The 72089-nt window shown below is 42.6% G+C and overlaps 1 protein-coding gene across 1 annotated transcript; it reads right to left on the minus strand.

Moving 5' to 3' along the window:
• Positions 1–22554: 22554 nt before the first annotated feature.
• Positions 22555–58448, minus strand: RAB7B (RAB7B, member RAS oncogene family). The gene is made up of 6 exons (XM_044288449.1): positions 58179–58448; positions 55455–55513; positions 47609–47735; positions 44536–44751; positions 30535–30660; positions 22555–22961 (listed from the first exon to the last, which is right to left on the minus strand). Exons 2-6 carry the CDS (start codon positions 55505–55507, stop codon positions 22878–22880), a joined length of 606 nt encoding a protein of 201 aa, XP_044144384.1. The 5' UTR covers positions 55508–55513; positions 58179–58448; the 3' UTR covers positions 22555–22877.
• Positions 58449–72089: the final 13641 nt, after the last annotated feature.

Below are 72089 nucleotides of genomic sequence, written 5' to 3' on the forward strand. Positions count from 1 at the left end.
TTTTTATGTGTTTTTGTGGCTTTTTTTTTTTGCTATGAGTATTGCCCACTAGCTTTTTTAAGTGTTTTTTCCTACAGAGAAGAAGATGTCAAGATGCCTGAAAAGACTCAAATAGCTACAGCATTCTGTTTTTCCTGAGAAAAAGCCAGAAAGACCAGAAAAGCCACTGAATTAACAAAAACACCAATAGCAAAAAATACCTGTGCTTCCTACATTTCAGATTTCTCATAGACTTCCAGTAGTCCAGCTAACATCTGGTGCAAAACTGCAGAAAACTGCCAGCAAAAACTTGTGTGAGAGGGCCCTTAATGCCCTTTCACATGGGCCAAGGATTGGAGTAGAGATGAGCGAATTTCTTGAAATTAATTTATGGGTCTGATTTGCCAAATAAAAAAAAATAAAAAACGTTTTGAGTACAAATCAGTTCTACCTGAATCAGAGGTATTATTGGTTAGATACAGGGCAGCAGACACTCCTTTGGGAAAAAAAGATGTTAAATTCAGTTTTCCTTCCAAAAGGGAAAGAAAACTGAGTGTTTCACACCAGGTGAAGTAACATAGCTATCCAAAGTCAATTCTTAGCTTTTTAACGAGGACTTCAAGCATAACTGGATAATAGCTAAGCAAACATGTCATCTGTAGGTGAGAGGCCATGGACAGGATGTGGGGACAGGGCGGAGTATATCATAGTCCATTTTAGGTCACCTCTGTTCACTTGACCCTACCATCCTCTCTTTTGCATTCTGCCCCATGTGTACTTTTTTTCTGGTAAATATTAAAGAAAACTCTAATAGTTGGCAGGCAGACAGTGGCATTAAGGAAGCACCAGCCATATGAAGCAGATGTGGTATAATGGGTCAGGGAGCATGATATATGCCAGAGAAAGGCCAGAGTCTAGGTAGGATTGCACCTAGGTGTTTAGGCAGTACGCCTTTGTTTGCTGATTTGTGTCAGCCTCGCACACATGTAGAAATTGCTCCAACAAGTTGATGATACTGAACTGAATGCTGCTGCAGTTTCTGCTGTTTGTTGTAACAGAGACAAAAGGAGGTGGTTGACTCAATGAGGGGAGGAAAGGGGCTTCCCTGTCAGATATGCTGGCGGCAGGCGTCTGCTCAACATAAGCTGTGGCAAGCTGTGAACAAAGTGTATTCTCGTAATAATGCAATTTGGCCTCCCATTCAGCAACAGGAAAACATTTTGCTTTGATAGCAAGGGTCTAAACGCATGGCTATCCAGTAATCATCAGGTTGCTTGATGGTAAGGATATACCTGTCATTATGTAAGCAAGCAAGCATACACCTTGATAGTATCGCCAGCATGCTTGAAGACCCGCTTCTTTCCAGTTCTTCCCCCACTGAGATATTTGGTCATCTTGGTCAGTGTCCTCCTCATCATCATCAGCCGGCACCAAGTAACTCCTTCCCTCCTCCTCCAAGGCAACTCCTCATAGGACTTTCTCCTTGGGTCCCCAACAGCTACAGGGCGGCCAGTAAGATGCATTAGCTGTTCTTCTTCTACCATCCCTTGTTGCATCAGCGTGAGTGATGCTCTAACATAAATATCAGGAGTTTCACATAGTTGATAGCTGTAGTTGTCCTTACTGACACATCTGGTGGTCTCTTCTAAGGGCCTGAGTATGCGACAGGCATCTCTGATAAGCCTCCGCTGCCTGACCTCAAAACAACACATGCTCCCTGCTGAAGTGGTCTGGTGTATGACAAAATCATTGACCACTGTGCACTGCTCGTACAGACGCTCCAGCATATGCAAGGTGAAATTTCAGCAAGTTGGAATGAAGTGGATCAAGTGTTGCAATGGTAGACCATTCTATTGCTTCATATCCAGGAGGATGTTCCTTGTCACATAAGAATAGCTCAGATGCTTTAAGTCTTGTACAACTAAATTGATCAAGTGCCCCATGCAAATGAAAAAGACCAGGAGAAAGAGAACACTCTTCTTGCATTAACTGGCAACTACTACTATTTTCCCACAGTAACTGATGATACCACCTCATGTGGTGCCTATAGGTATGTTTGTATTTGTATGCCCATGTCTTATTTTAAATCTGCTGGCACTGTGGAGAAAAACAACCAGACAGGAGATACTCAATCACTTTGCACAATACTAGTGATATCCGAGCTTGGCTTAAGACTGGCACGTTTTGAGCCTGCGTCCAAAGTATCAACAGCTTCACCAGTTCCAGAACTGACAATAATAGAACCAGATCTGGCCCTGGCAGTTTTTTGGGAGGTTCTAGCTGTACATTGCCTCTGCTGTTTATTACTGCTGCCACCGCCACCCTCCTCTGATGTTACCTCCTCCTCAGCACCCCAATCCAGCTCCCAGGTCCCAACTACGCCTGAACCTCCTCCCCATGGTAGTCCAAACACCTTTTTTCACAGAAGTCATCGACATGGAGACTGTCTTGAATATCTTTCATAGCACATGATGTTTTGTTGCCTTTTCTTAGGAAAAAAAGAAGGTGCCCCACTAGGAGGGGACAGTGAAGACATAAAGGCTTCTCTGGGGTTTCAAGGAAGAGGAGCATTAGGAATGCTGTGAACTCTGGCTCCAAGGCATGGTGTCATGGGTAAAATCCACATTATCCTGATGTGACTGAGAGAACGGGTGAGATATCCAGTACACAATCTCATATTCTTTGTCCTCAATAATAACGTGGATCCTATTGGAAACCAGGGAGGACTGTGGCCTACTACTACTACTGGCTGGATGGCGGGTGCTGCAGCTGCTGCTAGTACCCATATTCTGAGCCTCAGATGATGAGGCCTGGGTCTTTCATTTTTAACTCATCTGTTTTCCAGACATTTTATTATGAGGCTTATAAAATGACAAGTTGCAAGTTTGGTACACATAGTATTAAATGGTTCTAGCAACATTGCACATTTGTTTCTGTAATTTAAAGACAGAAGTGCAATTAAATGTCTCTCCCCTTCTACAAACACACTGCAGACTAGTATTTACAATTTACCTTGGTAACAGTAACATTTTTGCGATAATTTTTTTTTTAACTATGCTGTATTATGCTGAACTAAGGCTAGTTTCACACTAGCGGCAAGGAACTCCGGCAGTCTGTTCCGGCGGGTGAACAGCCTGTCGGATCCGTGCTGCCGCTAGTGCACGTGTGCCCCCGGTATTTTGAATGCCGGATCCGGCACTAATACATTCCTATGGGGAAAAATGCCGGATCCGGCATTCGGGCAAGTCTTCAGTTTTTTTCACCGTAGCATGCTGATTTGTCAAAACGACTGAACTAAAGACATCCTGATGCATCCTGATCGGATTGCTCTCCATTCAGAATGCATGGGGATATGCCTGATCAGTTCTTATCCGGTATAGAGCCCCTGTGACGGAACTCTATGCCGGAAAATAAAAACGCTAGTGTGAAAGTACCTTTAAAAGTGAGCCTTAAGACTTTTTCCATATAGTGTACCTTTTTCCATAATTTTTGTTCTCAATGCCATGTTTAGGTATATGATTACGTCCTTTGATATATAATCCATAATGATATATTACTGAGCGCTGCCATCCATTACTTTTCTCCTTTGTCTTCTTATATAGATAATTTGTGACTATTTTAAAAATGTTCCACCAATCAAGTCAGATTTCTACCTTTCTTTTCCTTTATTATACTTGTGTCTGCCTTGCCGCTAACTAGGATAATAAACACTGTCTTTGGTCTCCCCCTACTGGCCTTAGTTTGTCATTGTTCCTTACATACTGTATAAGAGCCACAAATGTGTAGCTCCTAATACTATCCGTGGACACAGACTGGAGTATAGAATACCTTGAAAAGAACTCTATACTGTATTGAGATATACCTAACACTCACTACAGTTGCAAAAAAGATTCTGAGTATGACTTTTTAGGTATTTGTTTTTGCATATTGATTTATTGTTACAATTATATGTAAGTAATGCAATATACTTTCTATTGGTAAATAAATTATTGCTACGTGGTACCACCTAGAACTATTGCTTGGTAACAAAAATAGGCTTACCGCAAAGAGCCAAGCATTGGGCATTGGGAATAAATACAGAAGGTAGTAGATTAAGGCCTCATGCACACAACGTTATTTTTTGCGTCCGTAAATTGCGCATCCGCTAAAATAAATGGATGCAGCGTCTGTTTTTTGGGAGGATCCGTTTTTTTAGACAGATCCCTTGTAATAAATACCTATCTTTGTCTGCAAATGTGAAAAAAGTAGGACATGCTCTATATTTTTTTGCTGAAGGGAAACACGGACAACGGACACGGAACACAAACGGATGAACTATCAGCATTTTTTGCTGACCCATTGAATTGAATGGGTCCCCATCCTATCCGCAAAAAAAACAGAACGGAGGCCGATAAAAACAACTGTCGTGTGCATGAGGCCTAAGGCTTAGTGCCTAGAATCAGTAAAAAAAAATATATATATATAAGGCAGACATGATGATGGATCCAAGCATAGTACATACATATATATATAGAGAGAGAGAGAGAGAGAGAGAGAGAGAGAAAAAGAACCAAGTTATTAGATATACTGTAGTAACAGAACATAGGGCATAGATATAGTCCCAGAAACACCACACATAGGGTATAAGTGCACTATCAGAATATAGATTGTACTAGAAGTAAGCTCAGTAGTAGAGATAGCCTTGCGGTTCACCCGGCGGTCGTTTCGTGGTGAACTTTGCTCGTTCACGGTTTGCCGAACATGCGAACATATGGCGCCATATTCTTTTGCATTGTGCCGAACTTTGACCCATGACACATCCATCAGGTGGGACAGGACAGCCAATTGAGACGTTTCAGCACATGGACCCACCCCCTACCCAATAAATAAACCCAATCTGGCTGCTATTTTACATTCAGTCTTTTTGCCAGTGTAGGGAGAGGTTGCTGTGTGTAGTAGGGACAGACTGTTAGGGACACCAAACACTAGCTAATAGGCAGGGGCGTAGCTAGAAATGACTGGGGCCCATACCTCTCGGACCTCGCCGCCGCATTCGCAGCTCCTCATCTAAATGCCTGTGTATTAAAGAAGATTGTTAAATTGTACAGGGGTCTGTAACTGTCACAACCAGACAGCTGAGAAGCTCTGACAGAGGCCTTTCAGAACCTCCTCCTTGAGTTCTCTTTGTTGTGCTGTTCAGTTCCTCATCTCGTTAGCCTCTCGCAGCTGTCATGGAGTTGGACTGATTGCATCCCTTTAAATTCCGCCCCATAATGCATTACTGGGCGGCTTATACTACTTCCTGGAGTGTGTGTGCATGCTGATCTTGTTTTCCAGTCTGCTACAAAGTTAAGTGCTGAACATTTATCTGTTATTTTCTGTTTGCTGGATCCCAGGTGACCCTGACTCCCTCCGTGTCTGGTGTAGGGAGCCGGTGGTCGTGTCCCCTCACTATTGTAGGGTGTTCAGGGGTTATATAGTCGAGGTACGTGGATATGCAACCTTCCACCTCTGGGATCTTTGCATAGGCTGAGCAGCCAGGGAAAGTCTCAGGTCTTGTGCAGGGGTCTCCCTTTTGGTTCCTTAGCTTTGGATCCACTCAGTCATATATGCATGTTGCTTTGTCTTGTTTCCTGTACACCGTCCGTGACAGTAACACAAGAAGGTGAAAGTACATATCGTGGGGTGTGTATGTGTATTAGACAGAAGGTATGGATATGTATCTTGTGTAGTTTGGGTATTAGGGAGAGTAAGGGGTATATATCTAGTGCTGATACACGTGCAGGTGAAGAGCCGCTCTGACATCATTTGTCTATTTCATATTATAAGCTCCCCTTATATATAATTTACTTACAGTTCTGAAGACTCAGTGGTGCTGGGTGGCTTAGCCTCAGGGGTGCTGGCAGGCTTAGCCCCAGGGGTGCTGGCAGGCTTGGCCTCAGGGGTGCTGGCTGGCTTGGCCTAAGGGGTGCTGACAGGCTTGGCCGGGCAGAAGGAGTGTGGGAGACTGTGAGGCCTTTTTTCTCCAAGCCGCTCCGAAAAAATAAAATAAATAAATCATTACACCTCAGGTCAGACCACCAAACAGACCCCCAATGTTAATCAGACCTAAGCTGACAGCCCCAATAAGATCCCCAATGTTAATAAGACCCCAATAAGACCTCAGATCACACCTCAGCTCAGACCCCAATATGAATGACCCCCAATCAGACCTCAGATAAGAGCCCCATGCCTCATAGCAGCCCTTAGTAGGCTGCTTAATGCACATGGAGGTGACTAGGAGCAGCACACCATATGTGCGGTGTCTGCACTCCTGAACATAGAAGCCCAATGGTTTAGGTAGGTTTAGCGTAGGACCCGCCTGACCTGAGACCACCTTGGCGCTTGGTAGGCAGGCTCAGATGTGTTTTGATCAAAATATATTGGCTAAATGTCTCAGATATTATCATATCAGAGTGAGGACTTTGTCCATATATAGTGCTTGCATCTACTTTACTAAGTGCATTATTATCTTATTTCTGTGATTTTCTTCAATAATATGGCCAGGGACATCCGCACATTTGTAGATCATATCGTTCAGGATGTTTTTATCTTAGTTTTTTCTGTGATTATTTTTTTTTTTTGCCTCATAGCAGCCCCCAGTAGCCTCTCCATCAGCCCCCAGTGCCTCTCCATCAGCCCCCAGTGCCTCTCCATCAGCTCCCAGTGCCTCTCCACCAACCCCCAGTGCCTCTCCATCAGCCCCCAGTGCCTCTCCATCAGCCCCGTGCCTCTCCATCAGCCCCCAGTGCCTCTCACCAGCCCCCAGTGCCTCTCCATCAGCCCCTAGTGCCTCTCACCAGCCCCCAGTGCCTCTTACCAGCCCCCAGTACCATCTCCATCAGCCCCCAGTGTGCCCTCTCCGGTATTAAAATCATTGGTGGGCAGTGCACCCTCCCCCTGGTATTAAAATCATTGGTGGGCAGTGCACCCTCCCCCCCCCATATTCAAATCATTGGTGGGCAGTGTGCCCTCCCCCAGTATTAAAATCATTGGTGGGCAGTGTGCCCTCCCCTGGTATTAAAATAATTGGTGGGCAGTGTGCCCTCCCCCGGTATTAAAATCATTAGTGGGCAGTGTGCCCTCCCCCCCTCCCTTGTATTAAAATCATTGGTGGGCAGTGCGGCCCCCCCTTCCCTGTATTAAAATCATTGGTGGGGAGTGTGGACCCCCCCATCATTGGTGGCAGCGGCAGTTCCGATCAGAGTCCCAGCAGTGTAATGCTGGGGCTCCAATCGGTTACCATGGCAGCCAGGACGCTACTGAAGTCCTGTCTGTCATGGCCAGCTACTCTGCAGTACTTACTGCAATACTTACATGCACTGTGGCTGCCTGGCGCTCCTTCTTCTTGTAACTCATCACAGGTCTGTGCGGAGCATTGCTTATGCTTATAGCAATGCGCCGCTCAGACCTGTGATGAGTTACAAGAAGAAGGAGCGCCCGGCGGCCACAGCGCTTATAAGTATGCTGCAGTCAGTAACTGGCCATGGCAGACAGGACTTCACTAGCATCCTGGCTGCCATGGTAACCGATCAGAGGCCCAGCATTACACTGCTGGGACTCCGATCGGAACTGCCGCTGCCACCAATGAGGGGGGTAAAGCCTTATGGTGGCTCTCCTGGCTTGAGGGGGCCCCGTGGGCCCCCCTGACTTAGGGGCCTGGTCGCAATTGGGACCGCTGTGACCCCTATAGCTATTCCAGTGCTAATAGGGCCACAAAAGTCCTTTTAAGGACTGGTAAAGGTGTGCTATTGATAGGTGTAACATACAGAGGGGTGTGATATACTTATAATATACTTTCTAACATAGAAAGTATATTATAGTGCATTTGTATTGTGCAGCAGTTGTGTGCGGTTCTGCTGACATACCGCAGCTATACAGAGGGACAAACGCTATTGGAACAACTAATTGCAACTGGTGTGATATACCAGTTGCCCCCCCAAAAAAAATGATTGTGGCAGGCATGTGATATACCTATAATATAATTTCTATATAGCGCATTTGTATTGTGCAGCAGTTGTGTGCGGTTCTGCTGAGATACCGCAGCTATACAGAAGGACAAACGCTATTGGAACAACTAATTACAACTGGTGTGATATACCAGTTTTCCCCCTGAAAAACTGATTGAGGCAGGGGTGTGATATACCTATAATATAATTTCTATATTGTGCATTTGTATTGTGCAGCAGTTGTGTGCGGTTCTGCTAAGATACCACAGCTATACAGAGGTAAAAACGCAATTGGAACAGCTAATTGCAACTGGTGTGATATACCAGTTGCCCCCCCAAAAAACTTATTGAGGCTGGGGTGTGATATACCTATAATATAATTTATATATAGTGCATTTGTATTGTGCAGCAGTTGTGAGTGGTTCTGTTGAGATACCGCAGCTATACAGAGGGACAAATGCTATTGGAACAACTAATTGCAACAGGTGTGATATACTAGTTGCTAGAGATGGCCTTACGGTTCGCCCAGTTGTCGGTTCACGGCGAACTTTGTGCATTTGCGATTCGCCAAACATGCGAACATATGGAGATATTTGCGTCCGCCATATTTTTTTACATTGTGAAGAACTTTGACCCATGACACATCCATCAGGTGGTACAGGACAGCCAATTGAGACGTTTCAGTCCATGGACATACCCCCTACCTTATAAATAGACCCGATCTGGCCACCATTTTACATTCAGTCTTTTGTCAGTGTAGTGAAAGGTTGCTGTGTGGAGCAGGGACAGACTGTTAGGGACAAAAACGCTATCAAATAGGTCCACAAAAGTACTTTTAAGGACTGTTATAGGTGTACTATTGATAGGTGTGCAGTACAGAGGGGTGTAATACGCTTACAGTTGTGGCCAAAAGTTTTGAGAATGACACAAATATTCGTTTTCACAAAGTTTGCTGATAAACTGCTTTTAGATCTTTGTTTCAGTTGTTTCTGTGATGTAGTGAAATATAATTACACGCACTTCATACGTTTCAAAGGCTTTTATCGACAATTACATGACATTTATGCAAAGAGTCAGTATTTTCAGTGTTGGCCCTTCTTTTTCAGGACCTCTGCAATTCGACTGGGCATGCTCTCAATTAACTTCTGGGTCAATTCCTGACTGATAGCAACCCATTCTTTCATAATCACTTCTTGGAGTTTGTCAGAATTAGTGGGTTTTTGTTTGTCCACCCGCCTCTTGAGGATTGACCACAAGTTCTCAATGGGATTAAGATCTGGGGAGTTTCCAGGCCATGGACCCAAAATTTTAACGTTTTGGTCCCCGAGCCACTTAGTTATCACTTTTACCTTATGGCACGGTGCTCTATCGTGCTGGAAAATGCATTGTTCTTCATCAAACTGTTAATTGTTAAAAGAAGTTGCTGTTGGAAGGTGTTTTGGTACCATTCTTTATTCATGGCTGTGTTTTTGGGCAAAATTGTGAGTGAGCCCACTCCCTTGGATGAGAAGCAACCCCACACATGAATGGTCTCAGGATGCTTTACTGTTGGCATGACACAGGACTGATGGTAGCGCTCACCTTTTCTTCTCCGGACAAGCCTTTTTCTTGATGCCCCAAACAATCGGAGAATATGACTTTGCCCCAGTCCTCAGCAGTCCATTAACCATATTTTCTGCAGAAGATCAATCTGTCCCTGTTTTGGAGAGAAGTGGCTTCTTTGCTGGCCTTTTTGACACCGGGCCATCTTCCAAAAGTCTTCGCCTCACTGTGCGTGCAGATGCGCTCACACCTGCCTGCTGCCATTCCTGAGCAAGCTCTACACTGGTGGCACTCCGATCCCGCAGCTAAATCCTCTTTAGGAGACGATCCTGGCGCTTGCTGGACTTTCTTGGACGCCCTGAAGCCTTCTTAAGAAGAATTGAACCTCTTTCCTTGAAGTTCTTGATGATCCTATAAATTGTTGATTGAGGTGCAATCTTAGTAGCCACAATATCCTTGCCTGTGAAGCCATTTTTATGCAACGCAATGATGGCTGCACGCTTTTCTTTGCAGGTCACCATGGTTAACAATGGAAGAACAATGATTTCAAGCATCACCCTCCATTTAACAGGTCAAGTCTGCCATTTTAACCCAATCAGCCTGACATAATGTTCTCCAACCTTGTGCTCGTCAACATTCTCACCTGAGTTAACAAGACGATTACTGAAATGATCTCAGCAGGTCCTTTAATGACAGCAATGAAATGCAGTGGAAAGATTTTTGGGGGATTAAGTTAATTTTCATGGCAAAGAAGGACTATGCAATTAATCTGATCACTCTTCATAACATTCTGGAGTATATGCAAATTGCTATTATAAAAACTTAAGCAGCAACTTTTCCCATTTCCAATATTTATGTAATTCTCAAAACTTTTGGCCATGACTGTATAATATACTTTCTAACATAGAAAGCGTATTATAGTGGATTTGTATTGTGCAGCAGTGGTGAGCAGTTCTGCAGCGATACTGCAGCTACACAGAGTGACAAACGCAATTAGAAAAAATAATTATAACTGGTGTGATATACCAGTCGCCCCCCCCCCCCAAAAAAAAGTGATAGAAGCGGGGTGTTATATACCAATAATATACTTTCTATATAGTGCATTTGGGTATTGCAGCATTTGTTTGCTGTTTTGCTGCGTTCCCTCTGCTATACACAGTGACAAGCGATATTGGAAAAAATTATTATAACTGGTGTGATATACCAGTCGCCCCCCCCCCCAAAAAAAAACTGATTGAAGTGGGGTGTTATATACCAATAATATACTTTCTATATAGTGCATTTGGGTACCGCAGCATTTGTTTGCGGTTTTGCTGTGTTCCCTCTGCTACACACAGTGACAAACGGTATTGGGAAAAATAATTATAACTGGTGTGATATACCAGTCTCCCCCCAAAAAAACTGATTGAAGCAGGGTGTTATATACCAATATACTTTCTTTATAGTGCATTTGGGTACTGTATAGTGCATTTGCACATGCGCGTACGTGAAAATTATATTGCCGATATTTCGCATTGAAAAAAATAATGAATGGAGATTGCAAATTCGAATAATACATCTGGTATGTCACTGTCCATGTTGTGGGACTATTTGTGCACTTTTAGTAATTATTTCTTGGCTGCAAATATGAGCTGAAGGTTTTTCAGGTGCGCCTGCCATTAAAATTAATGGGATCCGCCGCAAATTTGCGGTTTGCGAACATTTGATCGCGTTCGTGAACCTTCCCGGCAGATGTTCGGCCATCACTACCAGTTGCCCCCCCCAAAAAAAATGATTGAGGCAGGGGTGTGATATACCTATAATATAATTTCTATATAGTGCATTTGTATTGTGCAGCAGTTGTGTGCGGTTCTGCTGAGATACCGCAGCTACAGTATACAGAAGGACAAACGCTATTGGAACAACTAATTGCCACTGGTGTGATATACCAGTTGACCCCCAAAAAAACTGATTGAGGCAGGGGTGTGATACACCTATAATATACTTTCCATATAGTGCATTTGTATTGTGCAGCGATTGTGTGCGGTTCTGCTGAGATACCACAGCTATACAGAAGGACAAACACTATTGGAAAAACTAATTGCAACTGGTGTCATATGCCAGTTGCCCCCCCAAAAAACTGATTGAGGCAGGGGTGTGATATACCTATACTATACTTTCTATATAGTGCTTTTGTATTGTGCAGCAGTTGTGTGCAGTTCTGCTTCGATACCGCAGCTATACAGAGGGACAAACGCTATTGGAACAAGTAATTGCAACAGGTGTGATATACCTGTTGCCCCCCAAAAAACTGATTAAGGGGTTTGATATACCTGTTTACAGCAAAAAATCATTAAGGGGTTCTATATACCTGCTTCCACAAATACTGCTTTTCTATAGGGACTTTGTCACAGGGTAATTTTGAAAATGACAGGCAGAGGAAGAGGCAGGCCATTGCGCAGGGGTGGTAGCGGTCGGGCAGGTTCACCAGGCGGAGCCTAAGTGGGAAGTTGGAGAAGGCACGTGCGACTACTTTAAAGGACGCACCAGAGTTGGTTGAGTGGCTCATTCAGCTTTCGGCTTCTGCACCCTCCTCATCCTCTGTATCTGCACCCTCCTCACTCTCTGCTGTGTGCATGCCAAAAGACACCACCACCACCATAGCCCCTCCACTCTAGTCAGAGGAATTATTTTCCCATCCATTCCCAGACCTTACAAATGCGCAGCCATTCTTAACATCGGATGAGGAAGAGGAGGTAGCAACGGCCGCCACCCAGCGGTCTGACGACATTACCCAGATCGGCCAGAGGGAGATCCCCACTGTTGCTGCCTATTCCGAGATCTCAAATGTCAGTGGTGGTGAAGGTGATGATGATGACGTGTCGATGGATGTCACATGGATGCCAACAAGAAAGTAAGAGGAGGGGAGTTCAGAGTGAGAGACGGAGCAGCAGAGAGGGAGGAGAAGCAGGCAGAGCTCGCAGGGCACAGGAGGCAAAAAGCAGACTACAAATGTATCTGGAGCAAGCCATCCACAATGCACGGTCACTTCTGGCAGCTACTGACAATAGTGTTGCTGCTGACAATAGTGTTGCCATCTGCAGCCTGTGCTGTCAACGCATAAGTCGCGATAAGCCCAACACTCACCTAGGGACGACCGCCTTAAGAAGGCACCTGGCCTCCCATCACCGAGCCCAGTGGGAGTAATGCCGTCAGAACCTACAAAGCCACACTCCTGGTGCTCCATGTCCTGCCTTTTCTCTTTCTTCTTCTCCTCTCTCCTCCCATTTGTCCTCCACTTCACCTTCCACTGTGCCGTCGTCGTGTTCATCTGGCAGAAGGCAGGCTTCCGTGGCTTAAAAAGTTTATGACGCCGGATAACCCTCTTGCCCAACGACTGACCGCTGGCTTGTCGGAACTGCTATCCCGCCAACTACTGCCATATACTCGGAGGCCTTTAGAAAATTTGTGGCCATTGGCACACCGCAATGAAAGGTCCCTGGAAGGAAATATTTCTCCCAGAAGGGCATCCCAGAGCTATATGTCCACGTTCAGCGGCAAGTGAATAAATCTCTGGCACACAGTGTTGGTGCTAAGATACATCTGACCACAGACACGTGGTCTAGCAAACACGGGCAGGGAAGCTACATAACTTTTACTGCCCACTGGGTGAACCTTCTGATGGCCATAAAGCATTTAATTCGTGGCTCCCGTGTGGATTTGGTGTTACCGCCACGGATTGCATGCAGGCCTGCATCTTCTTCTCCTCCTATTACTCCATCTGTCTCCTCTTCGGCTGACTCCTTCTTTTCCACTGCTACAACTTCTTACACTGCGCCCCCCTAGCTCCCCAGATCCTATTCGATGTGCCAGGTGAGACGTTGCCATGCTGTGCTGCGGCTATTGTGCCTGGAAGCCAAGAGCCACATCGGTCCTGCCAGGGCCGTCTTTAATATTGATTGGACCCTGGGCAAAAATTTTGTTGGAGCCCACTGGATCCCGCCTTCCCACACCATAGCATGCAATCACGCCCTCCACCACAACACACACACACACACAAAAAAAATCTACACACCTGGTAGAGTACAGTGAATAACTGTAAATACTTCCAGTTCTGAAGACTCCAGCAGGCTCAGGATCAGTACTCTGGGCAGCTGGGCTCAGGCTGGAAGTGGGCACCACTCTGCAGGAAGGAGACCGGGGCTCTGTTCACCCTAGTGTTACAGTACACCCCAGCACCCCACAGTATGCAGTATAGCACCCTATAGTATACAGCACCCCACAGTATACAGTATACAGCACCCTACAATATACAGCCCCCCACAGTATACAGCACCCCACAGTATACAGTAGAGCAGTATAGCACCCACAATATACAGCACCCCACAGTATACAGCACCTCAAGGTATACAGCACCCCACAGTATACAGCACCCCACAGTCTACAGTAGAGCAGTATAGCACCCCACAATATACAGTAGAGCAGTATAGCACCACACAATATACAGCACCACACAGTATACAGCACCCCAAAGTATACAGTAGAGCAGTATAGCACCCCACAATATACAGAACCTCACAGTATACAGTATACAGCACCCCAAAGTATACAGTAGAACAGTATAGCACCCCAAAATATACAGCACCCCACAGTATACAATAGAGCAGTATAGCACCCCATAGTATGCAGCACCCCACAGTATACAGCACCCCACAGTATACAGTAGAGCAGTATACAGCCCCCCACAGTATACAGCACCCCACAGTATACAGTAGAGCAGTATAGCACCCCACAGTATACAGCACCCCATAGTATACGGTAGAGCAGTATAACAACCCACAGTATACAGCCCCCCCACAGTATACAGTAGCTTACAGTATATTAGCATAACAGCCCCTGTCACCTTTTCTTGATGTAATCTTCACACAAAAAGCACCATAGTTAAGGCAAATTTCTCCTGCAGCAACACTCCTGGTAGAAATAAAAGACCTTTGATTAACTCATGGCCATGTGACCAGTAATATTGCTAGGTTACTGGTCACATGGTGATGATGTCATCTAAGGTCCTTTCTCCTAAGAGAATCACAGCTCTCACAGTTCAATGTGAGAAGACATCTTAGGGCGACACCACCTGCCGGTCAGACATCTGATTTATGACAGCCCGACGTGCTGGAACTCCACCTTGTATATGCTTGATAGGCTGCTCCAGCAGCAACGTGCCGTTAACAACTACCTGTACGAACTGTGCAGCAGGACAGGTTCTAGGGAGCTTGGTATCTTTTCACTGCGCCAGTGGCCGCTCGTGTGCGATGCATGCAGACTTCTATGGCCATTTGATCACCAAACTGGCCAGTCACAGCCAGGGCGCCATCAGTAACATTGTACCTTACGCCTTATTTCTGGAGCGCGCATTGCGTCCTGTCATTGATTAAGCCATCGAGGAGCAGGAGCAGGAAGTGAGGAAGTTGCAATGCTGAATGAATTCCCAGGGGGGGCTACTCCATCTGAGACAAGTCAGAAGGAGTTTGAAGAGGAGTCAGAGGAAGATGGTGGCTGGGGGGAGGAGGAGCAAGAAGAGCAGGCTTTCAGGGGGACTTTAAACTTTTCGGGGAATCCTGGTGTTGTCCGTGGCTTGGGGGAGCAGACCGAGGACGACATTCTCCTGGGCGATGAGCAGGAGTCAGGGTGCTCCACCGCTTCCAATTTAGTGCAAATGGGGGCCTTCATGCTCCAGTGTTTGAAGAGGGACCAAGGACCAATACTGGGTGGCAAAGTATTTAGACCCCCGGTACAAACACAAAATGGTGGATATGTTACCAGCATCACAGAGGGCTGGCAGAATGTGGCATTTCCAGGCCTTGCTGCGAGAGATGTTGCATTCTTCTGTTACGGGTGCTGGCAGAGGAATTTGCACCCACAGCGAAACAGGTGCGGGTACCAATCCTACTGCGCTTGCCAGAAGAGGGTGTTTTGAAGATGTGTTGGTCACTTCAGATATAAGATCATTCTTTCAGCCAACCCATCGACAGCCTCCCTCCAGATCCAGCGTCAGGGAACACCTAGACCGACAGGTGTCTGACTACACCGGGTTAACAGCCTAAGTGGACGCTCTGAGAAGCGTCAAGTGTCCTGTCCGAAAAGACTTTCAGCGCAGCAGGGAAGATCGTGACCGATAAGCGCACTTGCCTAGCTCACGACAGTGTGGACTACCTCACATTTCTAAAAATGAATGAATGAGGCATGGAACTCTGAGGAATTCAACACCTGTGACGACCATGAGTAATTGAATTTCCTCATGCCAGCCCACACATATCAGCCACCACACAGAACAAAGAATGGTCCTTGTCTTATGTATATACAGCGCCATAAAAGACCTATTCTGTCAGTTGAATGCCTAAATTTTGGGGCCTGTACTCCAGTGGCCTACAGTAAAAAAAAAATCCTCCAGCCACATCATCACCAGTTCTTTTCTGTCAGGTGAATGCCTAATTTTTGGGGCCTGTACTGGCCTACAGTAAAATTTGTATCCAGTGACTGCCTAATGTACCTCCAGCCACATCATCACAACTTCTTTTCTGTCAGGTAAATGCCTAATTTTTGGGGCCTGTACTGGCCAACAGTAAAATTTGCATCTAGTAGCCGGCTAATGTACCTCTAGCCACATCATCACAAGTTCTTTTTCTGTCAGGTGAATGCCTAATTTCTAGAGCCTGTACTCCCGTGTCCTAAAATAAAAATTTTCTAGGCTCCAGCAGGGCACATTTTTGAGAGTTTCCCTTTAAGACGCATAACAATAGCCCCTGAATGAAAAACATTTTTTTTTGTGGGAATTTTTGTCAATGATCCCCGTCTGGTATGTCACTGTCCATGTTGCGGGACTATTTGTGCACTTCTAGTAAGTATTTGGTGGCTGCAAATATGACCTGAAGGTTTTTCAGGTTCGTCTTCCCTTAAAGTCAATGGGGCCTGCCGCAGACGCGCAATTCGTGAACATTTGATTGCGAACAGGCTTTAGCTAAACGTCCCGGCCAATGTTTGTCCATCACTATTAGTAATGTCAAAGTGACATTAACATATATGGCTATGGGAAAACACATGGTAGCCAGTAGCCGTACTGTTGGATTTGATATGCTTTTTAACTCTTTAATGACCAAGCCTGAAATGGCCTTAACCCCTTTAGGACACAGCCATATTTCACCTTAAGGCCCAGGCCATTTTTTGCAAATCTGACCAGTGTCACTTTAAAGGGAGTCTTTCACCTAATCTGAGCGTTTTAGACCGCTCAGATCAGGTTATAGACTCTTTAACCCTCATTACGATCATACCTTTCTCTTATGTGTCCCTCGCCCAGATAATGAAAATAACACTTTTTAAACTTATGCAAATTACCTTCTGAAGGTGCCCAGGGGCGGCGTTACTGGGCGATGTGCCCAGAAAAACACACCTCCAGCCGGCGGACGTCACGAGCGGCACCAGAGGACGGCGGGCTGGGAACTGGCCCGCACCTGCGCACTGCCCTGCCCATTATGGGCAGAGGAACATCCTTTCATATTGCGCATGCGCCGGCCGGCTGTCTTTAGTTGGCCGGCGCATGCGCAATATGAAAAGCTGTTCATCTGCCCATAATGGGCAGAGCAGTGCGCAGGTGCGGGCCAGTTCCCAGCCCGCCGTCCTCTGGTGCCGCTCGTGACGTCCGCCGGCTGGAGGTGTGTTTTTCTGGGCACATCGCCCAGTAACGCCGCCCCTGGGCACCTTCAGAAGGTAATTTGAATAAGTTTAAAAAGTGTTATTTTCATTATCTGGGCGAGGGACATATAAGAGAAAGGTATGATCGTAATGAGGGTTAAAGAGTCTATAACCTGATCTGAGTGGTCTAAAACGCTCAGATTAGGTGAAAGACTCCCTTTAAGTGGTGATAACTTTAAAATGCTTTGACTTATCCAGGCCATTCTGACATTCCCCATATGTCTACTTCATGTTTGGATCATTTTGGGAATGACATTTTAGTTTTGGGGGACGTTACAAGGTTTAAAAGTTTAGAAGCAGAAATTTTCAAAAACCCAATTTTTAGGCACCAGTTCAGGTCTGAAGTTACTTTGTGAGGGTTACATAATAGAAACCACCCAAAAATGACCCCATTCTAGAAACTACACCCCTCAAGGTATTCAAAACTAATTTTACAAACGTTGTTAACCCTTAAGAGTTAATGGCAAATGGAGATAAAATTTCAGAATTTCGATTTTTATTTTTTGGCAAATTTTCCATTTTAATCAATTTCTTCCAGTAACAAAGCAAGGGTCAACAGCTAAACAAAATGCTATATTTATTGCCCTGATTCTGTAGTTTGCAGAAACACCCCATATGTGGTCGTAAACTACTGTACGGGCACACGGTAGGGCATAGAGGGAAAGGAATGCCGTGTGGTTTTTGGAAGGCAGATTTTGCTGGACTGGTTTATTTACACCATGTCCCATTTGAAGCCCCCCTGATGCATGACTAGAGTAGAAACTCCCTAAAAGTGACCCCATCTAGGAAACTACACCCCTCAAGGTATTCAAAACTGATTTTACAAACTTTGTTAACCCTTTAGGTGTTGCACAAGAGTTATTAACAAATGGAAATGAAATTTGAGAAATAAAATTTTTGGGCACATTTTCCATTTTAATCAATTTTTTCCAGTAACAAAGCAAGGGTTAACAGCCAAACAAAATGCTATATTTATTGCCCCGATTCTGTAGTTTGCAGAAACACCCAATATGTGGCCGTAAACTACTGTACATCCACACAGTAGGGTGTAGAGGGAAAGGTGCGCCGTGTGGTTTTTGGAAGGCAGATTTTGCTGGACTGGTTTATTTACACCATGTCCCATTTGAAGTCCCCCTGATGCACCCCTAGAGTTGAAACTCCATAAAAATTACCACATTTTGTAAACTACGGGATAGGTGGCAGTTTTGTTGGGACTATTTTTAGGGTACATATGATTTTTGGTTGCTCCATATTACAATTTTGTGAGGCAAGGTTACCAAAAATAGAAATTCTGAAATTTCATCTCCATTTGCCATAAAGTGTTGAGGAACACCTAAAGGGTTAATAAAGTTTGTAAAATCAGTTTTGAATACGTTGACGGGTGTAGTTTCTTAGATGGGGTCGCTTTTATGGAGTTTCTATTCTAGAGGTGCATCAGGGGGGCTTCAAATGGGACATGGTGCCAAAAAAAAGGCCATCAAAATCTGCCTTCCAGAAACCATACAGCATTCCTTTCCTTCTGCGCCCTGCCGTTTGGTCATACAGCAGTTTACGATCACATATGGGGTGTTTCTGTAAACTGCAGAATCAGGGTAGTTTTGTTTGGCTGTTAACCCTTGCTTTGTTACTGGAAAAAAAACTGATTAAAATGGAAAATTTGCCAAAAATGTGCTGTTTTGGCACTGTTTTTATTATTTTTTTTTGACCGTGTTCATCTGAGAGGTTAGGTCATGGGGTAATTTTATAGAGCAGATTTTTACGGATGCGGCGATACCTAATATGTCTAATTTTTTATTTGTTTTACACTATATTATCTTTTTATAAACAAAAAAATTTTTTTGTATCTCCATAGTCTGTCATCTTTTTTGTTTGTTTTTAGCTGATTATCTTAGGTAGGGGCTCATTTTTTGCAGGATGAGTGGAATGTTTTATTGGCACTATTTTGGGGGCATATGACTTTTTGATCGCTTGCTATTACAATTTTTGTGATGTAAGGTGACAAAAAAAAAGGTTTTTGCACCGTTTTTATTTAATTTTTTTGACCGTGTTCATCTGAGGGGTTAGGGGGGTATTTTTATAGAGCAGATTCTTACGGATGCGCCGATACCTAATATGTCAACTTTTTTTATTTATCCCCCTCCTGTGACACACTCTGCACCTTTTTTGTGTCCATCCCTTCTTTCCAGTATGTGGGACCACACCTGGAAAGTGTTGGCCAGGGACGATCCGGGTGCCTCCAGTTCCCGAGGTACTCCGGCCTGCTCTTTCCCGGTCAGAAAAGATCAGGTCCTTGAGGACTGCCTCATAGAAATGAAGGAATGTCCCTGTGTTGCCAGCGCTCCGGGACAGCACAGAAGAGTTGTACAAGGCAACCTGCTCCAAGTAGACCGCAACTTTGTTGTGCCATGCCCGGGTTTTGCGCATGGCGTTATATGGCTTGAGGACTAGAGCTGCTCGTACTAGTGTGGGCCATAGGGTCCCTAGCATGGCGGTCCACTGTCTCCACCACCTTGGGGGCTTATTATCATTGCTAGATGATGAGGAGGACGCGGATGACAAAAGGAAAGTGGGGTCATCCTCGTCCTCACTGGGGCTCTCGGACTCGGAGGCAAGCTGGGTTTATGCCTCCTCGGCCGAGAACATCCGACAGGCCATAGGGGAGTGTGTGTGCATGTGTGCGTGCATGGAAAACTTTATTTGGTGTGCATGTGTGTGGGGGCACGGGTGTTCGCGAACTCACCCTAAACCTAACAGTCAAAAAAAATACAAAAAAAGGGCAAAAAATGTGAAAAAATATATAACAAAAATTCTAAATCGCTGATCAACCATCCAAAGTTGATCAGCGGTCGGGTGTGCGATGCGCTAACAGTGGCCGGACGCTAAGAGTGCCGGCCACAGTCAGCATACGCACAAAAAATTAAAATAAAGAACTCTTGCGCCCAAAAACAAGTTGTGGGGGGGGGACAGGGGAGCAAACTGCAGCACCCCTGGGGGGGTCTAGGGTCACACAGCTGTGCTGTGGACCCCAGACACCCGATTTAGGGTGATGCAACAAAAATTTGTTGTTTTTTTTTCTCACCAACTTTCCCTGAATATCCCTGCCTAACCTAGCCTTTCCCTAAATACCTGGGTGGTGCTGGGGGTGCTGGGGCACAGATGGGGGTGATAGGGTGCTGGCTGGAGATCCGTGCAGCTGGCGATCCACGGCTCCCGGACACAAAAGGAGGAGGAGAGGAGTGCTGCAGTAATTTGAACTGCCCGCCTAGCCGACCAATGAGAGAGCGATCCTAAGAGGTGATGTCACCATCACCTCTCAGGTTCGCAGGATGGTGATTGGTGGTGTATTATCACACCACCGATCACCATCCTGTTCAGGGTTATCGGGTCCCCAGAGACCCGAATAACCCGGAAACGCAGCAAACCGCAGGTCTGAATTGACCTGCGGTTTGCTGCAATCGCCGACATGGGGGGGTCATAGGACCCCCTGGCGCATTGAGCCAAGGTGCCTGCTCAATGATTTGAGCAGGCACTGGGTTCCGATTACCGCCCGCTGAGCGGCGGGAATTGGAACTATACATGGTGTACCGTTACGTCATGTGTCCTTAAGTATCGGGACAACATGCCGTACTGGTACGTCATGTGTCCGGAACAGGTTAAAGAGTAACTAAACCTTTGTGTAAAATTTTTATATGATGTCCCTAATGCCTTAATAAAACTTTTTCTAATATACTTTATTAATTATTTTTGTATTTTTATTATACTTTTTCCTCCCTAAAGCTGTGCGCTTAAAACTCAGTTCTCTGTACACCGCTGACAGCTCAGTGGTGTACGGAGTACGGACTATGAAATGTATTAATTGGGCCACATAAGCAGGGAGTACGGGCAAGGAGTGTAGATTGCTGCTCCTGCCCGTGTCCCCCAGAGGATTACTAACTCCTGGCATAGCACATGGGTACCCTTCTACCTGCTCCGCTAAGCTAAGAGAACTGCATGTCAGCTCTTAGCTTAGCAGGCAGAAGCTGGAGCCCGCTCTGCTCAGCTAATCCTGGCATAGTACATGGGTACAGGGTACCCATGTGCTATGTCAGGAGTTAGTAATCCTCTGGGAGGCACGGGCAGGAGCAGCAATATGCTTTTCTTGCCTGAACTCCCTGCTTATGCGGCCCAAGTCATAAATTTCACATACTTCGAACACCTCTGAGCTGTGAGCAGTGTACAAAGAACATAGTTTTAGATGCACTTTGATGCACTTTAAGAAGCAAAAAGTATAATAAAAATACAAAATTAATTTTTGTCCTGGTATGTGTTTATTGGGATGTGTGCTTCAAGCTAGTGGATGAAGTTTTGTCTTAGATGACAACTTTCCCATTAAAAATACCTGTCCGCAGTGCCACAGAATAATAGTGTAGTATACACTATCTTGTTGGCTTAAATGGGTTTTCCAAGCTCATAATTGTTCATTGCTATCTGATCAGTGAGGGTCCGATTCTCCACTCCCTCACCAATCAGCTGTTCTCTGCAGCCCCCAGTGCTGGAACGGGACAGGAAGTACAGCTCTGTTCAAAATGTAATGGCCGTACTAAGTAACTGCAGCTTAACTTCCATTCTCTCATTGAGCTGCAGTAACTCAGCACAACCACCACACTTGTAAGGAGCTGTGCTTACTACACCATTCAAAATCTAGCTCCGGGGGGTGCAGAAAACAGCTGATTGGTGGAGGTGCAGGGTGTCAGACCCTCACCGATCAGATATTAATAACTTATCATGAGGATAGGTCATCAATATCAGGATCCTGGAAAACCACTTTAACAAACGGTAGCTCAGAGACGTAGATGTGGATGTAGACGTAGATGTCGGTGCAGAGTAGCATTGCAGGGAATAATGAGGCCAGATTAATAGAAGAACAATTCTTAACTGAATTAAGTTCAGGCACATCAGTTACAGTTGTTAGCATGCAGTAGACTAGCAGATGTTACACAAATGGACTTTTCACAGTTTTTTATGTGTGACACGGCTGCTCAGGTAGTTAATAGGCCAAGGAGCTTCTTTAAAGCAATTCTTACACTACTCACTGCTGACTTTTGCATAAGCATTCAGGAATAGAAATGCACACTCTCTCTTGTACAATGCAACCACAGCTGCGCCAAGACCATGTGACCGATGAACGTGACATCACTCACTGGCCTGGTGTTAACGAAATGCTGCAGACTCTTCAAATAGCTTATCAGTGGCAGCGCCGGGTGTCGGAGATTGATGGCCTATCCTGAGGATAGCCCATCAATATCAAAATCACTGACAGTTTAAATATATAAAACCACATTGAAGACACAAACAGTAAACATGTGAAGCAGCAGAACACTTTTAATTGGATGATTGGGGAATTTAAAGATTTAAAAAATCATTGAAATCTGGTACTATTTAAAACATAATACAATTCTTCAATGCTGAATTTTGTGTGTTGCTTTACATGCTGTTTTTAACTTATCCCATATGCATAAAGTATGCAACAATTGTAAGATGTTCTAGTTCTCCATAGGAGTCTAAATAAATGACCAAGGCAGCAAGTTATTTCATCACCATACATTAGTCCATTCGACTTGATGGCTTTCATTATCTGTCATTGATATAGAAAACCAGTTTCTTGTATGGTAATATCACATCCTGTCAGCAGCAGGAACTGGTGTGAGAGTCTTTTAGTTGAGTTAATTTGATGGAATCTGTAAGGTGACTTTCTCTGCACTCCTGATACTGTGAAAATACAAAAATATACATGAAAGAATAAATACATTAAGTTACAAATCCATTTTATAATCTCAAAATAACACTAGTAGGTATGATCTATCCAGTGTATACTTAAATGGCCAGTAACACGTTGTACAACATTGTATAAAACAATAGTACAGGTAACTTTATAATATATTTTATCAGAGAAAAATGTATAGTGCTCCTCTTATCAGTCCTTTTCCTGCTCCTACCCTGCATCCTAATTTATCAATCTGTCTTGTGATACCAAGAGAGAAGCTCACTGAAGATCACATTACATGCTCCCACAGAAAACTAGCAAGGCAGTGTGAACCTCTGGTTAGTGCACAGCTGGGAAAGCTTTAGGTCCTATCTTTCATGTGAAGTGTACAAAACATTTTTGCAGACCAGTTACACCACTTCAGGGCAATGATATTTCCTAGTGGCAGTGGCCTCAGAAGGATAGTGTCCCACTGCAAAAAAATGTTCAAAAATGGTTTGACTTATGTACAAGATGAAAAGTTCAAGGTGTTGACTTGTCCTCCTTAGAGTTGGTTCACACAAAGTTTTTTTGGAGGAGATTTTGAAGTAGATTTTCCAAAGCCAGAAGTGGATCCAGCAGGCAGGAGAACTATAAATCCTTCCTTTATATTCCGGATTCCTTTTGAATCCAAATCTGGATTTGGCTGAAAAACCTGCAGAAAAGTCTCCCTCAAAACCTCCTCCAAAAACTCAGTGTGAACCTACCCTTACATCTCAATATGATTGAGGATCTGTGGAATGTGCTTGAAAATCAAGTATAATCCATGCATGGCTAGCACAATCCACAGGATTCCCACCCCCAATGCCCCCGTTCTTAAGGCCTTTGATGTACACAATCGCAGAAAAAAATAATCTAAAGTTTTATTGGGGATAACAGCACTAGTGCTTATATTGTGCTGGGAATGGAAAGGGACTTCAGCATACTGATGCTTCAAATGCTTACCATTGTCTAAAATGTCTTTGCATACTGTAGCATTAACAGTACCCTTCTTTGGAAATAAGGGGCCTAGCCAAAACATTGAAAGACAGCGCCATACTGTTTTCTCTTCTACATAGATTTTACAGAAGGCGCGATGTAGGTGGTCTTCTGTAGGTATCTACCTAACCTATATTCATCCATCAGACTTTCAGATACTGAAATGTGATTAATCACTCCAGAGAACACATTTCCGCTGCTTCAGAGTCCAGTGGCAGTGGCTTTACACCCCTCCAGGCAGTGCTTGGCTCTGTTTATGATGATAATAGGCCTGTGGGCAGTTTTGTGCAGATGTCACTTACAGAGGTAGTTTGACAAGGTGGGAATTTGCAATTGACCCTACTGGGAAACTTTCCAGTGGGCCAATTGCCTACAGTATGTTCTGGATGTCATTCCCTTAATACATTGTGCCATGATGACAAGATTACAAGCGGGCCAGCTGCGGCCCGGCACCCTCACTACAATACACATTACCGGCCGCAGTCAGCCTTGCTGCAATCTCACTATTATGTCACTTTGGCGGCTGCAATGTATATTGTAATGAGGGTGACGGCCGCCGCTGACCCTTCTGTAATGCCCTCCCCTGCCTCTGATAATGCACCGCTGCCCCCTTGTTCCTTCCTCCTTCTTTCAGGTCCTTTGACATCAGACGGCAGGACAGAAATCACTAATATGCCCTCCGGATACCAAAGGACCTGTGGCTCTTCCCACTCCCATCGTCAATGCGACTCTGACGCTGTGTTGTTCTCCATAACCCTCCTGCTCTGGGACAAAGCCCGTAGGCCAGAAGAGGCTGCGGTATGTATGCTTGGAATGGCATGCGTCATGCGGTGGGGAATGGCACTAGGGGTATTATTATTACATAAGGCAAAATACATAATATAATTAAGGCCTCATGCACACCGTTTTGGCGGCTCTGATACGGACCCATTCACTTCAATGGGGCCGCAAAAGATGCGGACAGCACTACGTGTGCTGTCCACATCTGTGGCTCTGTTCCGCGGCCCAGTTAAAAAAATATAACGTCCTATTCTTGTCTGCACTTTGCATTTATATTGCCGGCGCCTGTTCCGTTCCGCAAATTGCGGAAGGCAACACGGGCGGCTTCTGTTTTTTGTGGATCCGTGGTTTGCGGACCGCAAAAAATGGCACGGCAGTTTGCATGAGGCCTAATACTGGGGGCATTATTTTGCTTGAGGCACTATTATTAGGGGTACTAAGGTAGCTTTTTTAATACTGGGGCATTATTGATACTGTGGGAACTTATCTGTTAGTGTCTATGTTTATTTAATTGGGGGCCGACTGGCAATGGTTTATCTCACAAAAAACAAAGATTTGCGCATGTTGACATCTAGCATGCTTGATTCCTTTTTTCCTCAGCATCTGCTGCCAGGGGCACATCTAGGGGGACATTTATTAAATTAGATATGTCATATTTTGTGGCTTAAAAAAGTCACATATCATGGCAAGTGAGATTAGACATGGATTATGGCTCATTTATTATGTGCGACTTTTTCAAAATTTGCAAATAAAAGTCACAACCTAGACCAGGCAACCCTCTGGTCTACTTTTGCACAAACAGGTGTAAACCTCATTGCCCTCACTCCAAATATATTCTTTAAATTGCCTCACTCCAAATATATTATCAAGAAGCACCAGCTCATAAATTTGGTGCAGGCACATGAGGCAGACTTAAAACAGACAAAAAAAACTAACGCAATCATGTGTATGGCCAGTTTTAGTGCTGCCTCATTTCAAGGGGCTGGCCATAGGTTTAATAGAAGTTTGTCACCAGTTTTGACCAAGCTAAACTAACAATGTTAGGTAGTGGTTAGGGAGAGCAGGACAAACATACCCTTTGTGGAGTTTTTATTATCAGGAGTAGTGTGAATGTGAGCTTTTATTCTTCCTGATTCTGCTCCTGCAATTGCCCAGGAGGCAGTGCTCCACTGTGAAGTGCTCTATACAATCAGCTGCTTCACAGTCCTCCCCTCGGCTATTAATGACAACTGTAGCATCCGACCAGGAGATCACTACAGCTGTCATTCAGAATAGAAGGGCAGAGCTGTAAAGAGCAGAGTACATGTCACAGAGATGCTCCTCCTCTAGTACACTCAAGGAGCAGAGTCTGGCAGAATAAAGCCTCTTTCACACGGGCGGAAATATTTTGGATAAGAGGCGGGTGCGTTGCGGGAACACGCGCGATTTTTCCGCGCGAGTGCAAAACATTGTCATGCGTTTTGCACTCGCGTGAGAAAAATTGCACATGTTTGGTATCCAAACCTGAACTTCTTCACAGAAGTTCAGGCTTGGGATCGTTATTCTGTAGATTGTATTATTTTCCCTTATAACATGGTTATAAGGGAAAATAATAGCATTCTGAATACAGAATGCTTAGTAGGTGATCAATTGAGGGTTAAAAAAAATAAAAATAATTAACTCACCTTCTCTACTTGATCGCGTAGTTGCCGGTCTCTTCTTTACTTCTTTAATGATGAACTACCGGCTAGGACCTGTGGTGATGTCAGATCACATGCTTCATCACCGTGGTTATGGACCATGTGATTGGAGCATGTGATCTGACATCACCACAGGTCCTTTAGCCCACAGCTCATCATTAAAGAAGTAAAGAAGAGACCGGCAACTACGCAATCAAGAGGAGAAGGTGAGTTAATTTTTTTTATTTTTTTTAACCCTCAATTGATCACCTACTAAGCATTCTGTATTCAGAATGCTATTATTTTCCCTTATAACCATGTTATAAGGGAAAATAATACAGTGAATAGACTGTCACCTAGCAACCATGCGTGAAAATCGCACCGCATCCGCACTTGCTTGCGGATGCTTGCGATTTTCACGCAACCCCATTAATTTCTATGGGGCCTGCGTTATGTGAAAAACGCAGAATATAGAACATGCTGCGATTCTCACGCAGCGCATAAGTGATGCATAAAAATCACAGCTGATGTGAACAGCCCCATAGAAATGAATGGGTCCGGATTCAGTGCGGGTGCAATGCGTTCAACTCACGCATTGCACCCGCGCGGAATACTCGCTATACTGTTCATATAGCTCTCTCTGGCCCCTGGCTAATGCTGTCAGCAGTTTAGCATGGTTAAAAGTGCAGACAGACTCTCTGCAAACTGAAACTGGTGAACCTTGAGAAATATAATTGATATAGGTGTGTGTACATTTTTGCCTGCTTTTTACTCGCATATCTGCATCATCCTATGGCCTTAGATCTGTATTTAAAGGGATTTCCTGTTTTAGGTTAACAGTGCTGCTGTGTGAGCTAAATAAATCAGCAGCTAAATAAATCTGTCAGCAAAGTTGGTACAATCAGGGCTAGATTAGCCACAGACCTTGCTGGAAAACTTCATAGTGCGCCAACTCCCAGGAGGCATTCTGGGCTCTCCTTAAAGCTGCTAACCAGGGGGGTAGCTATAGGGGAAGCAGGGGAAGCAGCTGCTTTGGGGCCCTGACCCAGAAGGGGCCCATCCAGGAGGAGGAGGACTAAAAGGTTTTGTTAGGGCCCTCTCAACAGTATTACACAAGGAAATTCTATACAGTGACAGTATAGACAGTGTGGGAAACTGATGGAACAGCTGCCTGGTCTGAGAGAGCGATCTTTACTAGCCACAGGAATGGGGGCGGCATGAAAGGAAGGGGTTGCAAAAAAATTACTGGGGGAGGGGGGCCCCGTTCAATAATTTGCTGTGGGGCCCAGTCATTTATAGCTATGCCACTGCTGCTAACCTTAATGTTTGGCATGTCAAATTACCTGGCCAGTTGCAGTTGCCCTAGGTGCCCCCTGGATTCAGGGCAGTAGAGTGGGGAACAGGCGCTCCAAGAGACAACATCATGTAGAATACCTTCATAGGGACGCCGGCGACACAATCTCATCACAACTACCTGTGCCAGGACACAGGCATCTCAGGCCAGTAGAGGCCTGGGGCCTGCATAACAGTCAATGGCGTGGAATTCAGGTGAGTATTAGATTTTTTTTACTTTGTCACTTGAAAAGCATACAGGACACTATAGGGGGCATTACTGGGGGCACTATATGAGGCATTACTGCAGGTACATTTTAATACTAGGGCACTATTGCGGCATTACTGGTTGCACTTTTAATGTGGGAGCATAATTCAGATGGAATATAGGGGTATTATTCATGTAGGTACTTTAGTGGGCATTATTATTACTGGTGAATAATTGGGGGTATTATTATTGGTGGAGACACTAGAGGGGACATTATTATTACTGGGGCCACTATAGAGGCATTATTACTGGGGGCACTATAAGAGAGCGCTACAACTATTAATGGCATGGTGCTCATCACAATAATTTTTTTAGGGTACTAATATTTTCGGGGAACTATCTGTATGGCACTATTTTTTATGCATTATACTATTTGGGAGCAATTAGGGGGCACAGCGAGCGCAGTATTGGGGGGAGCAACAGAATGATACTGTTGGTGCTCCAGAATAAGGAGTTTCTGTTGAGAAGGCGGGGAGGATGATGGAAAAGTGAGGAATCTTGGATGTCAAAGTGGTGAGCTCTGCAGGACTGAGATATAGCTGTAACAAGATCTCATGTCAGCCTAGTCTCAATGGAAAAGTTGGGGAACGAGAACATCTACATCAGAGGAGACATCATCAGAATTAATAGTCATGTAGTGCTGTATTCTCCTGAATGTTTGGTAGCCCACCACACCCACACCAATATATCATGGAAAAAATTAGGAAAAGAGGCAGCACCAAATAAAGTGAAAAAAGTGTACTCCTTTATTCCCCTATACTTCTGCAACTTTTCAGCTCAACTCAATGGGGCTTGACAAAGGCTCCACTAAGTTGAGCTGAAACGTTGCCGAAGCATGAAAAATTACATTATTCTAGGGCCCAGTGCTGGGCTGCGGTGTGAAAATATGAAGTCTAAATTTTCAGTTGATCATGTGGCTCAGCATTCCGTCACTAGATGGCAGTCTTCTTCTTATTGTGAATTTATAACTTTTAAAACTGACAGGGATCCGATGGGTGAGAAGGCAGCCCGATGCCTAGCAGGGGCATCGGGACCTGCCTTTTACTGAAGCCTAGGCAACTGTTAGTGTATTACACTGTGTAATATACTAACAGGCAATGTATTACATTACAGAGGGAGTCAGATCCACAAAAGTTGAATTCCCAAGAGTGGGACAGAAATAAAGTTGAAAAAAAAACTGTTTTTAATAATAAGAAAAAATAAAGTTTTAAGTAAAAAAAACACCCCTTTTCCATGATTTTATAATAAAAAAAATAGAAAAAACACACATATTAGGTAACGACAGGCTCTATAAATATATTACATAATCTACCCCATCAGATAAACACCTTGTGGTCTCATTCATATGGCCGTCTTAACGAGCCCTAAACTGCGGAATCAGGGTAACAGATATTGAGTTTTGTTTGGCTGTTTACCCTTGGCTTGGTCCTATCAACACTGCAGCCAATCACATACCTCAGCGTTCAAATCTGCTTGAAGAGACATCACAGCAGTGAGGTCTCATGCATTATACAATATGTAGTAGCAATAAATGCAAAAAGTGTTGACCTTGGTATAAATTTGCAGTACCCCAGTACAATTAGGGTATCTGCAAATGTATGTTAATGTAATGTTTTTCACCACATGTCATATAATTCACTACACACTCAGAGTTCCAACATGAGCGGCCTGTGGCTAGGGCGTCCACCAGGGCCCAGCCCTTTCTAGAGCTGAGGGAGTGGATGGGCCCCACCCCTAGTTCCAGAAGATTCTTGTAGTGTGGAGTAAGGAAGCACATGACAGAGTTCCTACTCCAAGAATCATTTCTAGATCTCCTTTGAGGAACGCTACTCCAGAGAGCCCGCAGACTTGTAAAGCTACACAGTGAGAGACCAGCATCAAGAATTACAGGCTCTGCTGCTGCAAGGAGATAACTATTGGTAAAGACACCCTGCAGTGAGAGAGAGAGTGAATTTTTGCTTTAACCATCCATTGAGCTCATGCTGGGACATCTGAGTGTACAACCTACTGCTGAATGTACCTCAATACACCTTTTGCATAAAGTAAAGGAAAACATTATTTGTGCGGCAATTTCTGCCTGGTTTCTTTGCACCACCCTTTCACTGTACTGAACCCCATGGAGCGACAGTCTTAAGGAGCACACCAAAACACTACAAAATCTCATCAGGGCCACTACTACTTCCATCCTCTGCACCAGCTCCCACAGGTTCTTGCTGCAAATTGAGATCAATGTGCAGTATTCCTGAGAAGAATATTTGCATCCCAAGCATAATAAAGTCCTATTAGTCACATTGGGCCTTCCCTGAGACCCTCAGAATTTCTATAATTAGAACAGGGTGCCAGTTGACTTTTCCGTAATTCGTAATATCAGACACATTGCTTATATGAGAATCATATGCTAATTTGTGGGAATATGCATTCAGTCATCATTGTTATTACTGAGGATCTCTCACGCCAGTACCATTATAACATAATTTTACTTTTAGAACATGACAAAACATGAAACTAAACCTTTGTACTCACGTATATTAATGCTTCCTTGGCAAGTGTCTCAAATGCCTGGTCTACATTGATGTTGTCTTTGGCACTGACTTCAAAATAAAGAATTTTTCTTTCTTTACACCAGGAAACTGCTAATTCCCGAGAGACCTACAGCAGGTAAAACATGACAGTTCTTCAGCTTCTAGTATTATATGGGTATATTTATTGAGATGGTCTTTTAAAGAGCATTTGACAATAAAATAAAAAGCTGTAACTGAAAATATAGCTGTCTGAGCTGTCCTCTTCTGTGAAGTCGGTAAAGTTTTAAAATTGTGACCAGTAGAGCTCCGACAGGGGTGTGCATCCATCTTTCCCAGACCACAGAATGGCAGAATTACTAAAAATTCCATTGCTACATCTCCGACTCCGGTATAGCTGAAATGCTGTTTTGGGCTCTGAGAAAGACAACCTTTGCAGTGATATGCTATGGCAGTGGTCCACTGCTTCAGGGATTAATGTGTGTTTTTGTGCTAAGCCTATATGTATGCTCCAAAGTGAGTTCACAGGCTATAACACCGTTCCTAGGTGGTGCTGTGTCACCCTCCCCATAGGGAGTAGTAAGTCAGTGCAGAGTGAGACAGAGAAGTGTAAGGTCTCAGAGAGCAACCCTGGAAAAGAACCAGCCAGAGGAGCAAAAGGTATAAAGAGAAAGCTGTAAAGAACAGCCTAGGTGGAGAAAAAGAAGAAAAGACATTATGGAGCATGCCAGTGTTGCAAGGAGGTGTGAGAACAAAAGGGCGTGGAGATAATTTGTCTGAGAGGCTTATGGATTCCATAGTTAATTTGTCCAGGAGATAAAAGGCTTTGGGAGCTGGACATGCTTTAGAGGCAGACTGAGGATCTGTTAAGGCCCACATCCCACAGAGGACATTATGGATTCATTTGTGAGTAATGTGCAAAGTAATATAAAGTGTAATGAAAGTGCAGATGACGTGTTGCACCCCTATTTCGGGATGCTTGTGCTAAAGCTAGAGAGCAAAGTGAAGTGTAAAGAAGATTGCTCCAGAGAAGGAAAATTGACCTGTTATCTACCGAGAGAACTGTAAGTTCTGGGGGATTTGTAAAGCTGTTTAAGATCTGCCATTCATACAAAGTGTGAACTGTGACAACTGTTCTAAATACTATATTGGAACTTTAATTGCCACTAAAAGTACTGTTCTTACTGTTAAACTGGTCTCATCAATGCCTCACACCTCAGGCAATCCTGCCGGGTAAAGTCAACACTCATCTCCACCAAGGGTACCCCACCTACAGTAACTCCAGACATGAACATTAAAGCCAGGGAATGTAAAAAATGGGTGCCCTTCCCATAACTACACAACCATAGGGAACATCAGAGTGAGGTCTTCTACAGGGAGTAACTTTCACCATCATTATTGCTACCACTACTCGTGTCCACCACCCCTCTCCCATCTTCTAGGCTCACTATAATAGTTGCAATCAGTTAAAAAAGAATAGTTGCACTGTTTCAGTCTGCAGTCTTAATTTTTCCACTTATTTTGAACCCCTTGATATGCAGTTTGCCACCTGCTCCTAGTTTCAAACTCTTCATGTGTGGTCATGTCACTCCTAGAAACATATGCTACATGTAAGGTTTGTGTGCCCAGGATACTAATATCTTCTCTAGTTCTCATATATTAGCACCAGCTTTATTATTGGACTGATTTCCATTTCTTATACCTCTCTACCCTGTGCTGCTGACCCAGATACTGATGCTGTCTTCCTCATGCAGACTTAGTGCTCTGCTCACTCGCTTCTCTAACTCAGAGAAAGGATGGGGAGAACAAAGGAAGCAGTTGACATCACCCCTGAGACTATAGCAGCCTGGAGCAATGTGCTTTCCCATCTATGTCAGAAGAAGCACCAGTGTCAACTATGCATTATGGTTGCACAGACTCTACAGCATCAAAATGACATAACGTTTTGACATGCATTTAGAAAGCAAATAAACAATAAAAAGACTTTAATTAATTATATTTAAAAAGTGGTAGATAACATCTTACTGCTCTGGTTTTATGTGATTGTGAAAACATTCACACCCATATATATGCATCTATTTGTTCACAATAAATGTCTGTGTTGAAAATAAGCATGGCATGCGTAATCCCTATCCAGACATCCTGCATCACAGGACTGGTTATTAACCCCTGGTAAATAACCAGTGTTGGCCTAATAAGGATATGAAAAATACCCCAAAGAGTATGCTTATGATAATAAATTAATATAGTAAAGCAACCTAGACCAACTAGCATAACTTTATATGATAAAATGTACTTCTTTATTGTAATCTTAAATGGAGGTAGACCATGAGATTACTATGGGGCCCAGGGTCAGGCGGACCTTGACCGACACTCAATTTCTTCTCATATTCTCGAAGTGAAAATGCTGCATTTTCATGTAGCCACCACTACGAGGAGCTTAAAGGGATTCTGTCACCTCCCCTCAGCCAAAAAACGATTTAAAAGCAGCCATGCAGCACAGCTTACCTGGATTAGGCTGTGCTCTTTTATCTTGAAATCCGTCCAGCAGTTACTGCAAAAAACGACTTTGATCGATATGTAAATGTGTCCTGAAGGTGCCCAGAGGGGCGTTTTTTTCTTCTTAGTGAGCCCAGTACCGCCCCTCTTTCAGTGCCCAGTCCGCCTTCCTTGTACTTTCTAACCGCCGCCCCCAGCCTGCCACAGCCTCCCCTCCCTCTCCTCCCCCTCCCTCACGCCGAACGAACTCTCGCACAGGCGCAGTACCCACTGAGGGCTGCGCCTGTGCGATCATCAGGAGACTGAGGGCGGCAGCTTCATCTTCGTCACTGGGCATGCGCCGAGCCCAGTGACGTCCGATGTTAGCTCTTTCCCTCAGTCAGCCTGGTAGGATGCGCAGAGGATTGCCGATCGGCTGCTGCACCCTGCGCTTTCTCCAGTCTGCCTGCCACAGTGAAGACGGCCAGCGATTTCTTTCCCCACCCTCCCTTCAGGAAAGAAATAAGTATTTGTTGGGGCGAATTAGGTATTATTATATTAAGTAAAGCTTTACTGAATTTATACATTTTCACTGAGCAAAAACAAATACTTATTTCTTTCCTGAAGGGAGGGTGGGGAAAGAAATCGCTGGCCGTCTTCACTGTGGCAGGCAGACTGGAGAAAGCGCAGGGTGCAGCAGCCGATCGGCAATCCTCTGCGCATCTGGGCACCTTCAGGACACATTTACATATCGATCAAAGTCGTTTTTTGCAGTAACTGCTGGACGGATTTCAAGATAAAAGAGCACAGCTTAATCCAGGTAAGCTGTGCTTCATGGCTGCTTTTAAATCGTTTTTTGGCTGAGGGGAGGTGACAGAATCCCTTTAATGCAAAGAGATTATTACAGCTCCCATTGCAGTCAATAGTAACTGTATAAATTCATATGCACTGAGTTCCCCCTATTGGTGGCTGTAAGCACCCAGTATAGTAATATATGATCCAAAGGGAAACTGTGGTTTAAGGCTGTATGGGGAAGATTTATCAATGTATTTATGGCAGTTGATAATGAGAGCTATATTTTTGAACAACTTTTTCTGACATTTCTGACATATAAAATTGATAAAATGGGGAAGGCTAAGGAAGGTTTTTTACCCCTTCGATCCCGGAGGATTTTTTGTTTTTGGGTTTTAGTTTTTTACTCCTGGCCTTCTTGGAGCCATAACTTTTTTATTTTTCTATTCACATGTTTTTGTTTTTGTTTGAGGGCTAGTCTGATGAAATAAACTTATTTGGTTCAGATGGTGTCAAGCATGTGTGGCGGCAACCAGGTGAGGAGTAGAAAGACAAGTATGTCTTGCCTACAGTCAAGCATGGTAGTGGGAGTGTCATGGTTTGGGGTTGCATGAGTGCTGCCGACTGTGGGGAGCTTTAGTTCATTGAGGGAACCATGAATGCCATACTGTGACATACTGAAGCAAAACATGATCATCTCCCTTCAGAACCTAGGCTGCAGGTCAGTATTCCAACATGATAACGACCCCAAACACACCTCCAAGACGACCACTGCCCTGCTAAAGAAACTGAGGGTAAAGGTGCTGGACTGGCCAAGCATGTCTCAAGACCTAAAATCTATTGAACATCTGTGGGTCATCATCAAAGGGAAGGTGGAGGAGCACAAGGTCTCTAACATCCACCAGCTCTGTGATGTCGTCATGGAAAAGTGGAAGAGGATTCCTGTGGCAACCTATGAAGCTCTAGTGAACTCCAAGAGAGTTAAGGCAGTGGTGGAAAATAATGGTGGCCACACAAAATATTGACAATTCAGGCACAATTTTACCATTTTCACTTAGGGGTGTACTCACTTTTGTTGCCAGCGGTTTAGACATTTATGGCTGTGTGTTGAGTTATTTTGAGGGTGCACCAAATTTACACAGTTATAGAAGCTGTTTACTGACTACTTTACATTGTTTTAAAGTGTCATATCTTCAGTGTCCCATGAAAACATATAATAAAATATTTAAAAAAATGTGAGGGGTGTACTGACTTTTGTGAGATACTGTATATATTACCTAGCACAAATGCAACGAATGAGATTCCACCTTGCATTTTTTAGGGAGCCTTTGAAAAATAAAAGGTGGAATCTGATTGATTGCTATAGGAAACTAAGCTAGTTTACCTTTACGCAAGTTTTGATAAATTTCCCCCTACATCTCTCGATGTTTTTGCAAAATATAATTTATAGCATACAGATACTAAACATAGCTTCATATCTTTTTAGATGGTCTCTACAGAACTAACATATGATGTGTGCTGTAGGGTTACAGAGCACTCCTCCCATTTTGATCTACTCTATATTCTGAAGGTTTTGGTTCCTGGGGAAAGATTTTAGACCTATTGTCTCCCTGTCTATTATGTTAACGTTTCATATAGTGTCCTATTAACAGGCAGATTTTACTGGACGTATATTGACAAAGTGAAGTAGCACAGTGTATAGTTTACTATGATTTGGGAGAGGCCATGGCAGAAAATGTGACATTGAAAAGAGCGTGAGTCAACTGTGAGTCATTCAAGACAGTGACAAAAATGATGGTGATATTAGAACGCAGAAGTGGAGAATATGTCCTTGAAACACTGAAAACACCCTGGGGGTTTAGGAGGAATTTGCGAAAACAATGTACTAAAGCAAATGGAAATGGTTACGTAGATTTAGTGGCTGTGTCGTGAAATGAGGAAGAAGAGAAAAAGTGTGTCAAAGGGATTGTCTGAATTAAATACTTGGGCAGCCCCTGTAAATCTGCTAAAATAACTAAATTATCCATCCCTTTTCTTCCCCTGCTGCTTCCTGCTCTGTTCCTCTGCTGTTTGTTTTCTTGGCTGCAGTAGCGATGTTCCATACACAGAGGTCACCACTGTTGCCAATTACTGTAATATTCAGTGCTGTATGGTGAACTATGTACAGGGAACTTCACTGCTGCAACCAAGATGATGATGTCAGTGGTGGTGGCAGACCGGAGAACAGCGCAAGGAGAAGAAGGGGAGAAAAGGGTTGAGTATTACCATAATATTTGGCTTTATAAGAGGAACGTTTTCACTCAAAAGTGAATACTAGTGAGCACTTCCATTATGGGAGGGTGCGGATAATGCTGGAAAAGCAGCTGGATGTGAGTAGCAGTGCTGTCAGGAGTGTTAAGTTAATTTCATTATTTTATTATTTTTGGTCTGATATGGGGATCTGATATAGGGTTCTGATCTGAAGTCTGATGTGGGGGCCTGATCTGAAGTCTGATATGGGGTTCTGATCTAAAGTCTGATATTGGGGTCTGATCTGTGGTCTGGTATGGGGGTCTGATCTGAGGTCTGATGAAAATTTTTATATTTTCTGAATTTACGCCTCTAAAATCTAGGTGTGTCTTATAATCCAGTGTATCTTATAAAAAAAAAAAATGGTATGTCTGAGATTTTTTTTAACTTGGACAACCCCGCTTAAGACAAGTGCCTACTTGGGGCACTTATCTTGTGAAATAAACCTGCCAGAATGAGTTTTGACAAATCACAAGGGACTTGAGCACTCCCAACTGTATACTTTATTGCTGCTCAATTTAAATATCTAAAGCTCTGAGATTAAATTAGCATTATTAAGAGTCTGCAAGGACTCAATAGGGAGTTCCATTACCCTCTATTAGGTCTTGGAATCAGGCATTTTATTTATTCCAGTTTATTAAATCACCGTACACTTGTATAAAAATCATCAGTTTAGGGGGGAGGGGTGTACAAGGGTTTTTAAAGAGTACCCATCACCTCTCCTGATATGCCAGTTTTTGTAACTACTTGCAGTCTCCATGTAATAACAATTCCGGGGCATCTTTTTTTTTTCTTTTTTATAAAACTCTGTGTTGTGTCATTCTTCAGTTATTCCTTCAAGAGTTTTTTAAATGAATTGCCAGGTAACTGGGTGTTTCCAGGTGGGGATTTGTCCATACATAGTCTGACACTATCCATTTGGACTTTTATTGCAGACTGTTGGCAATTCATTCATAAGCTTCTAGTAGAAATAATTAAGGAATAGCACAACATCTATCTATATATATAAAGAAGGACGTATATACAGTCATGTGAAAAAATTAGGACACCCTTTGAAAGCATGTGGTTTTTTGTAACATTTTTAATAAAAGGTTATTTCATCTCCGTTTCAACAATACAGAGAGATTAAAGTAATCCAACTAAACAAAGAAAACTGAAGAAAAGTCTTTTCAAGATCTTCTGTAAATGTCATTCTACAAAAATGCCTATTCTAACTGAGGAAAAAGATAGGACACCCTTGCCCCTAATAGCGAGTGTTACCTCCTTTGGCTGAAATAACTGCAGTGAGACGGTTCTTGTAGCCATCTACCAGTCTTCGACATCGGTCTGAGGAAATTTTACCCCACTCCTCAATGCAGAACTTTTTCAGCTGTGAGATGTTTGAGGGGTTTCTTGCACGTACAGCCCTTTTCAAGTCACCCCACAGCATCTCAATGGGATTCAAATCTGGACTTTGACTTGGCCATTCCAGGACTCTCCATTTCTTCTTTCTCAGCCAATCTTTGGTTGATTTACTAGTATGTTTTGGGTCATTGTCATGTTGCATGGTCCAGTTCCGCTTCAGCTTTAATTTTCTAACTGATGGTCTCACATGTTCTTCAAGCACCTTCTGATACACAGTAGAATTCATCGTGGATTCTATGATGGTGAGCTGACCAGGTCCTGCTGCAGCAAAGCAGCCCCAAACCATGACACTTCCACCTCCATGCTTCACAGTTGGTATGAGGTTCTTTTCTTGGAATGCTGTGTTTGGTTTACGCCAAACATGTCCTCTGCTGTTGTGTCCAAATAATTCAATTTTGGACTCATCTGTCCAAAGAACATTATTCCAGAAGTCCTGGTCTTTGTCAACTTTATCTCTGGCAAATGTCAGTCTGGCCTCGATGTTTCTCTTGGAAAGCAAAGGTTTCCTCCTTGCACACCTCCCATGCAAGTTAAACTTGTACAGTCTCTTTCTGATTGTAGAGGCATGTACTTCTACATCAACAGTAGCCAGAGCCTGCTGTAGTTCTCGAGATGACACTTTAGGGTTTTTGGAGACCTCTTTTAGCATCTTGCGGTCTGCTCTTGGGGTGAACTTGCTGGGGCGACCAGTCCTGGGCATGTTGGCAGTTGTTTTGAAAGCCCTCCACTTGTAGACTATCTTCCGGACAGTGGAATGGCTGATTTCAAAATCTTTTGAGATCTTTTTAAATCCCTTCCCAGACTCATAGGCTGCTACAATCTTTTTTCTGAAGTCCTCTGACAGCTCTTTTGCTCTCACCATGGTGCTCACTCTCACTTCAACAGTCAGGAGCACACCAAACTAAATGTTTGAGGTTTAAATAGGGCAAGCCTCATTCAACATGCAGAGTAACGATCTACTAATTATGTGCACCTGGTGTAATATACCTGTGTGAGATCTGAGCCAATTTAAGAGGGAATACGTGTGAGGGTGTCCTATCTTTTTCCTCAGTTAGAATAGGCATTTTTGTAGAATGACATTTACAGAAGATCTTGAAAAGACTTTTCTTCAGTTTTCTTTGTTTAGTTGGATTACTTTAATCTCTCTGTATTGTTGAAACGGAGATAAAATAACCTTTTATTAAAAATGTTACAAAAAACCACATGCTTTCAAAGGGTGTCCTAATTTTTTCACATGACTGTATGTATGTATGTGTATGTATGTATGTATGTTCCGCGATCACTCAAAAATGCAACCATCTATTTCAACGAAACTTGGTATACACATCCCTTGCTACCTGGAAAGAAATCTTGTGGGGGATCACAGCTCCCTAGGATGTTCCGTTCTTGAGATATTCCCAAAAAATGACCTGCATTAGCCATTATAAGCCTGCAAGTCTCTCTTCATATCTCAACTGTCATACACACGGTCATATGTCCATCAGCCAATAGAAGCTCGCAGGCCCTTAGTCTCCAAATACACACAGTTTTACTCCAGGTTTCCATAACAACCCAGCTATTTTTCTTCACTGTTGCAGGTCAGCTTTAAAGGAACAGGGCGCTATAGGTCACACTGTTAAGGGAGTGGAGTGCTGTGGAGGTCACAGTTCAGGGGGCAGGTAGGGTGGCTATTCAGGCCACCCTCAAAAGATAGACTTAAAAACACTGCCCCCAGTTCCTGCTAAGCCATGCCCCGATCCGGTTAGGCCATGCCCTCTCCCACTCCGCAGCCGATAGGGATTGAAAAAATGAAGGTAAAAATCAAGCTGCAGGGGTGGGAGAGAAGGTGACTTTCTCCCTGCAGCTCACACTCAGATAGCGCAGTGCTGCTGTTTGAGAGTGAGCTGTTTAAAAGGACATCCCTGTGCGAGATATTCCCAAAAAATGCATTAGCCAATAGAAGCCTGGTCACATGACCCTTATCAGCCAATAGAAGCTCGCAGGCCCTTAGTCTCCACATACAGACAGTTTTACACCAGGTTTCCATAACAAACCAGCCATTTTTCTTCACTGCTGAAGGTCAGCTATAAAGGGGCAGGGCGCTGTGGATGACACTGTTAAGGGAGCAGAGTGCACCCTCAAAAGACGGACTTAAAAGCCACTTTCTCCCTGCAGCTCATGCTCAGACAGCACAGTGCTGTTAAAGAGAACATCCCTGTGTCCATCCAGGCCCCGCACCGGACGGAGGACAGGGAGTCTGAAAGCCGGACGGTCCAGCTTAAAACCAGACCTCTGGCTACCCTAGGGGCAGGCTGCTGTGGAGTTGACTGTTAACGAGATGGGGAGGTCACTAATAGGGCGGCAGCTGCTGTGGAAGTCACAGTTAATGGGACGGTCTGCTATGGAGGTTAGTGTTAAGGGGCAGATTGCTGTAGAGGCCACTGTTAAGGGGACGGGGTGTTGTGGAAATCACTGTTAAGTAGATAGGGTACTGTGGAGGTCAATAATGAAGGGGCGGCCGCTGTGGAGGTCACTGTTAAGGGGGGGATGCTGTCAAGGTCACTGTTAAAAGGGTGGGATGCTGTGGAGGTCACTGTTAAAGGGCAGGCACTGTGGACGTCTCTGTTAAGGGGACAGGGAACTGTGGAGGTCACAGTTAAGGGGACGGTCTACTATGGAGGTCAGTGTTACGGGGCAGGGGTGCTGTAGAGGTCACTGTTAAGGGGCAGGGTGATGTGGAGGTCACATTTTAAGGGAACAGAGCTCTGTAGAGGTCACTGTTAAGGTGGCGGGTTATTGTGGAAATCACTGTTAACGAGACGGGGAGTTCACTAATAAAGCGGCGGCTGCTCTGGAGGTCACTGTTAAAGGAGAGGGCACTGTGGATGTTACTGTTAAGGGGGCAGGCCACTGTGGAGGTCACTGTTAAAGGAGCGGGGAACTGTAGATGTCACTGTTATAGTGGAAACTATCAACATCTTTTAATAACATACACAAACATTAAATGAAATAGATTAAATATACCCGTGCAAAGCCGGGTCCTTCTGCTAGTAAAGTTATAAATAGCGGCTGTGCTTGGTATCTCGCTCAGCCTTATTTACTGCAATGGGGCTGATCTGGCCTAGGCCATGTGAACAATGACCCTCACTGATCAGATACTTCTTTAAGTTTACAAATTAACTTGAGATCTGGCACCTTGGATTAGGAACCTAAGCAACAAGTGCATGTATGATCTTTGGGATCTTAGTTTTTTTTTCCCTTCCTCCTTCCCTTCGTATCCAATTTGGGTTTAGTAAGTGATTTTTATTATTTATTATAAACTCAATATAAGTACCGGTCTAATTGTGTTATATTATGGTGTTTTATTTTGTAATGGATAAAAGTAAAATGTAAAATGTTTGCAGACTTTGCTTACGCCCCATGTCTCAGTGATGTAAAAGATATACAGTTGCAAGAAAAAGTATGTGAACCCTTTGGAATGATATGGGTTTCTGCACAAATTGGTCATAAAATGTGATCTGATCTTCATCTAAGTCACAACAATAGACAATCACAGTCTGCTTAAACTAATAACACACACAGAATTAAATGTTACCATGTTTTTATTGAACACACCATGTAAGCATTCACAGTGCATTTGGAAAAAGTATATGAACCCCTAGACTAATTACGTCTTCAAGAGTTAATTGAAGTGAGGTGTGAGCCAACTGGAGTCCAATCAATGAGATGAGATTGGGGGTGTTGGTTACAGCTGCCCTGCCCTATAAAACACACACACCAGTTCTGGGTTTGCCTTTCACAAGAAGCGTTGCCTGATGTGAATGATGCCTCGCACAAAAGAGCTCTCAGAAGACCTACTATTAAGAATTGTTGACTTGCATAAAGCTGGCAAGGGTTATAAAAGTATCTCCAAAAGCCTTGCTGTTCATCAGTCCATGTTAAGAAAAATTGTCTATAAATGGAGAAAGTTCAGCACTGCTGCTACTCTCCCTAGGAGTGGCCGTCCTGTAAAGATGACTGCAAGTGCACAGCGCAGACTGCTCCATGAGGTGAAGAAGAATCCTAGAGTGTCAGCTAAAGACTTGCAAAAATCTCTGGCATATGCTAACATCTCTGTTAGCGAATCTACGATACGTCAAACACTAAACAAGAATGGATTTCATGGGAGGATATCACAGAGAAAGCCACTGCTGTCCAAAAAAAACATTGCTGCAGTAGTACTGGCAAAGTATTCTGGAGAAAAAGATGCACAGCACACCAACATCAAAACCTCATCCCAACTGTGAAGTATGGTGGTGGAGGCATCATGGCTTGGGGCTGCTTTGCTGCATCAGGGCCTGGACGGATTGCTATGATCGAAGGAAAAATGAATTCCCAAGTTTATCAAGACATTTTGCAGGAGAACTTAAGGCCATCTGTCCACTAGCTGAAGTTCAACAGAAGATGGATGTTGCAACAGGACAACAACCCAAAGCATAGAAGTGAATCAACAACAGAATGGGTTAAACAGAAAAAAAATATGCCTTGGGGAGTGGCCCAGTCAGAGTCCTGACCTCAACCCGATTGAGATGCTGTGGCATGACCTCAAGAAAGCGATTCACACCAGACATCCCAAGAATATTGCTGAACTGAAACAGTTCTGTAAAGAGGAATGGTCAAGAATTTCTCCTGACCGTTGTGCACGTCTGATTTGCAACTACAGGAAACGTTTGGTTGAAGTTATTGCTGCCAAAGGAGGTTCAACCAGTTATTAAATCCAAAGGTTCACATACTTTTTCCACCTGCATTTGAATGCTTACATGGTGTGTTCAATAAAAACATGTTAACATTTAATTCTTTGTGTGTTATTAGTTTAAGCAGGCTGTGATTGTCTATTGTTATGACTTAGATGAAGATCAAATCACATTTTATGACCAATTTGTGCAGAAATCCATATAATTGCAAAGGGTTTACATACTTTTTCTTGCAACTGTATATGCTAAATTTCAAGAAGACTGGATAATATTTAGAGGTTGCACACTTTGATTAGTTTTGTAAATGTAGGCAAAAAATAATATTTTTCAATGTTAATTACTTTCATTGGGAAATCTAGAAATCACAAACTTAAAATAATATTAAAACTAGGCACTAAGTTTATTAGTTAGTATGATAGGCAAAACATGTGTTATATTAATCAACTTTTAATGATGCAATCCCAATTTTTTTGCTTGGTGATGACTTTTCTGTGATGCTCGACTACCCTCAACAAGAATTGTTTTTGTTGTTCGTCCCTGACCGATTCGTTAATTTATTTTTATCAATTCCTCTTTCTGCAGTATCATTGACCACCTTAAGAGCGTTCACATGGCTTCTTAGAGAATCACTGCAGTAATCTGTCACGTCGTCGATCCCAAACAATTCAAAGAACGTCTTTGTTTTATTAGTAGCTAAATGGCTCAGGTCTTTTCCTTTAAAAACTAGGTTTTTGCCCTCTAGTCATTTCATTTCCTTTTGCTTTACAAGTTTGGTTTAAAAAATTTTGGTCATATTTTCTTTAACAGCCTGAGTAATACGTTCATCCAAAAAAGCCAATCCTACGTTTGTTTCTAAAAGATACCAAAGGTGTCTCTTAGCAACTGTGAGAGCACTTTTTTTTAATATCTGCATCTGGGTAAGTGCTGAGAAGCTGTAGCATATCCGAATCATTCTTTGGAGACCATCGAATTACAATTGCTTCGTGCAAAAAGCAAACATATATGAGGCTGACAAAATGTGCAACCCGTTTCATTCCTATCAATTCTCTTTGAGGAATATTCAACTGTTTAGTGAAGGACAATTTTAAGTGCATATATTGCTTTTGCCATCAACGTTGCTTGATGCAGAGCCCCTCGAATCCTAAAACTGAAGTAGTTTTTAGACAAACCTCCTAGGTATAGGAGTGAGAGTAGTAATAAAAGTGATCAATGTGTGCAACCCCTAAATATTATCCAATCTTCTTGAAATGGCATATATATCTTTTACATCACTGAGACTCGGGGCGTAAGCAAAGTCATATGGAAATCACATCTTTGGAAAAATCAAACACCCTAATATATATATATATATATATATATATATATATATGTGTGTGTAATAAAGAGCGATAAAAGAAAAAAAGTATTGGAATTTACTCTTTTGAGAGAGAAAACTGTATGACAAAAAATAGAAGCAAAAAATTTACATTTAATTTAAAATCTAAATCTGCTAAACAAAATCCCCCCCAAACAGAAATAAAGAATAAAATCCAGAATCAGGATAAGAAAAATAGTGAAGAAAGGTTAAAAATAGTTTTAATAGGAGCATAGCTTTAGGACATGTTATTTTTGGTTTTCAAACATGGATTTTGTGAGCATTGCACTTTTATTTCACTTTTAAAACAGTCTATAAATGATGTGAGTGAACATAGGCATCTCACACTGAGACTCTGATAAAAAAATTAAAAAAACTGTGGACGTTACTACATATGCCATCTCAAGGTGGTATGGTCCCCTAGTAGCATAGCTTCTAAAAGACAATACAGTGCAACACCATATAGAGGCACCATATGGTGGCAAAATGTTATTGTTGCATAGTGATTCCAGGTGCCACCATACAGAGTCCATACACTCATCTATGTCATGTGTATGGTGCCTTTAAGATATCATACACAATAAGTGAGGTGTCTGCCTTTCATCAGAACCTCTTTTCATTACAATCCCAAAGTTACCCTACACTCTATGATTCTAGTCAACAGGAGCAGACTAAATAAGGTCACTCTCAGCTTTCTGCACAATTGACTGCATCTCTTTGCCCTCACCAGTACCATTTTCTTCTAGCATTGAGGACCTGAGACAGCATAGATGAAGGGTTTCGCGCAGTGATAGTGGGACAACAGCGAACCATGTGGTGCAGCACATGTTGTTTTTAAGTGCTTCAGTTGTGTTTTAACCACGGCAAACTGTTGCGGTTTTATAGTACTGCATGGCACAATACCACCTTGTGTCAAAGCATAAAAACCTTGCCTTTATGAACACGAGCAATCAACACATTTTGTAACTGTCCTTACCTGTCTATCCTCCAGATCAATCTTGTTTCCTAGAATTATTATAGGGAAATTAGTAATAGGTGACTGTATTTTATCCATAAAGTCTGTCCTCCAGGTCTCGACGGTTGAAAATGATTCTTTATCTGTGACATCAAAGACCAGAAAGCAACCATCGGAGCCCTTATAGAAGGAGGACACCAAAGAGCGGAATCGTTCCTGTCCCCCTGTGTCCCAGATCTATTGAACAAGAACATACTTCTTTGTGATACTTGGTTAAAATGTCAGACATCACCAGACTGAGCTCTACAAAATTTACAGAGATTAATTAATTCACTAATATCTTTTTGTAGAGACATGATTTTCCCAAAAAGAGAAAACTTATGTAAGTAAAATATTTGGAAAATGTAGTTTGTTAAAAGGGAATTGAGTCATTTTGGTTCTTAAAAAGTATTTTTTTTTTTCCATAACTCAGTAGTACAGGCGAAACTAAGAAACTGTGTAACAGAAACTGACTCTTTCTCTACTTTTGAGTGTGCTTGGCTTCTCCCCCTGCTTCACTGAAAGTGCCCATATAAAATACTCTGCCTGAGGAAATGATTAAAATGAAAAGAAGTACAGTACTTATTCCAAATGTGTTAAAAGCTGGCACATCACCCTGTATTATCACTATCCAGGCGCTAAAGAACTAGAGAGTTGAGAGCTTTGATAGTGGAGCAGTGATATCTCCACAAATAATTATTGTTTGCTGCTGATGTATGGAGCCCAACTCATAGGTACTTATTTGCACCAGACACAGTCGGTGGACTCAGCATTTCCCCATACAGATTAATTGTTTCTGAGCAGCAGATCACTGCTTACATAGGACAATCTGCTGCCCAGAAACAATCATTTTAAGTGTCACATCAAGTATGCTGTCACCGGATGAACAAGCTTTTGCTCATCCATTGGGTGATTGGTGGCACCTTTGCATGGGTCAATTTTTAGAAATAATGTTGCTAGTATTTAATTTTCAAAGTTAGTTTTTTTTTACAGTTTTATGACACGGATGGTTTTACTGATGGAGTTCTTTCCTGATAAGGGCCTGATCATCTAAGGAGGTGAGAGCTGCATTTACATCTTCAGTAGATACTGTTTTTTTTTCTTTTATTCAGGGTCCATTCACAAGTCTGCAAAATGTGTCTGCATCCGTTCCGCAATTTTGCAGAACGGGTGTGAAACCATTCATTTTCAATGGGGCCGCAAAAGGTGCTGACAGCACACTGTGTGCACTTCCGTTACGAGGCCCCGCAAAAAAATATTACATGTCCTATTCTTGTCCACAGACACAGACAAGAAAATGCATTATTATATTATTATATACTATATCACTATTATAGTGCCAACCACGTGCGGTCCGCAAAATGCGAAATGCACATGACCGATGTCCGTGTTTTGCGGATCCTCATTACTACTGTGAAAGGAGTACAGAGATGGCATAACTACTGTGCGGGGGGTACAGTGAGAGCATAACTACTGTGAAGGTTGTACAATGAGGGCATAAAAACTGCGAGGGGGCACAATGTGGGCACAACTACTGTGAGGGGGCACAATGTGGATATTATTAGAGGGCACATATCTGGACATAACTACTGTGAAGGTTGTACAATGAGGGCAATACTGATGTAAGGGGGCACCTTTTTCTTTTTAATATTGGGGGGAAGATACCAGAGAAAGGACATGTCTCGGGTGCCAAACAACTTAGGCACACCACTGCAGGTCGTCTTAATTATGTTATTGTGTCATGACCACCTGCGCCTATACATTTGGGGCCTTAGACAAAACATCAAGGGCTCAAGCCCTGGATGTTTTGACTTAGCAATGCCCTTACCAAGAGCCACTATTAGGACTTGGTGCAAATAAGTACCTATGATTTGGACTCTGGAGATCAGCGGCGTACAGCAAAACCCCTTTAGTCTTTCAATCTGCTAAGTGAAAATACTTTTTTTCTTTTTCTTTTTTTTTCATCTTAATCATTTTCTCAGGCAGTACTTTTTGTTATTTTGAAGGCAGAATGAAAAATCTGACCCTGTTATTACCAGAACTTGATGTGCTGGCCACTTAAAGGTATAAGGTGCACTTTGGAGATGGAGAGTGAAGCTCCTTTGAACTTTTGTGATAGTCTAACAAGAAAGATTAGCTAGATGAATGTATTGGTGTACTAACATGGCCATCGGGGGTGTAGGGCATGTGACTACTGGAGATAGAACAGCATAGCATTCAGAGCAAGCCCTGAGAAACATTACAGAGCAAAGCATGTTGGGTTTGGTTAGCAAAACCAGTGAAAGTTGAGAAAAACAGGAAATAAGTTATGTAAACCTTCTGCCAGGATGCTGAGAACAGGGGAAGGAAAGTGATGACAGGGATGCAGGGCAAAAATTTGATGTATTTGGGGCACTGTGGATAAAAATTATGGGAGTGGAGAACCCCCTTAAGATACAATATTTGTGAATAATCTCATTATAAACAGACCCTAGTGACAAGCGATGAATTCCAAAATAAGCTCTGAATGGGGTTCTCTTATGTAGGACATTATGGTCAATTGCTGTGTGAGAGCCTGTTTCTTAATAAAGGACTATAGAAATTAAAGGGGTATTCCAGATGTGACACGTTATCCCCTATCCATAGGATAGGGGATAACTATTTAATCAATGGAGGTCCTACTGTAACACTGGAACCCCCAACAATCACGAGAATGGAGTGTTGAAACGAACACAACGGCAGATCGACGATGTACCCCATTGATGTCTATGGTAGTTCCTGAAAATATCCGAGCAATGTCTGTCTTCGGAACTCCCATAGAGATGAATGGAGCGGCAGTGCACATACTCTGCCAGCCACTCCGTCCATTTCAAGGGTCCCTGAGGGGTATGCAGTTTCCATTCTCATGACTGATTGGGTCCCAGCGGTAGAGTCTCCACCAATCTAATAGTTATCCCTATAGGGAATAACTTGTCACAACCGGAATACCCCTTGATTTTACTCTAAAAGTATTTTTTTTTTCATATATCATAACATTATGAAATATGATAAAACATGATATACTAGGTTAACTAACCTGCATTTTCAGGGTCTTATTTTCGAGTTGGATGGTTTTGGTGAGTATGTGTGCTCCCAATGTGTTTCTGTAGTCATTTTGGAACCTTTTATGTACGTATTGGTTCAAAAGAGAAGTTTTTCCAGTTCTGCAGATAGAAGATCAATTACAGTATTTTTTACAGTATCTTAGATTTTTATAAAGTTGCTATATATTTTCCCCAGCACCTGTTCATGTTATGCAAATTATTTAGGCGTTTGGGCATTTATTTATTTTTTGCTAGCCCTTATATTTGGGTTCATCTTTGTGAAAACATCTGGTATACAGGTATGATGCCAATATCTATAACTATAGCATTTTCATGGGAAAAAAATAGCACTTCGTGAACACTATTTTTTCCATCAAATATGAAGGATTCTGCAATGGAGGCAGATGTGGACAGGATGTGATAAGATCTGTCAGTGTCCAAGATAGTAATTTCAGAATGCACCCCCCTCACCCCACATTTCTTGAAGTTGTTGGATGGACAGTCATTCATTTAATTCTCCCCTGCTGAGCCTTTACCCACCAACCCCTCATATTCTTATATAGGCTACATTCACACACCAAAAAAATGGCAAAAGATTCATTAATTGACTTTTTTTTCACTGATGCCTTTCTGAGAAAAGCTTGTTTAAAACGTTAATTGATGCGGACATGTCCTATTTTCTCTACATAGATAACTGTCTCTCAGCAGTTTAATTATGTTTTATTATTTAACAGTTTGTGCATGCATATATACAATTATCTGATCTCTAATCACATCATTTTAAAAACCTTATATTAAAATATATACAAATGTTATACATTTTGAAAGGCCCAGGTATATTATGCGGAGCTCTTGCATACAAAATCAAAAATCCCCCCAAAAATTTAATATATAAAAAATGTCTGAAAAAAAATATATATTAAGATGCGTGTTTGGACGGTGATTTATTCATCAAATATCATAATCCATATATGAAAGTTCAAAATGGCTTAGCTGCAACTGATCACGTGGAACTCTTGCATTCACTTCAGATATATCTGTGTTAAGTGTTGCTTGTACTTGGAAGATATTGGATTTTATCATACGCATTCAATATAAAATGTACGTATAACACTGGCTGGCACTATTTCAGTGTTCACTTTAAATGAAGGTAGCAATGTAAGTACACCGTATTCCTGTATTGTTACAGTGCGCTCACAAAAGACGGGGTGAATTTTGGTTACTCACGGCCACAATGTTTCATATGGAATGTCCCCTTACACACTTAATTGCCGGCTGTGCGTATTCTAATCGGACTCATGCGGTTCCCAGTCAGCTTGCAGTTAGCTTTGCGGCTGTATCCGCCGTTGTTTTGGATCTTTCGGCGCACGATTCCAGACGCTACCAAAACTTTCAGTGTCAGCCAGACAATCTCTGATTGCGTGAAAATAGGTCTCCGTCCTCACAGTTTTTTATATCAGCATTCACCAGACGCGTTTCGGAACTGCTTTGTTCCTTCCTCAGTGGTATATAATCAAATGGATATAAATCCTGGGACCCTATGCTAGATTCTTTTAAGTCTTTTCAAATGAAGTAAGACCAAATAGCTGGACTGGATCATTCAACCTAATGTGCCATTAATTCAGTATACATAAATCACGTGATAGATTTTCAAATCAACTGTTGACTTTTCTTTAATCAATATAGTAACTGACCTAAACCTCTTGTCATTACCTTAATAGTAAATAATTATATCGGATAAAAATATCATATAATAAGTCCCTAGGACTTCACTAGTCAATAAAAACACAGCTCATCAATATGGCCATTACAAATGTATGCTGGTATATCCTATATGTTTTATATGCGTTGTTCACATAGTGCATTTTATCTGAATAGCCGATGCTTACATGGTTTTGGTTGGGGGATGTGTGTCTAGTGATAGTATATTGTAATCAAGGCTCTTAATTAAATTTACTGGATAACTTCCCATTAAGTTCATACTATTCTAGTATCGTCTACACATCACATTTATCCAACCTCAAAAACCGTCTAATTTAGATATTATCATAAATTTACCATTATAGTAACAACATATTTGATATCAGGAGCATATGGTTGACAATTGGACTTAGACGATGTCTATATATATATATATATATATATATATATATAATTTTCAATAAAAAATTATAAACTAGAAAGAAAAGAAAAAATAAGAAATGAATAAAATTTAAATAAAAAAAAAATTAAAATTAAAATAAACAGCATACTATACTAATTTTACTAACCACCTTTGCTGAAAGCTACCAGACAAGAATTATAGTGTTTAAATATATCAAATGGCTATGTATAATATAATGCCTCTTTAAGGCTTCACTGTTTATTCAAAAAACACTTTTCAATAAAGAATACAGTATGTTGGTATATATTTTTTATTTACATCATTCACATGATGTGTTAAATGTGGGTAACTGATGTTTCAAGATTTTGACCACAGGATAAATACCTGATTATGACTTGGCTCCTTTTGATTACCTTCACCTGATAATTCTAGTGTCATTCACACATTGCGTTTACCCAGCTTAAAAGACCAACCCATTTGAATGCTGTCCTGAACTTCCCGCTATACTAGCGGCATAGTGTTATGGGTATGTATATACTAATAACCTTAGATTAAAAAAATAAAGATAAAATTGAAGATATGAGAGAAAAACTAACACAATACATTTATATTGTTGTCGATACTTGCTGGAAGATCCAGGGTGAACAATTCAAACATATAGGTTATACCAGCATACATACTAGTGAAGTTCTAGGGACTTATCATATGAGATTTTTAATTCAATTCAACAGTTGATTTGAAAATCTATCATGTGATTTATGTAAACTGAATTAATGGCACATTAGGTTGAATAATCCAGTCCAGCTATTTGGTCTTACTTCATTTGAAAAGACTTAAAAGAATCTAGCATAGGGTCCCAGGATTTATATCCATTTGATTATATACCACTGAGGAAGGAACAAAGCAGTTCCGAAACGCATCTGGTGAATGCTGATATAAAAAATAGTGTGGACAGTGACCTATTTTCATGCAATCAGGATATTGTCTGGCTGACACTGAAAGTTTTGGTAGCGTCTGGAATCGTGCGCCAAAAGATCCAAAACAGCGGTGGATACAGCCACAAAGCTAACTGCAAGCTGACTGGGAACCGCATGAGTCCAATTAGAATACACACAGCCGGCAATTAAGTGTGTAAGGGGACATTCCATATGAAACATTGGCTCAGTTTCATCAGACGAACACCAAAACGCTGCAAGCAGCGTTCTGGTGTCCGCCTCCAAAGCGGAATGGAGACGGAACGGAGGCAAACTGAGGCATTCTGAGCGGATCTTTTTCTATTCAGAATGCATTAGGGCAAAACTGATCCGTTTTGGACCGCTTGTGAGAGCCCTGAACGGATCTTACAAACAGAAAGCCAAAACGCTAGTGTGAAAGTAGCCTTATACGTACATGCGAGTACAAGCAACACTTTACACAGATATAACTGAAGTGAACGCAAGAGTTCCACGTGATCAGTTGCGTCTAAGCCGTTTTTAACTTTCATTTATGGATTATGTTTTTGATGAATAAGTCACCGTCCAAACACACATCTTAATATATATTTTTTTACAGCCATTTTTTATATATATTTTTTTGTGACTTTTGATTTTGTATGCGAGAGCTCCGCATAATATACCTCCTGACACTGCTGAAGACACCTGGAAATGGCACCGTATTCCCTCCAAACCTGGAGATGGCAGCCTCGGTAAATTGCTCCGTCTTTTTCTGTTTGTTTTATATGTTTTTGTTTTTCAACATTGCCTTGTGCAACCCAACTCGGATAACCTTCACCAGAAAACAATTACTGAGCTTTCGGAACCTAGCGGTATCAAATCTACTCCTGGATATGTCATCTACTCTTGACCTTCTGGGGATCCTAACCAGTGGAGCTGCGGTGCTGAATCAGGCAGTGAGGCTTAAAAGAAGATGTTAGCGCTCCGGGATCCAGGCTCGTTTTCGGGGTAGAGGACAGCGCTCTCCACTACCTGGAACCATACTAGCTAATGTCAGGTCAATATGCAACAAACTAGATGAGCTTCAACTAGTGACCAGGACAAAGAAGGACTTCTATCTCTCTGCCGCTCTTTGCTTCACAGAAACCTGGCTGTCTGAGCTTATTCCAGACAATGCTCTGTAGGTTAATGGATTTACACTCTACAGATCTGACCGGGACCCACTTATCTCTGGCAAAACCAAAGATGGAGGACTCTGCTTCTATATTAATGATAAGTGGTGTATGGATGTTACAGTTATTAAGAGGACATGCTCGGCTTTGGCTGGAAAAATAGCAGACCCTACTATTCACCTAGTGAGTTTTCTTCATTTATTCTAGTTGCTGTGTACATCCCTCCACAAACATGCATGCAGCCTCCAAGAACTCTCAGATCAAATCATTGATGCGGAAAGGAGGTACCCTGATTCTTTTTTTTATTATACTAGGGGATTTCAACAGTGCTAACCTAAACAAAGAACTTCCTAAATACAGGCAACACGTCACAAGCGCAACTAGAGAAGGTAAAACACTTGACCACTGTTACACTACGACTAAGAATTCGTATCACTCTGTCAGCAGAGCAGCTCTGGGTAACTCTGATCATGCTGTGATACAGCTCATCCCAACATACAGACATAGACTAAAAACTGCCAAACCTGTAGTGACCACAATCAAGACATGGATTAGTGAAGCGGTAGAAAAACTAGTTGCTTTGATTCAACAGAATATATTCAAAGAATCCACCAGTGAACTAAATGAATACACTGACACTGTGACATCATATATTACCTTTCGCGAGGAGTCCTGCATTCCCATCAAAAAGTGCACCCTGTAAGACAACGATAAACCCTGGTGTACATCGCATCTTAGGAAGCTGCTCCTCAATAAAGAAAGGGCGTATCGTACAGGCGATAAAGTCCTCTACAAAGCTGCCAGATACAAACTGCAGAAGGCCATCACTCCCGCAAGAAACGATTATTCAAAAAGACTTGAAGAAAAATGTTCCACAATGGAGTCTACCACAATATGGAAGTCTCTACATCAAATTACCAGCTACAGAAGGAAAGCCCCACCATCATTAGATAACCGGCAGCTTGCAAATAAGCTGAACACATTCTATTGTAAGTTTGATACAACCAACAATAGCCATCCACTCCTAGTCAATTCGCATAATTTGCATCTCTGTTCCAATAGGCAAACCGAGCACTCCAGCCAGTCAACGTCTCCACCAGCTGCGGTGCCTCAGCATTTACACAACACAGGATGTCAGCCACAATCTGCTGACATGTCCCCAAAATGGCATCCACTATCATTATGCCAATTAGATGTAAACAATCTTTTCAAAAGACAAAATATTAAGACTAAGCCGGCCCAGACTCTGTCTGCGAAATGTTTGAAATTCTGCGCTGATCAGCCAGCCTTTGTTTTCACAGACATATTTAAATCATCTCTGGAACTCTCAATGGTCCCTGCTTGTTTTAAACGCCATTATCGCTACTACACAGCAAGCTCTCCTACCTATGCATACCTGAATCCATCTGCAAATGGATAACCAATTTCTTAACCGACAGGAGACAGCAGGTTAGACTTAGGAAACACACCTCAAGCTCTTTGACAGTCAGTACGGGAGCTCCCCAGGGCTGTGTGCTTTCCCCACTGCTCTACTCACTGTACGCCAATGACTGCATCTCCACAGACCCATCTGTTAAGGTTCTGAAGTTTACTGATGACACAACAGTAGTTGGTCTCATACAAAATGGGGATGAGTCTGCATATAGGCATGAAGTGGGTCAACTTTCCTCCTGGTGCAGCAACAACAACTTGGAACTTAATGCTCTTAAGACCATGGAGATGATAATAGACTTTAGGAGGTCTTTCCCCCGAGCACATCCCCCTAATCATAAATCAATCTACAGTAACCCGAGTAGAGTCATTCAAGTTTCTTGGGACCACAATCTCCAACAACCTAAAATGGAACAATACTGTCACTATCATCAAGAAAGCGCAACAGAGGATGTACCACCCATGGCAGCTAAAAAAGTTTGGCCCACCACAAAAATGAATGGTGCAGTTCTACACCACGATCATCAAATCCATCATGACATCATCTATGACTGTATGGTTCGGTTCCTGCTCAGTATTAGAAAGGGTGAGACTGCAGCGCATCATCCGAACAACGTAAAGGATAATTGGCTGTAGTTTACCTTCCCTGCAGGATCTTCACGCTAGCAGGTGCAGAAAGAGAGTGGCTCAGATTGCCCCAGACCCCTCTCACCCTGCTCACTCCATCTTCCAACCTATGCCTTCAGGAGTGAGATACCGTTCAGTGGCTACTAAAACTTCGAGGCACAGGAACAGCTTTTTCCCTCAGGCAGTTGTCTTGCTTAATGCAGAAACCACGCTAAAGCTGCTATGACTTGGAAGCATTACAGCATATAACTGAAAACTAACACTTCTCCCTGTTTATTGCCACTAAAACTTACATACTGTCCTTGTCCTGCACTATCCATACAGTCTGTCCTTGTACTGTTTTGTTTGTGTCTGTCAAGCAACTGCCAAGTCAAATTCCTTGCAAGTGCAAACTTATTTGGCCAAATAAATTAATTCTGATTGATTTTGATTGTTGACCTGGGCCTTTCAACTAATGTATAACATTTGTATGTATTTTAATATAAGGTTTTAAAAATTATTCGATTAGAGATAAGATAATTGTATATATGTACGCACAAACGTTAACATAAAACATAAGTAAACTGCTGAGAACCAGTAATCTATGTAGGGATTCATTTACATTTATAGCTGAGGGGTGAACAGCCGACTAGGCTCCAAATTTGCTGGTGAGCCTCCTGAAGTCAGTAATGTCCTATATTCTGACTGCCGTTATTCACAGGCTGTCAAAAAAACGGCTGTGTGAATAACCTCATAGACTACAATTGTTCTTAAAACGGTCACGTGGCCCTTATAAAAATGTCCATCACACACTGTTGTGTGACTGTAGCCTAAGGCCTCATTCACACATAGGTGGGTTTTCACGGACCACGGTCCGTGAAAACCCGGCCTGCCGACCTGCTGAGTGCACGAGCTCACAGCGTCATTGGTTGCTAGGAACGCTGTGGGCTTCGTGCCGCTGTACAGTAATACATTCGTATGACCTATACTAATGTATTACTGTACAGCAGTGACGGCACAAAGCACACGGTGTCATAGCAACCAATGACGCTGTGCGCTTGTGCACTCAGCAGGTCGGCAGGCCGGGTTTTCATAAACCGTGGTCTATGAAAATCCAAGTATATGTGAATGAGGCCTTAGTCAAGTCACTGATTGGTAACAAAGGCAGAGCATTGCTTTAAAGGGGTTGTCCCATGACAACAACTTATCCCCTATCCACAGGATATGGAGTAAGTGTTTGATCAACAGGGGTCAGACCACGGCAGAATTCAACTCTGTAGGACTGCTGTAGATAGCCCAGTGGTCAGATCCCTTTCAATCAGACACTTATCCTCTATCCTGTGGACAGGGGATACGTTGTTGGCATGAGACCATTTGTTTAAAAAATGCATGAACTTTGTAAATCTAAACCGTACAAGAAAATGTTTCAAGTTTCCTTCATTTAAAAATTTATCAAAGTCACCCATGGCAATCACATTGCTTTTGAGGTTTTCCTGAGGCCCTCTAATCTCCCCTAACAGTATGCACTGTACTCATAGCAATGAAATGTCTGAGCATAGTAGTATTTTCAAAGAATATACTTTCTTGATCTTACCCCATAGGACCTATAATATTGATTTTCAGATCCACCTTCCGATTAGAATGCATGAAGAGCTGAAAGATGTAAAACAGGCGTATATTGTTATCATTTCTGCTTTTAAAATTTGAAAATTCATATATGTGAAATTATGTAATTTGGGAACATTTAAAGAGGTTATCCCATGAAAAGTATTACTATGCAATGAATAGAGAACATTAAATTAAGTATTATTGCTATATGCATGCAAAAAAAATATTGTTAGCTTTTTTATGTACTCTCTGTTAGTGGCCCCTGTGGCCGAAATTCTACTTTCTCCTGCATTCAGTGGCGGACCAGACATGCTCTCTTCTCCGCTCTCTTTCTCCCTTCATTGCTGGTGTAGTGATCTCATAGCAATACAGTTCAGATACCTTTAATTCATTCATTCCTACTTCAAAATTCATAAGAATATATAGCTATATCTCTCTCACAGTGGAGAAGGAAATTGAGGGGATGGTGGCATTATATAATATAGGGCTATTTATTACTGGAATCTTTGGGGCTGCATGTGAGGGACTTTTTTCTATGTAGTGGAGGAAACAGAGCTTCTGTGAGGGCAGGGTTGATAATAAATGACTGCCATGGACTCCTGTTAGTTGTCACATGGTACAGACTACTGCCCACTCACAGAAAGTGAAGATACCAGAGCTGCAGATGGGTGAGTAAAAAAGCTAATGGTGAAAATTACACTGGAGAGTTGCATTTTATTTGCATTGATATAGTTAAAATATTGGTGTGCATTATTTATTTATTCTTGGGATAACCCCTTTAAATGATGTTTTCCTGTAAACTCTACACAGAAAAAAAGTTGTCACCTTCCCACTGTATCACTTTCCTAAAGGAGTTGTAAACGTTGTTGATAATATATAGAGGCTAAATAAATAAATAAAAGTCCCTTTCTTATGCTGGGTTCACACATGTTCTATTTAGCTTTGTAAGCCAAAGCTAGGAGTGGATCTGCAGTACCCCCAGAGGACTACTGCAAAGGGTTGATTACTGCTAAAAAGGTTAATTTTATGTTGCTAAGGTAAATGTTTCATAAGGTAATTTATTTCTTTAGGCACTGAGTATACATAATAGCAATGTATAGACGATATACACTGGCAGTTTCTGGCTGTCCCCTAGACCAGTGTTTCCCAACCAGTGTGCCTCCAGCTGTTGCAAAACTACAACTCCCAGCATGCCTGCACAACCAAAGACTGTCCGGGCATGCTGGGAGTTGTAGTTTTGCAACAGCTGGAGGCACACTGGTTGGGAAACACTGCCCTAGACAATGAATGGAGTGGCAGGATGCATGTTCGGCATCAGGACAGGGACACGGGGCACTGGGGTTACAAAGCAGCACCGACACTCAAACCGCACCAGCTCACACACGATATTGCGGCAGCTAATTTTCTTTACTTGGATATGCCTCTATCTAAACTATCAATACAAGAAGTGGAACACAAAAATGCCTAATCGCATGGTCATGGACATACGTTATATTCCCTATAGCACCACATACCATGATAAAGCTCAAAATACCTCCCTGGCAGACCGCCAGGACTGCTTTTCCGTTGTCTGGCCAGGTCAATCAAGGCAACAAGGGAGGGGCCAGCCGCAGAAATAAGTGAAGTGCAACAAGAGCAATGGTGACCCTCTCATTGCACCAAATGCCTAATTTGCATTTGAGAAATAACTCAAGAACGATGCCTCAAATCAACAAAAGCAAAACAGCACTTTAAGCAGCTATGTGTCTATGGTCTTTGTTTAGGATCCACTCCTGGGTCTAAAGGTCCCTTTACACAGAGTGAGGAATGGACAATCAAATGTTCATTCTTGATCATTTTTCAGCGATCAGCCAGCAAATGAGAAAATGCTTGTTTGTCATTGATCGCATCTTTTATGTTGGCATCGTTTGGCAGCAGCACAGCAATACAAACTGTAAGGGGATAAACAGTCGTATGTTGTATGCTGTCTGAAAGAGGCCATGGCACTCCGGTGAGCACTATAGCCTCCTGACATCATACCAAGCACAGCGTCATACATTGTTTGGTATTGCAGCCCAGGCATATTCACTTGAATTAGACTGAGCAGCATGAAGGCCATGCCACCATTTAACGTGCTGTCATTGATGTAGGAAGCACTCATCGAAGTATCGTTGCCTCTTCAAACGGCTGCTGTCAGGAGTCGGACCCCCACCTATCAGATATTGATGACCTATCCTGAGGATACGTCATCAATAGTCTACTCCTGGAAAACCTCTTTAATATGCAGCAAATATAATCACAAATATAGTGACTGCGTAAATAAAATGAAAAATATATATAGTTTCCTGACTTTGGATTGGTAACTAATTACCTAAAGACAGCCTTTGCCTTTCTACCTACATTCATAGAATTCTTAGAAGGAGAAACTCACTTTTTACTCTTTTCTTCCTGGAAAACTGATAACATCTACAGTAACATTCCTTATTTACAATCGAAAGCAAAGGTACTATGGTACTAAGAAGAGAAAATGGTATCTTCTTTATCATTATGGCTACCAATCCCATAAGATATACAATATTATATATACTATATCATAATATTAATCGTGTCTTTGCCTTCAAACAACTAAGCCACATACAGTACTTGCTGTGTTTTTTTCCCTTCAGGTGCCTTCAGGTTACCTTCATAAAGCAAGTAAAGACTGGTCTAGTTACTGAATTTTTGTACTCACCAAATACTGTTCTCTGTTTTCTTGGGCTCAAGCAGACACTGAGTATGAGAAGATTCTTCAAGTCTGTAGGGTCATCTAAGATCTTGGTTAGCAGTGGCCTTCACGTCACTCATAATCTGCTGTAAACTGACGGAAGAAGCTGCTCTGCATTATATATTATGAGATCAGTCATAGCAGCAGCCTGTCTCCCTTTATGAGCCCCATTTACTCTTTTCCTCCTTTACGTAGTCTGTCACGGCTTTCCACCCTCCCTCCCTACTTATAAAGAGGATGGCTTCTACTGACAGCAGCAACAGATGTGGGAGGAGTAGAGTTTCATATGTGATCAGCCCTTGGGCTAAGGGATAGTCCAGCCTGTAATCTTACAGAACTTGTACTTGAAAGAATGAGTTGTTGCAAACCCAACCTCCGGTTAGGCAGGGAGGCCCTTCCATCTAGTTACTATATATAGCTTAGATGTTTGCAATAGTTTACAACACACAGTACAATGCAAAGGGTAAAATCTATGGTCAAACCTGGGAAAAACTCCATGGTAAAACCCACTGTAGAACATTCAGATTTTGCTACGAATTTTGGGAGCTTGTCCTCAACAATAACAAAAACTTGTATTATTATCTTTTGTGGATATTAGTGAAGTGGTTAAGGTTCAATGGAAGGGAATGAGTCAAGTACCTGTATCTAGTGGTTACTCACCTCTTCAGGCTCCAGCACTGGGTGTGGGGTCGCTAACACACAGAGTACACACGTACACAACATGTATACCCATATACACACATACACAGCATACACACACAAAAAATGTATATATGTAGCACATACACACACATACATACAGCATCTACACATACTGTAAATACAATCACTAAAATAAATACAGACCCCAGACCAGACCGCAGTGCAGAGTTGACACCCTATTGTACTACATTTTTCTTATGGGCAACTGAACCAGAAATCATGGACGGCCCAAAAGTTTTTTTAAAGACATATACTCCGATGCTTTTTAAAAACTGCAGCCCTAATCATATCCTCAACATAATCACCTTGAATCACAGACATCCCCAAATTAAAGAGGCTGTCCAATATTTAAAAAAAACTGGTGGCACCATGTGAAATAAATTCCTGGATAGCCCCTTTAATACAAACCCCTTCCTCAGAGCCCTGTGCAGTGTCCATATATACAGAGTAGATGCAGAGAATCATTATTCCCAGTATACAGGAAAAGAGAAGTGGTACTGTGCAAAGTCTAGACATACAGAATAAAATGTGGTACTGAGAATTGCATCCAATATACAGGACAAGAGAACTGGTACTGTGCAGTGTCCATATATACAGAACAAAAAAGCAGATACTGAAAATTACACCCAGTGTACAGGATAAGAGAACTGGTACTGTGCAGTGTCCATATATACAGAACAAAAAAGCAGATACTGAGAATTACACCCAGTATACAGGATACGAGATATGGTACTGTGCAGTGTCCATATATACAGAATAAGAGGAGATACTGAGAGTTACACCCACTATACAGGACGGGGGAAGTGGTACTATGTAGTGTCCATATACTGTATACAGATTGAGAGAAGATTTTGAGAATAACACCCTGTATACAAGACAACAGAAGTGGTACTGTGCAGTATCCATATATACAGAATAAGAGCAGATACTGATATATATATATTGAGGGGCCAGTGTAGAGGATGGGTGTGGCAGTGGCCCTGTTTAAGGGTTGTGTCATAGTAAACTCCCTCAGGCCATTGCTTCCTGGGAATAAGGTACAGTCGAAATGTAGTACTGAAGAATGAGGCAAGAGTGAAAGGGGTTCTGCAGTTTGTTTAAACTGAGGATCTATCCGGGGCTACCATCTGATCGGCGGGTCCGACTTCCGGGGACCCTCGCCGATCAGCTGTTTGAGAAGACAGCGGCGCTCCAGCAGCGGCGCGGCCTTCTCACTGTTTACTGCCGGCCCAGTGACGTCATGACTAGCATCAACTAGCGTGGGCGGGGCTAAGCTCTGTTCACTTGAATGGAGTTTAGCCGCGCCCAGGCAAGTGATACTAGTCGTGACTTCACTGGCCTGCAGTAAACAGTGAGAAGGCCGCGGCGCTACTGGAGCGCCTCTGCCTTCTCAAACAGATGCTGATGATCTGTCCAGAGGATGAATCATCAGTTTAAACAAAGTGCAGAACCCCTTTAAATGTAACAAAGTCTCTTTTACTAAGTGCAATGTAGAATTTTAAATGCATACAGTAGCAGCAGGCTTTAGTGCAATTCTTCTCTGGCACCAGTAAGGATATGGAGGCAGGTTGGTTGGTGTGGAGTTCAGCAGTTTGGTGATAGCTGCAATCCCTCACCTTGAGGAAGTGTCTTTAATGCTGGTGGTAGCAGTTCACTCTGGATTTTGCTTAAGAAAAGTTGGTTTGGTTCTGCCTGGAAAATCTGTATCAGAAACAGGAGCTCTGCAGGTTTCTTCCTCTCCCTTCTGTCTCTAGACAAGAACTCCCCCTCTTGGCAGGGACAGGACCAGCTCACTGCTCCCAAGAGGGGAGGAACAGCCCTGTTCCTTGCCAACCATTGCCATCCATTCCTTGCTGGGAACTATGGCCATAAGCAAAAATATACATAATACATAACAATACAAACTATGTACAAATTGTAGTACCTCCAAGTCTGAGCTACTACATGTATACAGAACAAAAGCACTATATTATTATTATTATATATTTTAAAGCGCCATTAATTCCATGATGACGCTATACAGCCAGACTGGTTACACAAATTTAAAAATTCAATAAACACAAACTATTAACAGACTGGTACAGAGGGGTAGAGGACCCTGCCTGCAACAATTTACAATCTAGAAGGGAAGTAGGTGAGGGTATAGGCTGCTCATCTGGCTGTGTGGTGGCAGCATGCTCATTGCAGATGGTAGGCTTTCCTGAAAAGGTGAGTTTTCAGGTTACTCTTGAAGGTTTGGATGTTGGGGGAGAGTCTGATGTGCTGGGGTAGTGAGTTCCAGAGTAGGGGAGAGACACATGAGAAATCTTGTGGTAGATTGTGGGAAGAACAGATGAGAGGAGCTTCTGTGAGGATCTGAGATTACATGTGTGGATGTATTGCGAAAGCAGGTCAGAGATATAAGGAGGGGACAGGTTGTGGACGGCTTTATATGTAATTGTAAGTATTTTAAACTGATTTCGCTGGGCAATGGGGGAGCCAGTGAAGGTTTTTTTTTTCAGAAGAGGAGGTAGAGGAGAAATGAGGGGAGAGGTGGATTAACCGGGCAGCAGAGTTAAGATTAGATTGGAGGGGAGCAAGAGTGATGGATGGAAGGCCACACAGGAGGATGTTGCAGTAGTCCAGGCGGGAGTACTACTACTCGCAGTGGCGTAGCGTGGGTTGCCAGCACCCGGGACAAGCCGTATATTGCGCATTTTCCCCAACCTGTGGACATGCCCCTTTTTGCAGATAACATAGTGGATGTCACCTGCAGTCCTATGTAACACTACAGATAACACAGTGATAACTCTCTGAGTACAGATAATGTAGTAGAGGGGTGTGAGGCCCCAGAATTCAGAACACGCACAGTGTGACCTGAAGTCTGGGGCCAGGCTTCAACAGTGTGGGCCATATTCTCAATCCACCCCCCAACCCTACCGTGAAACAAATATGTGGATGGACATTATTATATACAGTAGAATAGAGCACCACATACCTCATCCATTCAGTGACATCTCCTGTGATGTAGACTTTCCACAACGACTTCATTCGGAGATAAGACCGCCATGACACCTTCTTTCAGCCGCGTCTCATCTCTGCAGAGTTTCACAGAAAACATTTTTAGATTCCTCACTTTACTATCATCCTCTGCTATCCTCTACTATCATTATACACAGGGGGCCATTATATATTATAATAATACAGAGGAGCAATTATATATTATAATACAGAGGGGTCTATTATATATACTAATAATACAGAGGGGGCCATTATATATATTAATGATACAGAGGGGGCTATTATATACTAATAATACTGCGGGGCATTATATATACTAATAATACAGATCTCTGCTGTCCATATACCAGGCCTACCACCAGTATTACCCCTTCATATACCGCCTGGTCACCCTGACCAGGCAGGCAGGCGGTATATGAAAGGGTAATACTGGTAGGCCTGGTATATGGACAGCAGAGATGGCATCCTCTGGGCAGTACTGTCTCTGGTCATGCTTCACCAGCACCCTGACTGCCACCTGCATAGCCTGTGACACTGTCACTCACTGATAGCCAAGCAGCAGGCAGTGAAATGCCATGAGACCCAGGCTACACAGGTGGCAGTCGGGGTGAAGGATAACCAGAGACAGTACTGCCCAGAGTATGCCATCTCTGCCCATCTAGACTATACCAGGCCTACCACTAGTATTGCCCCTTCATATACCGCCTGGTCATATATGAAGGGGTGTGTAACGGCTACCCTTTGAATGAGAGGGTATCAGCCGCTGGGGACGTCCTCTTTCCTGGCAAGCTGCTGGGTACAAGTACTGCTGGTATAATCCCATCCACGAGTTCCAGAGGTAGAGTCAGGTTCAGCGGTAAAAAGAGCGGCATAACGAGCCCATAGATTTCCCTTTCCAAGAACGAGACGAGGCTCCGTTTAATGGGTCAAGCAGAACTGACTGTACTTTACGTACAGCCTCTTTTATTCACAAACAAGAAAATATAGTACTGCCCACAGGGTTTTGAAATACAACCAATCAGTATATTACAACACATACACAGCAACCAATCGTTCACGCCCCTAGGGGCCCAGAAGGGAGACTGCGACACAGGACAGATACAACACATCCCCACAATGCATCATGGTTTCCTCCTCTCTGCCCTAGAGACAACCGAGAAGTGATCCAATTATCTCTCAGGACAAAGGGAAATCATCAATACACATGTGGAGACAACAGGACAGACATCACCATTTAAACACACAATAGAACAATGGGACAATAGAAACCCACCCAGCACATTCCAACTGCGTTCGGTCATATTAATAGTCCAGACCTGAGGCATAGTTCTGTTATACTGCTCCCCTTTTGTGGAACACTCCGGCAGACCGGGATTGATCCTTTTCGGGTCAACTTGGGGCTGTCCGGTCGGCTTTTAAGGTAAAAGTTCAGTTTGTCTGGACAGTCCGTCTGCGTTCCCATTGAACCGGCCAGGGCGATATTGAATGGAAAAGTTATACGGTTGTAGGGCCAAGCTCCATCTCAGCAATCGTCCGTTGTCCCCAGCCACTCGATTCAGCCATACCAGGGGGTTGTGGTCTGTGATCAGGGTGAACCGAGTGGCTGGGGACAATCAGCTTCTTTAGAGCTCAGACCAGGGCTAGGCACTCTTTTTCCACTGCCGCATAGCTCACTTCCCTCGGTGATGGAGGGGTCTCTGTGTTAGGGTTTGTGCGCCTCCAGTTATTATTGGCTGATCCCAAAGGGCAATAACGGGCAATATGCCCTGGGTTGCCGCATTGATGACATGTCACTTTGTAAGGTTCCCGGGACTGGTTGTTAGACCCCTGGGGACGTGGAGGCCCTGGAGGTACTGGAGCTCGAAATTCTGTGCGTGCAGCGTAGGTTGGGGTGCGTGCCTCTGTTCTAGGTGCTGGTCGTGTGGTAGCTTGGCTCACCTTCCTTGTTTCCGCGTATTCATCTGCTAGTCGCGCTGCCTCAGTTAAGTTGGCAGGGCGGCGATCTCTCACCCAGTCCTGTATTTCCGCAGCCAGATCTTGGAAGAAATGTTCCATCAGGAACAACTGTAACACCTCCTCTCCGGTGTTGGCATTGCACCCTCGCACCCAATGTGACGCCACCCTTTGTATCCTGTTTGCCCATTCCATGTGGGAGCCCCCAGCCTTCTTTTTGGACTCCCGGAAGCGACGGCGGTAGGCTTCTGGGGTTACGGCATATCGGGTGAGCAGCGCCTTTTTAACTTACTGATATTGTAAAACATCCTCTGGAGTAAGAGCCCGAAAGGCTTCATTGGCTTTGCCCAACAATTTCCCAGACAAAATAGGGACCTATTGGTCTGGCGGTACCTGGTGTAGTGAGCACTGCCTCTCAAAGTCAGCCAAATATCCATCGATTTCCTCCTCACTTTCTACAAAAGCTTTAAACGCAGCGAACTGTATTTTCTTTCCTGTAGCAGGGGGTGTGGGAGTAGGAACTGCATGTGTAATGGGCTGTCTAGCTCTTACCAGTTCCAGTTCTTGTCTCCTCTTAGTCTGTATCTCTTCCCTTGCTTCCCGGAACAGTTGGTTTATTAGTTCCGCGGACGTTTCTTGATACAAGGATAATCTCCGCTGTACAATACCCGTAATTGCATCTTCCTCGCTGACAGGTGCCAGGGGCTCTGTTCCTTCCATGGATCTATCCATTTCGTCCAGCTCCAGCAGGTCAGCGATCAGCTCCCTCTGTGGTCTGTTACTGGCACTCCTACCACGACTCTCCAATAAATCTTTTAGTGTGGGCCTTTTCAGCCGAGCGTACTGAGACTCCATGCAGCACTTGCTCGTTGGATAAAAGGACCAATCCCACTGCTGCCACCAATGTAACGGCTACCCTTTGAATGAGAGGGTATCAGCCGTTGGGGACGTCCTCTTTCCTGGCAAGCTGCTGGGTACAAGTACGGCTGGTATAATCCCATCCACGAGTTCCAGAGGAACAATGGGACAATAGAAACCCACCCAGCATATTCCAACTGCGTTCGGTCATATTAATAGTCCAGACCTGCGGCATAGTTCTGTTACACTGTGGTATATGAAGTGGTAATACTGGTAGGCCTGGTATATGGACAGCAGAGATGGGCAGAGATGGCATCCTCTGAGCAGTACTGTCTCTGGTCATCCTTCACCAGCACCCTGACTGCCACCTGCTTGGCCTGGCTCTCATGGCACTTCACTGCCTGCTGCTTGGCTATCAGCACTAAGTTACAGTCAGGAAGTGACTCAGTCACACTGTGACACTGACTGTCACTCACTGATAGCCAGGCAGCAGGAAGTGAAGTGCCATGAGAGCCAGGCCAAGCAGGTGGCAGTCAGGATACTGGTGAAGGATGACCAGAGACAGTACTGCCCAGAGGATGCCATCTCTGCTGTGCAGTCCATATACCAGGCCTACCACCAGTATTACCATTAATATACCGCCTGCCCACAACACACCTAACACTCAGGGAGCTGTTACACTGACTGTGACACTGACGGTCTGACTGACTCACTGTCAGTGTTGCTCATCGCTCATTCAGGCTGCCTGCTGTGGAGTCCTGAAGCGGCACACTGCGGCAGCCATCTTCTTCTTGCTCCGGCTCCGCAGTGTCTTTCCCGCCTGGAAGGTGGGCGGAGCTTCGTACTTCCGTGCGCGCCCTGGTGATTAATCAGGGCGCGCGCTCATTCTGTTGATACTGCTCCTCAATTTGCAGCGCTGCGCAGTGCAGCAAAGCGAAACTCACTTAGTCAGTAAGGTCAAAGATTTTTTGCGCAACCGGCAGCCAGCGTTCCCTGCAGTCTGGCGCATGGGGCAATGGCCCCCCTGGTCCCCCGCCACGCTACGCCACTGCTACTCGTGTCCAGATATTAAGGACACTGGTGCTGTGCAGTTCTCCTATATATAGAATACGAGCACTATATTGAGCACTACAACTCATGGCTAGATACGGGGGACGTTGGTACCATGTAGTTCTCCTATATACAGAATAAGAGCACTATAATAAAGGACATGTCTCTCTTCAGAAAATGCCATTTATTACTTAGGTAAAGTTAATACAAGGCACTTACTAATGTATTGTGATTGTCCATATTGACTCCGTTGCTGGCTTGACTCATTTTTCCATCTCATTATACACTGCTCATATCCAAGGGTTATGACCACCATGCAATAAAGTAGCAGTGGTCGTGCTTGCACACTATTGGAAAAAATGTCGGCCTACATGCACTCCCATGGTCTTGAATACCAGACAGGTTGGGTTTTCCTATATGAAAGCACAATGAAATTCCAGCACTCACGATTTTGGTAGCTAAAATCTTCGTCTTTTATTCAGGCAGTAGACATATAAACAGGACATCCACCCACAAGTGCAGCAACCTTGACGCGTTTCGAACAGTAGTTCTTAGTCGTAACAATGAGCAGTGTCTCCTCTGGCACCTTTATACCAGTCTGTACCAAAATGTAATTGCTTTTCTCCTCCACCTGAGGGGTGGGGGAGTGTAGGAGGCAGGGAACATTTTAACCTCTTGTTTTCCAGGTGAGGCACTGCTCATATGTTTCACAATAGAAAATTCATGCATCTATACAAAGTCACTGATTATTACAAAAATTTGTGTTGAAAAATAACCATTAAATAAAAACAGTGAACATATTAAAATTGTCAAAGAATGTCAATTGTCAGGATAGCATCAGAACACCATATTGGTTATATATAGCCAACTTATTTGTATGGATCCACATATATTAGTGCTGTGTTGCTAATTCTGGCATGGATCCCTTTTCTCCATTACTGCTCTTGATTGAATTGAAAAAATGCATGCATACATAGCTATGATGAAAGGAAATGTGAAAAAACAGGAAAGTCATGAGTTAGTAGAAATACATAAGTTCATTTTTCTTATTGAGGCCATTTGGATGTCTGGTATTCAACTTAAAAATCCAAAAAGCCTCTCTGAGTCTCACTAAACGTTTAAAATCTCCTCCTCTGTTAGGTAATTTCACCTGTTCAATTGCAAAGGCTTTGAAATTGCGCACCTGGCTTTCGTGTTTACTAATAAAATGTTTAGCCGCATTGGATGTGTTCACACTATGCGGATTTTTTATGTAGTTGAGGTGCTCCAGAATTTGGACCTTAAATTTTCTAGTGGTACATCCCACATATAACATGTCACAGGCTATACATTTTATGATATATACCACCCCCATAGAATTACAATTAATATAAGATTTGATTGGATATATGTGTGAATTATTCGCATCATGAAAAGTTTTGGTATTTACTGCGTATGTACAAGTGCGGCAGCGCAAACTTCCGCATTTAGTGAAACCCTTGTATATAAGCCAGGGATCCCGTTTATATTTATTTCGATGTATATACATGGAGGGTGATAAATCATTCCCTATAGTTCTTGGCCGTCTTGACACAATTCTACAACCTTGTTTTAGCGCACAGTGCAATATTTCGTCATCATGAAGAATAGGTAAATATTTTTTAATAATTTGTTGAATTTTTTCAAATTGTTTACTGTACGTCAAAACAAGTGTAGGTAAATTGTCTTTTTCGTTTTTATTTACATTTATATCTGAACTCTCACTTTTTGATATCTGTTTAGAGATATTTTTATTTTTAGGAGTTGAAAAGAGTAAAGCTTCTCTATTTTTCTTTTTAGTTATAGCTAGGCCTCTGGATATCATCCAGTTTGGATATGCTCTTTGTTTTAATCTATTTATAATAGTTTGAGCCTCTATTTCAAAAGCCGCTGCGGTACTGCAGTTTCTGTAGGCACGTGTGAATTCTCCCACAGGAATTGATTTTATTGTGTGTAGGGGGTGATGGCTATTTGCCCGTAGTAATGTATTTCCTGTTATTTCCTTGCGGTAGGTTTTAGTTTGTATAATCTGGTTCAGTTTTCCTGTAAGTGTTAGATCAAGAAAATTGATACTTTGCGGATGTTCCGTATATGTAAATTTTAAATTATATGTGTTATTTTCCAGATATTGCATGAAGTGTTGTATGGCAGGTACATCACCACTCCAGATAAGGAGCATATCATCGATGTACCTGCCATACCACACCACATGGTCCGCAAATGGATTTTTAATATTATATACATATGCCTCCTCCCAATAGGACATTGTTAGATTGGCCAGGGAGGGTGAGTACTTCGCACCCATTGATACACCAGATATCTGTACATAGTATATAGAGTTGAATGAAAAATAATTGTGAGACATCAGAAATTGAGTAACCTCCAGAGTATAATCTATAAAATCCTCAGAAAAATTGCTGTATTTGTGCAAATGGAATTCAAGTGCTAGCATCGCCACATGATGTGGTATTGATGGATAAAGCGATACCACATCAATGGACAACCATCTGTAGTTTTCAGCCCAGGTCATGTCATAAAAAGATTGCAGAATTGATGTGGTATCTTTAATATACCCTGGGATTCTTTTGACAAGGGGCTGTAAACTACAGTCTAGCCATTCACCCAGCCTCTCTGTTAGGGATCCAATCCCACTGACTATGGGGCGTAGAGGGGGAGGAAATTGGCCCTTGTGGACTTTAGGGAGGGCATGCATTATAGGTGTAACTGTAAATTCTACATTTAAATAATTAAATTGTTTTTGGTTAATGTGATTATATTCCAAACCTTTTCGCAAAATCTCAAGAAATTCCCCTTTATATTTGGGTAAAGGGTCAATATCTAACTTTTGATATACTGAGAGATCAGAGAGCAATTTATTCATTTGTTCACAGTACATGTCACAATCCAGGACGACGACGGAGCCTCCCTTATCGGCCATTTTTATAACAATACGTTCATTATCTGCTAGTTCCTTGATTGCTTTTTTATATTTCATAGGCAGGTTGGTATATCCCCCCTCGTCCTGGATGTGACTATGTATTTCTTTTAGCTCCCTCTCTATGATATCTTGAAAGGTGTCCATATTGGTAGTTCTGGACATGATAGGATAGAAATCCGGATTAGTGATTTTAAATTTCTGAGCATCAACACATCTATCATATTCCAGTGATTCCCCTTGAAGATCGGTGAGACATGTTAGGGCCAAATATCTACAAAAATCTATGATTCCTAGAGGCCTCAGGATCAAAAAAATACCTACAACGATTTATTCTGCTGATTTTATATCCCAATGGAATCAATTACTCTCAAATTGTTCATTACAACTCATGTCACTCATTGTAAAGTGTGAAAGTGAAAAGCTGCTACAACTACAAGATGAAATTGAACTTTGTAAATTATCTCTAAAACCTCTTGAATCTGGGGCAGATTTTGAAAGTTTGCAAACAGAAATGCTGAATAATATACATCATATGGAAGAATATATCACGGATATTAAACACAAAAAATTCCAGAGAGATCTATATGATTACAAACAGGATCAAGTATATGAATGGGGTAGGAGGGAAAACCTTTACTCGACCCCCAGATCCATCTTGAAAAATAAAAACAAAAATAAATCAAAGCAAGATAACCGCAATTACAAATCAAAGTCCCAAAATAAATCACCAAGAGTGAGTTTTTCCTCTGAACTGGATACCGCTGACACCTCTGATGGCTCACAGGATTTACCACAAAGCCCTCAGCAAATCATGGAATATGGAGCGAAACCCAAACTGTCATACTATAGAAAATCTAAAAATATTAACCTGGAGAACAATAAAAATAAAAAGGAGGATACTGCAACAAAATCGTCAAAAAACGAGTGCGCCGGGCGGGACGTAAACACAAAAACGCCCCAAACCAGGTCAACACGCTACCAACAAAGATAGCTGACTGTGCACAATTAGATGTTATAAATTTGTCTGCCACAATCCTCTCAACTGAACAAATTGAAGTTCTCAAATTAGGTTTAAATTTTGTACCTTCTGTCAATTTTGATTTATTTTCTACTTTATTAGATATAAATAGATTTATAAGACAACTGACAGTGACTAGACATTTCAGTGATGTGGATTTGAATGAGCCCATACGAAATATCGATCAGACTTGTTCGGAAAGTAGAATTGAAAATGAATATTTTCATTTATCGTTCCAAGAACAATTGGCCCTAACATGTCTCACCGATCTTCAAGGGGAATCACTGGAATATGATAGATGTGTTGATGCTCAGAAATTTAAAATCACTAATCCGGATTTCTATCCTATCATGTCCAGAACTACCAATATGGACACCTTTCAAGATATCATAGAGAGGGAGCTAAAAGAAATACATAGTCACATCCAGGACGAGGGGGGATATACCAACCTGCCTATGAAATATAAAAAAGCAATCAAGGAACTAGCAGATAATGAACGTATTGTTATAAAAATGGCCGATAAGGGAGGCTCCGTCGTCGTCCTGGATTGTGACATGTACTGTGAACAAATGAATAAATTGCTCTCTGATCTCTCAGTATATCAAAAGTTAGATATTGACCCTTTACCCAAATATAAAGGGGAATTTCTTGAGATTTTGCGAAAAGGTTTGGAATATAATCACATTAACCAAAAACAATTTAATTATTTAAATGTAGAATTTACAGTTACACCTATAATGCATGCCCTCCCTAAAGTCCACAAGGGCCAATTTCCTCCCCCTCTACGCCCCATAGTCAGTGGGATTGGATCCCTAACAGAGAGGCTGGGTGAATGGCTAGACTGTAGTTTACAGCCCCTTGTCAAAAGAATCCCAGGGTATATTAAAGATACCACATCAATTCTGCAATCTTTTTATGACATGACCTGGGCTGAAAACTACAGATGGTTGTCCATTGATGTGGTATCGCTTTATCCATCAATACCACATCATGTGGCGATGCTAGCACTTGAATTCCATTTGCACAAATACAGCAATTTTTCTGAGGATTTTATAGATTATACTCTGGAGGTTACTCAATTTCTGATGTCTCACAATTATTTTTCATTCAACTCTATATACTATGTACAGATATCTGGTGTATCAATGGGTGCGAAGTACTCACCCTCCCTGGCCAATCTAACAATGTCCTATTGGGAGGAGGCATATGTATATAATATTAAAAATCCATTTGCGGACCATGTGGTGTGGTATGGCAGGTACATCGATGATATGCTCCTTATCTGGAGTGGTGATGTACCTGCCATACAACACTTCATGCAATATCTGGAAAATAACACATATAATTTAAAATTTACATATACGGAACATCCGCAAAGTATCAATTTTCTTGATCTAACACTTACAGGAAAACTGAACCAGATTATACAAACTAAAACCTACCGCAAGGAAATAACAGGAAATACATTACTACGGGCAAATAGCCATCACCCCCTACACACAATAAAATCAATTCCTGTGGGAGAATTCACACGTGCCTACAGAAACTGCAGTACCGCAGCGGCTTTTGAAATAGAGGCTCAAACTATTATAAATAGATTAAAACAAAGAGCATATCCAAACTGGATGATATCCAGAGGCCTAGCTATAACTAAAAAGAAAAATAGAGAAGCTTTACTCTTTTCAACTCCTAAAAATAAGAATATCTCTAAACAGATATCAAAAAGTGAGAGTTCAGATATAAATGTAAATAAAAACGAAAAAGATAATTTACCTACACTTGTTTTGACGTACAGTAAACAATTTGAAAAAATTCAACAAATTATTAAAAAATATTTACCTATTCTTCATGATGACGAAATATTGCACTGTGCGCTAAAACAAGGTTGTAGAATTGTGTCAAGACGGCCAAGAACTATAGGGAATGATTTATCACCCTCCATGTACATACATCGAAACAAATATAAACGGGATCCCTGGCTTATATACAAGGGTTTCACTAAATGCGGAAGTTTGCGCTGCCGCACTTGTACATACGCAGTAAATACCAAAACTTTTCACGATGCGAATAATTCACACATATATCCAATCAAATCTTATATTAATTGTAATTCTATGGGGGTGGTATATATCATAAAATGTATAGCCTGTGACATGTTATATGTGGGATGTACCACTAGAAAATTTAAGGTCCGAATTCTGGAGCACCTCAACTACATAAAAAATCCGCATAGTGTGAACACATCCAATGCGGCTAAACATTTTATTAGTAAACACGAAAGCCAGGTGCGCAATTTCAAAGCCTTTGCAATTGAACAGGTGAAATTACCTAACAGAGGAGG

Source organism: Bufo gargarizans, chromosome 3, assembly GCF_014858855.1.
Source record: "Bufo gargarizans isolate SCDJY-AF-19 chromosome 3, ASM1485885v1, whole genome shotgun sequence".
NCBI classification, from domain to species: Eukaryota; Metazoa; Chordata; class Amphibia; order Anura; family Bufonidae; genus Bufo; species Bufo gargarizans.

Bases quoted from the DNA above. Each gene is read 5' to 3' on its own strand.
- RAB7B (XM_044288449.1), bottom strand. From the start codon at position 55,507: ATGCATTCTAATCGGAAGGTGGATCTGAAAATCAATATTATAGGTCCT. The intron at 47,736-55,454 runs GTAAGATCAAGA...TTCTATCTGCAG, and splicing joins AATATTATAGGTCCTATGGG to AACTGGAAAAACTTCTCTTT. The intron at 44,752-47,608 runs GTTAGTTAACCT...CTTGTTCAATAG, and splicing joins ATAAGACCCTGAAAATGCAG to ATCTGGGACACAGGGGGACA.